Raw genomic sequence first — 71,312 nt, 5'->3', positions numbered from 1 at the left:
CGCGGCATTGCAATGTTGGAGTAGCAGTCATTTTCGAATACAAAAAGTAGAATAGGGGACATTTGGTATGGATTCAGTAGAGGAAGAAATTTTCTTGCAACCAAACACAGCTAAGCGTTTATGGTGAAGTTCATATCTCTGTAATCCCTGATATCGGGATATTTGTTAGATATGTTCGGTGTTCTTGCAATATAATCCTTATGTTTCATCACTGGACTGTCAAGTCTGCTTAGACCTTAATTTAAGTTTTGCTGAATAAATCAGTAGAGCATCCTATGATAGTATGATCCTAATTTGTTCAGTGAGTATCTTTTGTCTCTAATAATACTGCTTTCTTCTAGTAGTTCCCTTTATCAATAAAAGAAGGTAACCGAGACTGTCTACTATTCAAAGCAAAAGTTACTTGTTGGTCAATATCTAGCATCAATGTCAGCACTTAACCTATCTATCTCTATTTGTAATGTAGGTAAAGAATTTACTAACAATCCATCCCGCGGATGAGGTACCCGTGAAGAACGTCACAATTCGCAAGATTCCGAGGTATGCCAATTTATTATACTGTGGATAGTAGTTCAGCTCTTACTGCTCAAAAGACTGATTGATTCCTACATTAGTAAATAAGCAGTCACCATAAAATGAAAACTTCATGAATTATTTGTTCCGATGATTCGACTATTTGAAGATGTGCATTGAAAAAACTTAAAAACACCTCTATTGCCTTTTATTATTTCCGAAAAGACAAAGTAACGAAGTTGGTACTTGCAGAGCACCAGGGGCGAGGCTAGTAAGGGGCATGTGGGGTCACATGCCCCCACAAGCTCCATATACCTCCCCTTAAAACTATTCCCCTAATGAAGCCCACCTTTCCGTTTTGTTTGTTGCAGAAAGGCCACCTTTTAACTACTAAAGGTGCATCCACTTCTCATATGTACCATTGTAGTTCAAGTCCATAGAAAATAGGGTAAAGACCACCCACTATAACCTCTTTCTTCACACTTAGAAATGATACATGTCTTTTGTAATTTAATTTCTTAAGTTCTTCGTAAACCTAATCCATTGAGTGGTAAGATTTTTTCTAGTCATCTCCTCTCTAAAATAAGGTTGTTGTTTTCTTGCATAGCATTTATATTTTTAAATGTATTTAGTGTGTTACATTAATTAGCTAGCTTGATTATTTAGTTAAATAACATGTAACCAAATTACTATCAAAATAAAATGTAAAACTTTTAAGTAAAAAATGTGATCGTAGATAGTCAGTCGTCTTAGAAATCAAACAAGAAAACAAACTTGAACATATATATATATATATATATATATATATATATCTATTAAATCTTAGAATTTTGATCACATGTAAATTTTGTCCACTAAAAAGTAAATGCCGTTTTTCTTTCTCTTTGTCTTCGTATTTCTATCTAAATTTGAATCATTCTTGTTTTTTGCTTAGAAATTTGAATAAAATACTTAAATAATATAAACAGAATGAGTTAATAGATACTGTTTGATTTATTTATTCATGTGGGTTTCTCTTATTAAAAGTGCCCCCATAGAAGAAAATTTCTGGCCTCGCCACTGCAGAGCACCTATCTGATGATATTTGAGAATATGTTTTATGCTAGGGTCCTGGAAAGCATGCCTTTATATGATATCTTGAATGAGTTTCAGAAAGGTCTCAGTCACATGGCTGTTGTCATAAAGCACCACGACAACTTGATGGGACCAAAGGTCGAACTTGTTGATGGTAAGCACATAATTCGAAACTCTCAAAAACTATGTTCCTGTAGTTCGTGCCTTCTCTGTTTCCTGTCTCTTAGCCCTAATTTGCTACTCAGCATTGAGATAAAGAATTCCCTTGGGCTTGTTCCCTTACTGCTATATAGAGCATTCACAAAGGTACTTCAAGTTAAAAAAAAAAACTAACAAGTTTGGTTGTTCTGATATGGGTGTTTTTTTTCCGATTCTGTTTTATAAAGAACCAGTAAAAGATGTGAGGGTAGACATTGACGGTGGAAAACAACTGCAGAAAGAGAAAAGCTTGAAGAGAGTAATATCTCTCCAGAGGTGGAAAAGTTTTCCCAATACTGTCGATACTAAGGGCCCAATGAGGACAAGGAGCAAAAAGTTTGCTAGAGATGTCGATGCAGATGTCCTGCAGATTGATGAGAACCCACTGCCCAAGCTCAATGAAGAAGATGAAGCTGTTGGCATCATAACAATGGAGGATGTCATCGAAGAGCTTTTGCAGGTACATGATATTCTTAAAAAAAATTCGAGAACGGAAACTCACATTCCTTTCCTTCCATAATCCTTGAAATTCAATGTTCCCAATGTGCAGGAGGAGATATTTGATGAAACAGACCATCATGACGAAAATTCATAGAACTGTCACGGGTTCCTACTTCCTAGGGAACTTTCGAAGAATCTTCTTTACAAGTGTTTGAACAAGTTATTCTAACACGAGATGATCAGAACACGTCTGCTCCGTGTAGATCATGTTTATAGAAAATGTAACGATGAGATAAAAATAAAAAACAAGAACATATATGATTTTGTTGTTGTTTAGAACTCATACAATTTATTCAATATTTAGATTAGGCGTGGTATACCCACACAGCTTTTATTTGTTACAGAGCTTAGTACATAAGATCATGGCTTAGAAATGGGGAGGTTAATTAGAACTTAACACTTGAGATATTCTTCTAGGAACTTCTAGAATTGAAGTTGGATAAGGAGCATTCTCATCTTTCTTCTCAAACTCAAATTCCCATTTGGCAAGGCAGCTCCCTTCACCCTTTGGAGTAACAGAAACCAATTTTATGTCAAATCTGTTGAAATAATTCATCACTTCCCCTTCGAAGAAGCTCCAACTTATTGACCTATTTTTGTTATCCAACAATGTCGTTCTCTCCTTGACAGTAAATGACTTACCATCTGCACATGAATATTTGCAATAAATAGTAAGTTGAATTTGAGTGTTGACACACTTGTCGTAATAGTGAAAGAAATAATTAAAAAAGATCAGAGAGGACTTACCGAGTACGCAATTCCAGAGCTTGACATTGCCCACATTAACTCCATCTCCTTCAAGAACTTGGACACTCTTGAAAACTTCAGGAAGACATTTTATGTATTGAGTTTTTCTGTTTTTAAATGCATCAAAGTACTTATCTGCAGATAATTTCACTTCAAATTCAGCTTCATGCATATGAATTTGCGCCATGTTATTACTTTCTTAACTTAATAGATAGATATGGGTATTGGATGAGTGAGGTCAATTAGGGTTTATTTTATATATAGATATGGAGGAAGATAACAATCAAGAATAAGTAAGAGATACGTCTGGGTAAAGAACTAGAAGTGGGATGAACTTGATGTGCTCAAATTTGAAGATAACATTCGATTCCCACTTTGATTCAATAATGCAAACTTGATAGATGAATGTGTGGTAGGTACAGTGTTTGAGAGGTTGGAGATGTTTGGTGCTTTATTTGATGGGGATGTTCCGAAGTTATATAAGGACTTCGCCATCACATATTCCCACCAAAAAGCGATTTATGTCTCCAGTCTATTTACTTGAGGTGTGGGTGTGGCAAAGTATCTCAAATTGTTTCGGAAGATGTCAGTGGCGTAGTTAGACTTGGAACATCAAATTTACATTCTCCATAGAATTTCTTAGTTTGCTTTGTAAATTGATCCCGAAAAGAACGACAGAGCAAAAAATGATAGATATATGTAGAAAAAAAAAAACAAATTCAAAAAAGATTTGGAAATAAACAAACAAACACGATTTTTTGCGAATTGTCGGACCTATTGGCATGTAAAAGCTCATAAGTGATAGATTAGCTAAGGATGTACAAGAACGGTTTTTATTTCGGAGTGGAAGTTATGTTAGTGAGAAAGACTTCCTTTTAAGATCACAGGTTATTTATTTGTCTCGTGTTAGAGGTCTCCTTGACATTGCTCGACCAATTAGTCTTATTTGTATCAAGCACATCCTTCGATGCACAAATCAAGTTGCATACTATGTATAGTTTAAAACAGGACAAACAAAAATGCAAAAAAACTAGAGCATTAGCGGCGGGAGATTACCGATGGTCTTTGTAAATATGGCCTGTATTTCGTATAATCGCCAACGGTTTTGGAAAAACCGCTAATAAAATCCTTTCTCGTAACGGGTGGCCACAAATCCGTGGGGGAAAATGACGTGTAACGAATAATATATAAGAAATCCTTCTGGCGGTATTTAAATTTAACGACGGGATTTTGCATAAAACCGTCGCTAATATTCAGAACATTAGCGTCGCTTTCCTTTAACTGCGGCAATATCCGTCTGTGAAATATTACCTATGACTCTTGTAGCAACGGTTTATGTCGTTGGTACTGTGTTTACCGACGTTGTTTTACTATTAGTGACAGTTTAAGACCATCACTGATACCTATTTTGTACTGCTTGGTTGATTGATTGCTAATACCATCACTGAAATTCTTATGTGATAACTTGGTTGCTAATATAGTTTCATATTCTTTTTCTCTTAATTAGTTTGGATCTATGCTGCCATCTCTCAATGATATGACAAGAATTTCAGATATCACATAAGAACCCACATTTTATTTAATACTTAGATTAGGTCCAAACATACATTATTTCAATACATAAGATGGATTAAATGGGGAAGTAATTAATCAGAATTTCTTGGATACATTTCCCATCACTCCCAAATAAAAAGTTGGATCAGGAACATCTTCATTTTTCTTCTCAAACTCTATTACTGTGAGTCTTAGAGAAGTTTAGAGAGAGAGAAAGAGAGATTAAGTTTGAGAAGTTGTATTAGTTATTATGATCAAATGAGAGTACAATCGAGTTTATATAACTCGGGTTAGAGAGAGAAAGAGTTGGAGGGAAAGTTTGTTATAACAAACTTTCTCTTCCACTCAAAAGACAAAAATGACCCTCGTTATGGGCACTCACTTATTTAACTATATAACCGAGTTTACACTCCCTTTACATCGTCTCTCTCAATCATCTCTATCATCTCTATTACTCCCCCTCAATCTGAACAAGAGACATCAGATTGGATAAGAGAGAAGTATAGAGTGGATTAGCCAAACCTTTGGTAAACACATCTGCAAGTTGAGAGGAAGATGAAACATGATCAATCTTCAAAATTCCAGAAGTGACAAGCTCTCGAATGAAGTGATAATCGATTTCCACATGTTTGGTGCGAGCATGGAAGATGGGATTAGCAGCCAGGTGCTTAGCACCCATATTATCACAAAGTAGGATGAAAGGATGAGCAATTGAATACCCCAATTCATCCATGACATAAGATATCCAAAGTAATTCAGAAGTAGCATTGGCCATAGCTTTATATTCAGCCTCTGTGCTTGATCGAGCTACAGTAGGCTGCTTCTTCGAAGACCAGGCAACCAATGTAGAGCCAAGAAACACAGCATACCCAGCAGTTGATCTGCGAGAATCAGGGCATCCTGCCCAATCTGAATCACTATAAGCACAAAGAGATGACAAATTTCCAGGCTTGATGGTGATTCCAGACCCAACAGTACCCTTTAGGTACCTGAGAATGCGTTTAACCATTTGAAAATGAGATGTTCGAGGGGCTGCCATGAATTGGGCTACATAATTGACCCCAAATGCAATGTCAGGTCGAGTGGTGGTTAAGTATTGAAGGCCTCCCACAAGGCTTCTATATAGTAATGGTTCTTCAAGTAACTCACCATCAAGAGCAGACATCCTTTGGCCAAAAGGTACAGGAGTTGAAATGGGTTTGCTCTCAAGTAAATCAGCCTTCTGTAATAGCTCAAGAGTGTACTTGGTTTGTGTAAGTAGCAAACCACCAGATAATTTGTCAGGATGAACTTCAATTCCCAAGAAGTAATGGAGGGAGCCTAGGTCCTTCATAGAGAACTCCAAGCTAAGTTGAGAAACCAGAGTAGTGAGAAGAGAAGCAGAAGACCCTGTGAGTATAATATCATCAACATAGAGGAGAAGAACCATAGCGTCATCACCAACTGTATACACAAACATGGAGTGATCTGTGAGGCTCTTTTGAAACCCATAATCAAGTAAAAACCCAGCAAACCTAGTGAACCAGGCCCTAGGTGCTTGTTTAAGACCATATAAGCTTTTGTGAAGAAGACACACATGATCCTTGAGCTTAGAATCAGAGAAACCAGGTGGTTGCTTCATATACACCTCTTCTTCCAAAATGCCATGAAGAAAGGCATTTGAAACATCTAACTGTTTAATTTCCCATGAATTTGAAACAACAACAGTAAGAACAGCTCTAATTGTTGTAGCTTTCACCACAGGACTAAAAGTCTCTGAGTAATCTAATCCATCAACCTGATGAAACCCCTTAGCCACAAGTCTGGCTTTGTACCTTTCCACAGACCCATCAGCCTTCAATTTTGTTTTAAAAACCCACTTACAGCCTAACACATTCATAGAAGGAAGAGCAGGAACAAGTGACCAAGTGTGATTCTTGTGTAAAGCCTCAATTTCCTCATTCATTGCTTGACACCACTCAGGAGACTTAGAAGCTTGAGTATAGGAGGTAGGATCAATGGATTGATGTAAGAGGGTGACATATGCTTGTGGAAGTGGATGACAGATAGTGTGATGAGATACAAACTCAGGAAGAAGTTTGGGTCTATGAATTCCAGCCCTTGCTCTAGTGGTCATATGATGTATAGGTTGAGGTGCAGAGACAGGAGATGAAGAAGAAGAGCTCGATTCTCCATTTGTGTGTGCAGAATTTTCAAAAACAACAACATTGGTACTAGGAACAGTAGGCATTTGAGGTAATGTAGAAATATTTGAAGAAGGGATAGGAAGTATGACCTGAGTAGAGGGTGCAGATGGAGATGTGGTTGAGGAGATTAGGCTAAAATCCTCAAAAGGAAAAGAACCCTCATCAAACACCACATGTCTTGAGATATAAAATTTCCCAGAGTGAACATCAAGACACCTATATCCTTTGTAAAGAGGACTAAACCCAAGAAAAGCACACCTCACAGACTTAGGACTAAGCTTGTCCTTCCTAATTGCTCCCAAATGAGGATAACAAGCTGATCCAAAGACTTTTATGGCAGAATAATCAGGTACTTTGTCAAAGAGTACCTCAAAAGGTGATTTTCCATCTAGAACCTTAGTAGGTAATCTGTTGATAATATAAGAAGCATACTCAAAAGCATCAAACCAGTATTCTTTTGGGATAGAAGCTTGAAAACTCAAAGTATTTCCTATCTCTGTGATTTGTCTATTTCTTCTCTCAGCCTTTCCATTTTGCTGAGGTGTATATGGGCAAGAAATCCTCAATGTAATTCCTGATTCATCAAGAAACTTCTTGAACTCACCTTTTGTAAGTTCAGGAGCACCATCAGTTTGAAAAAGCTTGATCTTTGTAGAAAGCAAGTTCTCAGTAGTGATTTTGAACTTCTTGAAGCAAGCTAAACTATCACTTTTGTATTTCAATGGATAAATCCACAAGAATCTGCTATAGTCATCCAAGAATAGAATATAGTATCGAAATCCATTAGCTGATGGTGTGGGAGCAGGTCCCCATATGTCACAGTGGACTAAATGAAGAGGGGTTGAAGTCACACTAGAAGATGACTCAAATGGCAAACATTTACTTTTACCCAAAAGACATGGATCACACAGCTGAGATGAGTCATCAGATGTAAGCTGAATAAGGTTCGACTTATGTAAAGTTTCAAGAACCCCATGAGCAGTATGTCCCAATCTTTGATGCCACAAAGATGGAGAAGCTACTAGATTAGCTGATAAAGCCTCAATTTGACTAATGGACCATGGTGTAAATTCAATAGGATAAAGATTGTTAACCATTGGACCTTCTAGCAATGTAGATTGAGAAGCTAAGTCCTTGATATTATAACCCCAAGGAAAGAATTCTACTGAGCAATCATTGTCTTTAGTGAATTTTGAAATGGACAGTAGATTCTTCCTAATACTTGGTACAAGTAAAATGTCATGAAGATCAAATTCTTGTGAGGCAGACATCATTTTGGAGCTACCAGTACTAGCAATACTAATGGTGTTACCACTACCAACCATTACTGATTCACTACCAAGATAAGGAGTAGAGTGTGTAAGTACCTTTGAGTCATGTGTCATATGACTTGATGCTCCTGTGTCTGCTATCCAGGACTTTGAGTTAGATGAAGAAGGAATATCAGCAGTAAGACCTTCTTCTGTTTCAGCAATATGACACTCTTCTTGAGATGGATCACAATCACCATCAATTTGAGGTGATTTTGATGATTCTCCAATATGAAGTCCAGCAAATGAAGGTGAATCTGAAGGTCTAGAAGGAGGAGCATATCTAAATCTACACTTGCTAGCCTTATGACCCCATTTGTGACATATCCCACAAGGAATGCTAGAGAAATCAAAGTTCTCAGCTTTTTGATTATGAAGTGGATGTTGTGTTTCAGATGTTTGAGGCTTTGTTTGAGAAAAATTTCTAGGTTTAACTTGATTTGATGTCTGATTTCGATCTGAATTGTATCTAGTATAGCCTGGTTTTGAGTAATTTGACTTGTTTTGGTTATAATTGTTCTTTTGATTTGATGTGGATGGTTTATGATAGTCTGTGTTCTTCACATAATAAGCAGATTGTTCATCAAACTTCTCTTGAGCAGATAGCCACTGCTCATGATGAAGAAGACGAGATCTAAGTTCAGGAAAGTTTATTCTAGTTGTTCTATTATCAATAGCAACTATAAATTGACTATAATCCTTTCCTAATCCAGCTAAAACAATTCTAATTATCTCCTTTTCAGAAATCTTATCATTAACAGCAATTAACGAATCAGATAAGGATTTGATTTTTCGTAAATACTCACTAATTGTAGCTGATCCTTTTCTGGTATTTTGAATCTCTCTTCGAAGAAGATCTTGCTTAGCTTCGAATTCTTCTGCATAAACAGTATTCAAATACTCCCAAATTTGTTGAGAAGTCTTCAATCCAAGTACATCTGAAGAAACAGATCTAGAAAAAGTGGCTTTTAGACATGATTTTACGAAGTTATCTTGCTTTCTCCAGATCTGATAGGCTGGATTTAGAATTTCTCTATCATTTTCATAGATCGAAGCTTCTGGTTCAGTTATAGATCCATCGACATAGCCAATTAGATCGTTACTGATCAAAATAGTTTCGAATTGATCTCTCCAAAGCAAGAAATTTGTTTCATCAAGCTTCTCTGCTATGAAATTTGTAACATTAAAGGATGGAAGATGATTTGAATTCGAAGATGAAGAAGGATTCGAGTGTGAACTTGTTTCCTCCATTGTTAGATCGAAGAAAACCCTAGAGCTCTGATACCATGTGAGTCTTAGAGAAGTTTAGAGAGAGAGAAGAGAGATTAAGTTTGAGAAGTTGTATTAGTTATTATGATCAAACGAGAGTACAATCGAGTTTATATAACTCGGGTTAGAGAGAGAAAGAGTTGGAGGGAAAGTTTGTTATAACAAACTTTCTCTTCCACTCAAAAGACAAAAATGACCCTCGTTATGGGCACTCACTTATTTAACTATATAACCGAGTTTACACTCCCTTTACATCGTCTCTCTCAATCATCTCTATCATCTCTATTAATTACATATTTGGCAACACAACTTCCCTCACCCTTTGGAGTAACAGAGATCAATTTCAACTCAAAACTATTGTAATAATTCAACAGATCTCCTTCTAATAAGGTCCAAGTGATTGCCCTATTTTTGTTGTCCATCAAAGTTGTTCTCTCCTTAGCAGGAAATATTTTACCATCTGCAAGTAAACATTTCGATCGTTATATATATGGGCTGGACTATTTGAAAATATTTATATGTTCATATTTATATGATATTAAATTTCGAAAATGGGAAGCAAGATTATTAGTACTAGCTATTTAAAACTTTAACCTAAATAAAAATGAATAATAATTGAGACCACTTACCCAGTATATAATTCCAGAGCTTGACACTGCCCACATTAATTCCATCTCCTTCGAGAACTTGGACACTCTTGAAAACTTCAGGAAGATATTTCGTGAATTGAGTTATATGGTTCTTACACGCATCAAAATACTTGTTTGCACTCAACTTCAATTCACATTCAGCTTCAATCTTTTGCATTTTAGACATATCTTCTTTACTATCTCACACTAGTAACATATATTTGTTTATTATATATAAATCGAGATAGGTATAGTCGATCAAGGATAAAATATTAGTATTGAAATGGGGAAGAAATACAAGTGGCATGGAAAACCTATGGTGCAAGTTAAAATTTTGATTCCCACTTAATTTGGTTGAATATTTTAATGTAACTTGGTGGATGAATATGATATCATGTCCAATATTTGAGTGATTCGAAATGCTTGACGCTTCAATTATATTTTGTATATCGGTTCGTGCCCCTGGCTGGCCTGGTGGAACGACATAGATTGGGATATTGTCATGCATGCTTTAAGATAAAATTAGATTCCCACTTGGATGGAATAATGCAACTTGGTAGATGCAATCTGTTCGTGCAAATTGGCTTACTTTGTTGCTCCACTAATTTTGGAAAAGAGGTTTCTCCTCCCCTTATCAAACTACAATATCTTTTCTTTTTTTAATTATCAAACAAAATATGGTTCATATCATACATAAATAAGATGCTTCAACTCTCTCTCTCTCTCTCTCTCTTCAATTTTAATCAACACACTGCTTAACTTCAAAAAGTAAGGATAGGCTATTAGGAACGCTCATAAACCATCCCCAAAGACTAAACATTCCCCCGCAAATAGTCATTTGGGACAGTATCGAATTGTCGCTGTAGTGGCGTTCCAAAATGCTTGTGGGCAAATTAAGGGTTCCTGTCCCAAAAAAATATTTTATAAAATAGTTTCATAATATCATACAAAATACTATTTCAAAAAAAAAATATATTTGTCTGTCCTCTCTCTTCTTTATCCTTTCTCTTACTCTTTTTGTTTCTTAATATTTTATAGAACAATTTCATAATTATTATATTTTAATAAGACAAAAACAGCGATGAAGTAAAATTAGAATAAGAAGTGAAAAGAATAACACAAAAAATATGGGAGAACCATTAGTTAGGGTGCAAATTGTCTGCGGATTATGAGGTCGAACCTAATAACATTTTTCTTATGGAAAAAAAGCAATATATTAATCAAACCTAATAATATTAATTTCGAACATTATGTAAGAACCTCCACAATTATTTATATTAGGAGTGGTGTGCCCACACAGCTTTTATTACAGTACATAAGATCATATATGGCTTGAAAAAGGGGAGGTTATAATCAATTAATTAATTAATTAGAACCCAACTTCTTGTGAGAATAGTCCCACATGGGAGAATGGGTAACTAGCAATCAAGAATATAAAGTATAGGTCCTCTCCACTCATTGCCAATTGGTTTTGAGTTGGATGGCCACAAACTTAACACTTCTGACATATCCTTTCATGCACTTGTAGAACTGTAGTTGGATCAGGAACATCCTCATTTTTCTTCTCATACTCTAACACATATTTGACAAGGCAACTTCCCTCACCCTTTGGAGTAACACAAACCAGTTTGAGATCCATACTATTGAAATGTTTCAACAGATCGCTTTCAAAGAAGGTCCAAGTGATTGCCCTATTTTTGTTGTCCACCAAGGTTAGTTTCTCCTTTGTTGTAGCAGGAGTACCATCTACAACATCGATCGTTAAATATTTATAAATTATTCTTGAATTTATAAATATCAGATTGTTAAATATAATACGATTTTATCGCTTTAAAAACTATAATCTAAATAAAAATCAACAAGAATTAATAAATAAATTCCCACGTACATGCAATTATTACTTACCTAGTAGGTAACTCCAGAACTTGACACTTCCTTCACTAATTCCATCACCTTCAAGAATTTGGACACTCTTGAAAACTTCAGGATAAACTTTTGTGTATGTTGTTACATGGTTCTTAATCACATCAAAATATTTGTCTGCGCTCAACTTCACTTCATATTCAGCTTCAAGTTTTTGAATTTGAGCCATATCTTTATGAACTAATTTGTCAGACTAGTTAGATATGTTCTTATTCTACCATTAAATGAGGTGTACGTTATATATAGACATGCAAAGTCGATTGAAAACAAAAGATAAAGTATTAAAATGGTGAAGAAACACAAGTGGTATGATATATTGCACTCAAATTTTAAGATAAAGTTCGATTCCCACTATGCTTAAATAATTCAAATTATTGGTAGATGAATTTGGGGGTCATATTTGAGCATCTTCACCTTGGGATAAAAAAAACACCCAGGGCACCCTTGACCTCGCCGAATCGACCATGTCTGACGCCATCGGACTAGTCAATCTGAAGCCCAAAATAGGGTTTCGGACTTTGCCCAGTCCGAATCCTCTCAGGCCGGACAGTCCGAGTCGTTTCGGACTGGGCCAGTCCTAGACCATGCTTTTGGCCTTGGACTGGTCAGTCCGAACGGGGGGGGGGGGGGGGGGGGGGGCTACAGTTATAGGGGATTCACCGTGGTCAAACCCTCTAGGGAGGCGCCTATAGAGGCACCCTCAAATTTTTGGCTTCAAATTTCTAGTAGACTATTAAGTAACTTTAGAACAAGGGCCTGGTATTCAAGCAATTTTGTTTTAGTATTAGATGTGGGACTAACTCCCAACTCCGATGTTATAATTCAAACTTCAGATATTATCTCATTCATATGGTATCTGTCTTATGCAAATCTTTAGTCGAAATTCATTCCCTCGACGACACGAATACAAACGGTACATGTTTCGAGCTGTTTCGACGAGTAGACTTCACTCAACCATGAAAAAATGTTCCCAGCATTTTTTGGGTCAGATTCCCCAAAAAAAAAAGGGGTTCCACCTAGAGGCTCGAGCCACTTAACCAATTTAATGTTATTTAAGTAGAAATATCGGAGATTTCTACTTGGTCACATGGAATTAATCGATCCTCTAAAGAGAAGTTGTATCTTAGAATTCTTTGCTGGTTGATAACTTGCTATATTAGAATTCTTTGTCGGTAAGTTTGAGCCATCGGTAGTTCGTGTACCATTTAAAAACTAAGTAAACAATAATTCGGCGTACAACAACATTTAGATAATAATAGATAATTTATTCATTATTTAGATAATTTGGTGTGGTTTAGTACTGCATAAGTGGACGAAGTGGGGAGGTTAATTAGAATTTAACACTGCAACAATACTTTCAAGAATTTCCAAGTAAGCAGTTGGATTAGGAAAATCTTCATTTTTCTTCTCAAACTCAATTACCCATTTGGCAAGGCAGCTAGTTTCACCCTTTGGAATAATAGAAACCAATTTCAGCTCAAAACTATTGTAATAATTCATCACATCTCCTTCAAAGAAACTCCAACTAATTGACCTCTTCTTGTTGTCCACCATTGTTGTTCTCTCCTTAAGAATAAAAGATGTACCGTCTGCATGTAAAATATTTCATCCTGATTGATCAATTCAATTTAATTTTCTCGAAAAAATTCAATAGATTGCCGCTATTTAAGCTGAAAAAAATGAATGATCAAAGACAGTGACCACTTACCAAGTACATAATTCCAGAGCTTGACACTTGTGAAAAGGTTGTACCTTTGAATGATGAACACACTCGCGTATACCCAAGTGGAGATGAAGTTTAGCTTGTCTCGGTTGAGAGCCGAGAGGAAGAGAGATGTCACTCTCGGGTATAGCAACCGAGAGGTGTTGCTCTCGGGTATAACAACCGAGAGAGATTGGTTGACAACTCTCGGGTGAAACCGAGAGTGATGTTATGGCTTCTCGGTTATAACCGAGAGTGAAGGATGAAGCTCTCGGTTATAGCCGAGAGAGGTTGATGATGTTCTTGATTGAAGATCGAAAGATGATGATGGCGAGTTGTTGATTGTGTGAGAGAGAGAGATAGGTAAATACCTTGGTTTTATTAACACTACAACTTGTATATTACATTATGCATGGATCTCTTTATATAGTTTTACATTGGAGAAGTTTTAGAAATATAAAACTCTCTAAATTCTATCTAATACAACAATCCTAATAGCACTAGGACTCCTAATAATACTAGGAATCCTTTTCCTAACTATAGACTAATCCACTCGGTTTAGCCGAGTGGAGTAGACTTCTAACACTCCCCCTCAAGTTAGAGCGGGAATGGAAGTAACGCCTAACTTGCCAATAATGTTCTTGAACGGTTCTGCCCCAAGTGGCTTTGTGAAGATATCCGCTAACTGATTATCTGAACTGGTGAAGCGCGTGGCAATGACGTTGTCTTTGATCTTTTCACGAACGATGTGGCAATCTATCTCAATGTGTTTGGTACGTTCGTGGAAGACGGGGTTGTCAGCAATGTGGAGAGCAGCCCGATTATCACAGTAAACTGTCATCGGGTCAGAGTGATCAATTCCAAAGTCAAGTAATAAATACTTGAGCCATTGTAATTCACATGTAAGAATGGCTAAAGCTCGATATTCTGCTTCTGCCGAAGATTTGGCAACTGTAGGTTGTTTCTTTGATTTCCAGGAAAGGGGACTGGACCCAATCATTGTAAAATATCCTGTAGTTGATCTACGGGTTGAAGGACAACCAGCCCAATCTGAATCACAGTATCCTGTAATGTGGAGAGAGCTGTTTGCGGATAAGAAGACTCCTTTATCAAGTGTTCCTTTCAAGTATCGTAGTACGCGATGAGCAGCGTCTAGGTGTACTTGACTGGGTGTTTGCATGAATTGACTGAGGTTATTTACTGCAAAAGTTATGTCCGGTCTTGTGACCGTTAGATAAAGTAGTCGACCAATGAGACGACGGTAAATTACGGATCGGCCAATGGTATCCCGTCGGTTGGAGAGAGTCGGAGTTTTTGTTCCATAGGGAACTCCGAAGGACGTGCAGCGGTTAGTCCAGAATCTTTTAGAATGTCAAGTGCATATTTTCGTTGACATAGAAATATGCCTTGAGAAGAGCGAGATACTTCAATTCCGAGGAAGTATTGTAGGCGGCCCAAATCTTTTAAGGAGAATGCCTTGTTAAGAAATATTTTCAACTGTGAAATAGCATGATCATTATTTCCCGTGATAATTATGTCGTCTACGTAGACGAGGACATAGATTTGAGTGGAGTGAGATCTAAAAGTAAAAAGAGAATAGTCACTTTTAGACTGAGAAAAGCCCCGTTCGATGAGAACGGAGGAAAATTTTGAAAACCATTGTCGAGAGGCCTGTTTGAGGCCATAGAGAGATTTATGGAGACGACATACTTTAGACTCCCCCTGAGATGAAAAACCGGGGGGTAATTTCATGTAAACCTCTTCATGAAGGTCGCCTTGAAGAAAGGCGTTATTGACATCCAATTGATGGAGAGTCCACCCTTTAATGGCGGCGAGAGAGAGAAGGACACGAACAGTAACTAGTTTAGCGACTGGAGCAAAAGTGTCATTGTAATCTAATCCTTCGATTTGGGTGTAGCCTTTGGCTACCAATCGTGCTTTATAGCGTTCAATGGAGCCATCGGATTTGAATTTGATTTTGTATACCCATTTACAACCGATGGGTTTCTTGCCAGGTGGTAAACTTGTAATTGTCCAAGTATTATTTTCTTCTAAGGCCGAAATTTCTTTGGCCATGGCTTCTTTCCAATGAGAGGACTTCATTGCCTGAGTGAAAGAGGTTGGTTCGGTTGTCGTTAAAACCGAAGAGAGAAATTGTTGATGAGAAGTGGAAAACGAGTTGATTGAGAAGTAATTTTCAAGTGGATACTTGATTAAACTCGTGTTGGAACATACATAGTCCGCAAGGTGAGCTGGTGGCCGGCGATCCCTTTTGGGTCGACCGGAGTTCTCGTCGGCCGAATCTGAAGCGGGAGCGACGGTCGGTGATGGAGACGACGAGGAGGCGTCGGAAGGCACCGATGATGAAGGCGCTCCCGGATCAGGGAGCTCTTCGGTGGACTCTGCAGGCACCCCCGAAGGAGGGGTGGTCTGTAGAGAACCCGAAGGAGAACTAGCAGGGGTGTCTGTAGGCACCCCTGTTTCGTCATCCTGTCCAGATTCGACAGGAACAGCAGCTTCATCCGAGCTGCTGTTCGTCGTCTGGACAGTGTCCTTAGGGACGTTGACCGGAAAGTCGAAAGTTCCATTGTCATCAATGGACAGATGTGGCGTCGGGTAATGAGAGGACGGTGCTACCGGAGGAGAAGATGACATCGGAAACCGAGTCTCTACAAACGTTACATCTCGTGAAATAAAAATTCGTTTTGTCGAGATGTCGTAAATACGATATCCTTTCTGTCCATTAGGATAACCAAGAAATATACCGGCGGAAGAGCGGGCATCCATCTTTGTTTTGACCAAAGGAATTCGGGCAAAACAAAGGCAACCAAACACACGAAGGTGGGAAAGATTTGGAGGAGATCCAAGTATGATTTCATGAGGAGACTTACCTTTTAGGTTAGGTGTTGGTAATTTGTTTATCAAATAAACGGCCGTTAACACACATTCCCCCCAAAAAAGGAGAGGAAGATTCGCTTGAAGGCGTATGGAACGGGCCACTTCAAGAATGTGGCGGTGTTTTCGTTCAACCACCCCGTTTTGTTGAGGTGTGTAAGTACAACTACGTTGGTGTACGATTCCTTTATCAATGAACCAATTTTGTAAATATGTATTCATGAATTCGGATCCATTGTCCGATCTTAAGGTTTTGATTTTGCAATTGAATTGCGTGGAGACATAATCAAAAAAACTAGTGATGAATTTGCTAGCACTAGATTTGGAATCCATAAGAAAAATCCAAGTACAACGTGAAAAATCGTCGACGAGGGTTAAAAAATATCTACATCCGGAGGTGGATGGGACCGGAAAAGGTCCCCATACATCCGCATGGACCAACTCAAATATATGAGAGGAAGAAGAAGTACTAAGTGGAAAGGGTAGCCTAGTTTGTTTAGAAAGTGGACAAACATCGCACGGTACTTTATTAGATAAAAACTTAAGATTCAAACATGGAAGTTTAGAATTAAAAAATTGAAAACGACTAAAAGATGGATGTCCCAAACGGGAATGCCATAAAAGAAAAGACTCTTGACTAGAACTATCTAAACTTGAAACCGAAAGGATGGGACGCTCCGTGCGAAGGAAGTAAAGATCATCATGAAGACTACCATGCCCAATCTCCGTCCTCGTTGTTCGGTCCTGAAAAACACACAAATTGCGGTCAAATAGGACGGTACAACGAAGTGATTTAGATATTTGAGAAATAGATAAGAGATTAAATTGAAAAGATGGAATATGAAGCACATCTTGTAAATAAAATTTATTTGTGAAATAAATTGTACCAATATGATCAACCTTGATTCGGGAACCATCCGGGAATCGAACATAGAAATCCGGTGGTGCAAGGGAATAAGAAGAAAATCGAGAAAGATTTGAACAAATATGCTTAGCGGCTCCCGAATCAATGACCCAAGGAGGATGATAAGAGGAAGAATACGTACCCGTTAAGTTGACAAGAGGATCCTTGTTGGTGCCATTAGAATTAGTAGATGTGGGCTGTTGAGATCGTTCCAAGAGAGCAAGGACGTTTTGGTATTGTTCATTGGTTAATGAAGTTGCTGTAGGCACCCCCATACTTTGATCTAAAACCGAGTTGGCCCTAGGGTCTTCTCGATTGCGATTTCGATTGCGTTGACCATAATTGGGTGGATAACCATGTATCTTATAGCATGAGGTAACATCATGACCGTGAATCTTGCAATTGTCACAAAAGGGTCGAGGTCTTTTTGTGCGTTGCCTTTCCGAACCGTTGTAACGGTTTTGATTATATTCATTATTACCAACGGCAAGGGCAGCGTTGTTGGAGTCGTTATGCATAGGAGTAATGAGATTTTGTTGAACCTCTTCTTGTTTAATAAGGGAATGAATACGTAGGATTGATGGGAAGGGTTCAATCAATAAGATTTGACTCCGAATTGATGAGAATCGGTCATTAAGACCTTGAAGAAATTCCATAGCTCTATCTTGGTTGGTTCTTTCAACCAAGGAGCGACCATGACCACATATACAAGGCTCGGTGATTAGCAAGGAATTAAGTTCATCTTGAAGAGCCTTGAGATGTGTGAAGTACGTAGAAACGTCTAAATTCTCTTGTTTGAGACAAGAAATAGCTCTCTTTAATTGAAAGATTTTAGGAGCATTGGTTTGATGAAATCTATCAAAGAGATTCTTCCATATATCGGATGCCGTCTCATCATATAAGATGGATGATCGAAGCGGTGGGTCTACCGAATTAATAAGCCAACTAGAAACGAGATCGTTACATCGTCCCCATTGTTCTAATTCATTAGGATCGGTGGGTTTAACGATGCTTCCATCTACGAAACCTAGTTTACCTTTTGCCCTTAAAGCTTTTGACATTCCTCGAGACCATGAGGAGTAATTATCACCGGTTAGAAGTGGTGTAATAAGAATAGTAGTAGGAGAATCCGAATGGTGAACATCAAACGGCCCACTATTGACATTAGTGTGAATTTGAGAAGTTTCCGAAGTTTCGGGAGTAGTCATGATTCAAAAAAAATTGAAGGCTCTGATACCATGTGAAAAGGTTGTACCTTTGAATGATGAACACACTCGGGTATACCCAAGTGGAGATGAAGTTTAGCTTGTCTCGGTTGAGAGCCGAGAGGAAGAGAGATGTCACTCTCGGGTATAGCAACCGAGAGGTGTTGCTCTCGGGTATAACAGCCGAGAGAGATTGGTTGACAACTCTCGGGTGAAACCGAGAGTGATGTTATGGCTTCTCGGTTATAACCGAGAGTGAAGGATGAAGCTCTCGGTTATAGCCGAGAGAGGTTGATGATGTTCTTGATTGAAGATCGAAAGATGATGATGGCGAGTTGTTGATTGTGTGAGAGAGAGAGATAGGTAAATACCTTGGTTTTATTAACACTACAACTTGTATATTACATTATGCATGGATCTCTTTATATAGTTTTACATTGGAGAAGTTTTAGAAATATAAAACTCTCTAAATTCTATCTAATACAACAATCCTAATAGCACTAGGACTCCTAATAATACTAGGAATCCTTTTCCTAACTATAGACTAATCCACTCGGTTTAGCCGAGTGGAGTAGACTTCTAACAACACTGCCCGCGCTAGTTTTATCACCTTCAAGAAGTTGGACACCCTTGAAAACTTCAGGAAGATATTTCGGGTAATAAGTTATATTGTTCTTACAAACATTAAAGTATTTGTCTGCACTCAACTTTACTTCAAATTCAGCATCGAGTTTATGAATTTGAGACATATATTTACTTTCTTATATTAGCTAGCTAGATATTTGTTGTTCATGTACAGTTAAGTGAGGTCGATTAGGGTTTGTTATATATACATTGGTAAAGCCGATTAAGAATAAAAGATAAGTACTAAAATGGTCAAGAAATACAAGTGTCACGGAGGGACCATATATGCACTCAAACTTGATAAAATTTGATTCCCACTTTAACGTCCGCTAATCCACTATAGGTAAAGGGGGTCATAGTCTCTTTAATACATGAAATACAAAGTAATGTTAACGGTCAAAAAAAATTTATCGGTTTCACAAGAATATAATTGTAATAGTCTCACATTGCTCGCAAGAGTGTCCAGAAACTGGGCTATAGGTGTACACTCAAAAGAGATAAAGAGAGGTAAAAACTGCAAGAGAAAAAAAAAATCTACAGAGAGATATGTCTACAACGAAAGAGATGATAGTGATCTACAGTGAAAGAGAAAGAGAGAGATCTAGAGTGAGAACGACAAAGAGATAGTCAGTGAGAGATAGGGAGAGAGAGAAAGAGGGAGAGAAAGAGGACAAGAGACAGGAAGAGAGAGAGAGAGAAGGTGAAGATTGGGGGCAATGTTTAATCAAACCAATTTTTGAATTAAAGGAATAACATGTCCTTCTAAATCAATTTTTATTTACTAATTCTTTATTCCCCGGAGAATTTTCTTTATTCCCCAAAGTCACGGCCAATATAATATGGGAAAGAGCAAGGCGATTGTATGATTGGTCTATCATCTAACACGTAATGAGTTCAAATCCTTACTCCATCGTTTCCAATTTTAATTTTTATTTGTTAAATTAAGTCCGAGTTGCCCTTATTTATATGTATTTTCACTTTTAGTCCTAAGTTAGGCGCCCTACTTCTTAATCTAACTCTTTTTACTCACCGTGCTAAGTCAAGTTTTATCCCTTTTATTTACATGTCATTCAAATTATGTTTTAGTTATTTCTTTGTCGAAAAAAAAGATATAGAGAAACTTGCTGTTTTGGAGCGAAAAAAAACTTTTGTTGGGTAACTTTTTATTTTCAAAACTAAAATAAATAAAAGAACAAAATATCTATTTTTATGGAAATAATTGCTAAAGTTTCTATACAATTTGGCAAAGTTTACCAACACTGACGTTCATCAACAGGTAATGTTGATCAGGCGTGTTAGAGTATAAAGATCGAGATGAATCGAGATCCGTAGATATCCGTATCAACCGTCCAAGATATATGAAGATATTATTTATACTTATCCTAGATAGAGTCTTAGGAAAATAAGATACCCAAATCACTCCATAAATAGAAGTGACCTCTATGTATTTTACATTGAATTGAGTTGCATTGAGTCTTCGAGTCTGTAACCAATCAATCCCACAATTGTGGAAATAATATAATCCAGCCATTCATGGCTTTCTCCGTGGATGTAGGTCGTGATCCTCCGACCGAACCATGTAAACCATTGTGTTCTTTATTTTAGTGTGTGTTCTTCTATTCATCGAGGTTTTACCTTTTCACATGGTATCCAGAGCAGGTTTCGTTTCAGTCCTGTTTCATATCTCTCTTCCGCATTCCACGATTTTTTAATCGTTGTAATTAATAATCGATCAATCTCTTAGCCGATTATTTTCAAATATCGAAGATTATCTTGCGTATTCGGTTCATCTTCTTATGGATTTCAAGAAGAACTTATATCCAAGATTAGTCAAAGTTCATGATTCTTTTCTCAAAGGAGTTTATTAAAACACCAATCCAATTTAGGAGCGATTCATCCGAGATTCATCTTTTCTTATCTTCCCAGCTCAACCTAAACACTTCTTATGTGATATTGGGTTCAAAGAATTTCAAAACAGTTTATCTCTTTTCCTCATATCCATCCGTCTTGTTGGTTCTCGGATTTGTTCAAGGAGGATTTGCTTATATGTTGGATGTTCCACTCATCCTCCTGCTCTCCTTAAGGTTCCTATGCAGCTTCTTGTGATTATCAAGTTCCGACGTATTTTTTGGCGTTGCGATTACGTAATCGACTTTGTCGATATGTTGCAAAATTCTCTCTCTCTACCTTCAGTTCATGATTTATGTTCTTATACAGAGAGATGTGGCTTTGACAAAAGAAGTGACCTCTATTGTTTTCTATTTCTCTCTCTACCAGTGCTGAGTACCATCTTGGTCCGCGATTTAGCCCATCTCCAAAGGCGCCATTGCCGACCAATCCCACTTTCCAATATATATTTTTGGAAGTTCCTTTCAACAAATAGATTTCAACAAATAGAGTATGTCTATTTTGTTCGGGAATTAGATCCGTGACCTTGTCCTTTTCGACAATGGATAGCTTGTCAATCATAACACGACTTTAGTGTTGTTCTCTTCTCAATTTAACTTGGAATGAAGCTTCATCACTTCACTCTTTATGATTTCCCAGCTTCAGTTTTTTAGCTATGATTTGTTTCCTCTCTCTTTGGTCGAATTCAAATATCGTCCAATCATCTTCAACATGCTTCTTATGAGCAAGTTAATCAGTATATTTTTAATCAACTTAATACCGTTGTTCTATCGGCTGCGGTGAGTTCACCTTAATCCATCATTCACTCTCTTCTCATAACGGTCTTTGACGAATCGTTTCTTTTGCATCTGGATTAAGCTTCTGCAAGTTGACAATTTTTTTTGTTGTTTTGATCGTTCAATCATCACTGTCGTGGATTTGTTAATGAGGAATCGCAAATTTCCACACATCATTGATGGTCGCTCTCTAGTCTCATCAATTACACCACCTTCAAATCATATTTAGTAGGATATACTACTATAATTTTTGCTTCATCTCGATATTCATCGTATTCAATCTCTCGGCCATAACCCTCTCTCTCGGCTATATCTCTCTCCCTCACGATATCACTCGTGGGTTGTAATCTCTCCCTCATGGTTTCTCTCACGTGAGTGTGAAATTTCACATGGTTTCGAGACACTATCTTTCTGTCACCTTCTCTTTTATTTGTGACAAAATTTTACCACAGTTTTGTGTGACATCTTTTGCTCATATTGTTGCAAAATCTTTCTCGGACAAATCACTACTGTCTCTTATCTCCGACTATTTCTAGTTGTGATATAATTTTTCTGTCACCTATCTCCTCTTTTTGTGACACGATGTCTTCATCATCCTCTTCGTGGATCCACTGGTTCATCTCTTCCATCATCAACTACATATGGTATCGTTTCCTCCTTAGTTTGTTGATAAATTTGAAGTTCACCTCCCTCTCACCAAATTTTATTCAAGCTCGAGAAAGAAAGAAAGCAAAGAAGAAAAGAATGAGATTCAAGCTTACGAAAGACAAATATTAAATCAAGTTTATGTCGATTACAAGTGCAAGTTGCAAACGAAGAATTCAGCACCATTGGCAATTGTTCGACATTAAACAAAAACTAAAATTCAAGTTCAAGTTCAAGTTTGAATCCGATCGTATGCGAGCAACATCCATCTTTTCCAAATTCAATTTTCAAGTTAGAAACTCCACAAGTTCTGCTTCCAACTTGAGGAGGAGTGTTAGAGTATAAAGATCGAGATGAATCGAGATGAATCGAGATCCGTAGATATCCGTATCAACCGTCTAAGATATATGAAGATATTATTTATACTTAACCTAGATAGAGTCCTAGGAAAATAAGATACCCAAATCACTCCATAAATAGAAGTGACCTCTATGTATTTTACATTGAATTGAGTTGCATTGAGTCTTCGAGTCTGTAACCAATCAATCCCACAATTGTGGAAATAATATAATCCAGCCATTCATGGCTTTCTCCGTGGATGTAGGTCGTGATCCTCCGACCGAACCACGTAAACCATTGTGTTCTTTATTTTAGTTTGTGTTCTTCTATCCATCGAGGTTTTACCTTTTCATAGGCGTGGTATGTAATACGCCATAGTTACGAGTCGTTTAGCTACACCAAGCCTTATTTAAAATCTTTATATCACTCCATACATGCCATATTGCCATATAACCCAAAACATACACAAAATACCATGTCAAATTCCAAATAATAGTAAACAACCTTACAATTTATTTAATACTTAGATTGGGTGTGGTATTTCCATACACCTATTATTACATACATGAGATGGTCCAAAAGGCGAGGTTATATTGATTAATTAGAACCAATTATTCTGCACAAATTTTCGTGCACTTTTAAATAAGAAGTTGGATTCGGAACATCCTCATTTTTCTTCTCAAACTCAATTACCCACTTAGCCAGGCAGCTTCCTTCACCTTTTGGAGTAACTGAAACCAGTTTTATGTCAAAAGTATTGAAGTAATTCATCAAATCTCCTCCAAAGATGCTCCAAATGAGTGACCTATTTTTGTTGTCCAGCAAAGTTGTTCTGTCCTTTGCAGTAGCAGGAGTACCATCTGCATGCATGTAAGTATATTTTAAAATTTATAAGTTCGATGTTATTCCATGTTTCGTCCTATAAAATGATAATAACTTTCTTGGACACTGATACGAGAACCTTGTTCACTCCCTTGTACACCGTCGTCTCTGATAAGACGAGCGGTTTAGACGAAAATACCCCCTTGTCTTATTCGGCACCTAAGCAAGGGAGTGCAAAAGGGAGTGTATGAGGAGGGTCATGTATGTTTTTGTATTTTTTCTAAGTCAGAATTCATGTCATGGCCAGTTAGCCTTATACTGGTTGGGAACTATTGATTAGTTTAGTCTCCAAATCCAAAGATATTGGGTTTGATCATAACGACCATATTATATCGGATATTGCTTCTACTTTACCAGTCATTTTAGATACATTTTGAAAGATTGGACCTTCGATTATTTAAATTGCTTATATCCGTCACTTGTAGTGTTTATCATCCCATGACTAATCCACCTACATTGATCCAAGTCATAATGATTGTTGGTATTCGTTATGACAAACATAATCGTCCTCATCATCTATTTCTGAACTCTTGTTTTTTGTTGTTTTCGCTATGGGCATTAGAGAGACGTCTTTTATATTTGTTTTATTTCTTTGACAAAAAAAAGATGAACTAATACAAATTAAAATTGGCTAGACTGTTACAATACTAACTTTTTTGTTGTTGAACTGTTATAATACTAACTTAGGAACATGAATATATAAATTCCAAATGCAATACTTACCAAGTATGTAAGTCCAGGACTTGACACTGCCTTGGCTAATTCCATCACCTTCAAGAATTTGGACATTCTTGAAAACTTGAGGATAAACTTTTGGGTATGTTGTTACATGGTTCTTCATCACATCAAAATATTTGTCAGCACTCGACTTCACTTCATATTCAGCTTCGAGTTTTTGAATTTGAGCCATATCTTTACGAACTAATTTGTTACACTAGTTAGATATGTTGATATTGTTCGGTTAAATGAGGAGTCAATTAGGGTAGGTTATATATAGACATGCGAAGTCCATGGAGAACAAAAGATAAGGTATTAAAATGGTGAAGAAACACAAGTGGATGATGCTCTGAAGATAAAATCCGATTCCCACTATGCTTAAATAATGCAAATTATTGGTACATGAATTTGGTGGTCCGATATTTGAGCATCTATGAAAGTTGCGCTTAGCAAGTTGAAGGTTGCCTATAATCTCCACATTCAGACTCAAGTATAAGCACTACAGTAATCCTGGCTTTCAACCCCTCTTGACCAGGCCCACTCACCTGGACCAAGTTTTGCTAAATCCAACCTCCAAAAATCAAAGAGTGAGAGATGAGACAAGGAATCAAGGATGAGTCCACCACCCTTTGGTGTAACGGTTGGACACCCCTCTTAAGCCCATGAGGTCGTGGGATCGAGTCTCGGTGGAAGCAGTTGCCATCAAGATTCGTCTTATGTAATTTAGGCTATAAATAATGTAATAATTTGTCAGGCTTTAGGCCGCTTTGTTGTCGGGCTTTAGGGCCTCTTTCATTCTTGGTTTAAATTAGGCGGTTATCGTGCTTATTACATCTTCATGATGCATTAATGTCTTGTAACGATTATCGTAGATCGTAGTCGAATTCTTAAAAAAAAAAGGAATAAGGATGAAAAGGAAACGGAAGAAGGATATGGAACCGGTTCAAAACCTTCAAGCTCTCAACAGTTATATTACATGTGGTACATAAGATGGTTAAATGGGGAAGTTGATTTCATGCACTTGTAGACAATCATATTATGAAAGGGTAAATGACTAGGTATGGCCCGTTCCCGTCTGGCACCAGAGGTGCTTTGATCACATCATAAAAAGTTGAGATGAAGAGCAATATACTAACTAAAGCCCATGGGTCCGGACAGTCTTGTCATGCAGGTTACATATATCTGCATATAAAACTAAAATACAAAATTAGAAAAAAAAATTGAAAATTAAATGGAAAAACCAACTTAGACAACAATTAAAATTACATATGAAAACAAATTGTTCAAAATAAAAGTTATTGGAGGACGGGAAGCTAAAAAAAGATGGAAGAAGAGTAAACTCTTGATTCGTCAATGAAAATAAAAGCGAAAGTTAAATAGAGAAAAACATGTTACTCTTCTTCTAAGAACATATATAACGAAAATTTTGGTTTAATATCTGTAGAATTAAGATTTAAGCTTTAATATCTGTTCTCATTTCATTTAGGTGCTGTTTGTTTTTTTTAATGTCTGAATCTGAATTTGCTGAACTGAATTGGCTGAATCTGAATTGACTGAATCTGAATTGGGAGTTAGATGTTTGTTTTCTTAATCTGAATTAATAGATCTGAATTACAAGTTTGACATTTTTACCCTTATTTTATAGTTTTGACAAACAAAACTTAAACCCTAATTCCTCTCCTCCCAAGTCTAAAATAAAAAGAAAATCAAACCCTAAACTCTTTCCTCTCTCATTTTCATATTTCATCCGTCCCTTCTCTCTCCAACAGCCTCCCTCTCTCTTCAACAACCTCTCCCTCTAACAGTACAAGATCCGGCACCGGAGGTCTGGCAATGGAAGTGCGACGATGGTTAGACCCTCTCTCAATCCCTCTCTCTTCCTCTCAGTCCCTATTTCTCTCTCCACAAGATTCTCGGAGTGAAACCCTCGCCAGATCCGGCGAGGGTTCCTCCTTCTCAGTCCCTCTGTCTAATCAATCTATGGCGGCGAAGAGTTGGTTTCTATCTATGGTGGTGGTGGTGGGTTTGCATCTGTGGTGGTGGTTTGCATTTATGGTGGTGGTGGGTTTGCTTCTATGGTGGTGGTGGGGGTTTGCATCTATGGTGGTGGTGGGGGTTTGTAGTTGTGATGATGGTGGTAGTCTCAGTGGTGTTGGTGGTGGTTGTAATGGTGGTGGTGATGGTGGTTTGTAGTTGTGATGATGGTGGTGGTCTGGGTGGTGGTTGTAATGGTGGTTTGGGTGGTGATGGTGGTGGTGGTGGTAGTGGTCGGGGTGTTGGTGGTGGTCTGTGTGGTGGTGGTGGTGGTGGTGGTGGTGGTGGTGGTGTGTGGGTGGTGGCGCACTGGTGCTACATAAAAATTTAAAAAATATTTGTAATTGACAAGGGTATATATGGTATTTTACACATTTCAGTCATGGGACTCCTATTTTCAGACTTGGTTTGATGTTTGAAAAATGTGGGCCACTTTTCAGCCAATTCAGACCATGACTCGATTCAGACAATAATTCAGATTTTCTTAAATAGAAAAAACAAACATCTGAAATCTGAATTGATCCCCAATTCAGATTTCAGATCTAAAAATTGAAAAAACAAACAGCACCTTAGTTTTACTTTTTAAAATGAGTAATCCTAATGATTGTGGTCCAACTACCCTTGTATTATTACTCTTATTTGATCACTAATGGATATTCATTGATTTTATTTGTACAATTTACTACTAAGCAAGTTTCTATTCTTTATATTATATTCTTGGTTACTAGATCACATTTCTCATGTAGATTATTCTCACACGCTTCTTCACGTGTGACTAGGGGCGGAGGTGTTAGTGGGCTGAGCCGGACTGCAACCCGGCTCTAACCCCTAACATTTTCCATATGAATCCAAATAAATAGTAACCTAACTCGATAACCCTTATGACCCAGCCCGACTCTTAAAAAAATTAATTCCCTTTCCTTTTACTTCGTGTTTCTTTCTATTCCCTACTCTCGCAGATAGAAAGGGGTAAAAACCCCAAATATCCAATTGATCTTTTCATTGTAATTTGAAAGCCTTTTGCTCTTGACTTTGGAGTGTTACTCAATCTAGAAGTGGACTACAAATCAAGTGTTTATCTTTCTTCTATGCTCTTAGATCATCACTCATCAAGTAAGTTCATAATTTTTATGATCTTTTCAAACCCTAATTTGAAATTAGAAAATTATGGAAGATTGAAAGTGAAAGTAGTTGATCAATGACTATAAAACTTCTTTCACTTCTTTATAGTTCATGGAATAAAAAACACAATACTTAGGTGTGAAATTGTGGATTATAAAATTTAATACCTAAAACCTAAATTATAAACTTGTTCAATTATTTATAAACTCGAAACTTAAATTTGAATGGTTATATGTGCTTCAGATTTTAGCCCGTCCCTTAGTTAATTTCTGGCTCTGCCTCTGCGTGTGACGCTTTTTTAGCCTAATACGTATTTTTTTTCTCTTTGAATGTGGTGTATGTGTGACTTTTAAACCTACATGAGGGCGTAAGTCTAATACCATATTAAGCTTTTAGGCATCCAACTCAAAACCAATTAGCGATGAGTGAGGGAAACCTACACATATTGCTTACTATATCACCCTTCTTGCATATAGAACTATTCTCATAGTAATACCATTTTACCCCTTCAACGACTATAGTCTTAATAAATCACAACAAAAATTGATTCCAAAGCACTTACCAAGTACATAATTCCAAAGTTTGACTGTGCCCACATTAATTCCGTCATCTTTAACAACTTGGATGGTCTTGATAACTTGGAAAGATATTTTTTCTGTTCAGTTTTATGATCCTTGCTCATGTTGAAGAATTTTTCGGCAGATAACATATTTCAACCTCAAGCTTATTGTCAACAACTATTGGTAGGTTTGGTTAGAGCGGTTAACAGGTTGGTTTCTACTTTATGGGTCTCAGGTTTGAGACACACATATTTTACCTTTCAAAAAAAACCTCAAGCTTATGAATTTGTCATATCTTTACTTTCACTAGCTAGATATTGTTATTATACTAGTGAGTGGAATCAAATAGGGTCCAATTAATACTCCCTCCGTCTCATTTTGTTTAGATGTTATTCTTCTTATAGATGTTCCAAAATGTTTGTTCACTTTTCCTTTTTAACATTAAATAAGGTCTCGTTAATAAGTCAATCTCCAAAAAGTTCAAACAGATGAGATGGAAGGAGTATATAGATAATGTCAATTGAGGATAAAGATTGTCATGCATGCTTTAGGATAAAATTCGATTCCCACTTCAATGGAACAATGCAACTTGGTAGATGCAATATGTTTGTGCAAATTCCTTTACTTTGTATTGCTCCACTACTTTTGGAAAAGAGGCTTCTTGTCCTCTAACCAAACTACAATAGCATTTCTCTTTTTTTTTTTTTATTATTGAATAGAATTTGGTATCATATCATACTTAAGATGCTTCAATTTTGAATAGATATAAGTCTCTCTCTCCCTCCACTACATCACGATAAATTTTGAAGTTTTAATTTAATTAATTCACTGCTTATTAACGAATATAAGGATTCTCAAAAAAAAGAAACAAATACAAGGGTATTAGGGACGGTCGAAAAGCGTCCAAATACCAAACATTCGCCTATTTGGGACAGTTCTGTACTGTCGCAGTTTACATACCAAAAATTTGGGCGAAATTAGGGTATTTCCCAAAAGTAATAGGGACAGTTTTTTGCGTCACTATTTCTTGTAATTAGTCGTGACAGTTTTCGTACCGTACCTAATACTATTTCAAATATATATTGTCCTCTCTCTTCTTTATCCTTTCTCTTACTCTTTTTGTTTTTTAATAATTTATAAAATAGTTTCATAATTATTATATTGTAATAAGACAAAATGAACAGGGATGGGGAAAAACTAAATCTAGAAGTGAAAAGAATAACTCCAAAAATTTATCCGAGAACCATGGGTTAGGGGGAAAATTATCTGCGGGTTATGAGGTCAAAACCCAATAATATTAATATCCAACATTATGTAAGAACCTCCACAATTATTTATATTAGGAGTGGTATGCCCACACAGCTTTTATTACAGTACATATAAGATCATATATGGCTTGAAAATGGGGAGGTTGGGACATCCTCAATTTTCTTCTCATTTAGATCTTTTAGATGGATAATGGCTGAAGACGTGCTACTATGAAATATTTCATATTCAATTGTAATTTTTCCGAACATAATTGGTTTCGCTAAAGAGTCCAACAACAAAAATGGCAAAAAGTTTAAAAATATATAAAAGAGTGAAAAATCTCATAATTTACTCATTGTTTTAAATTAGGTATGGTAGGTCCACACAACATTTATTGCATTATTAATTTTACATAAAATAGGGAGGTTAATTAGAACCCAACTTCCTGCAGATCTTTCCAAGCTCTTCCATATAAGAAGTTGGATAGGGAATATTCTCATTTTTCTTCTGAAACTCCACTGCCCATTTAGCAAGGCAGGCCCCTTCGGCGGTTGGAGTAACAGAAACCAGTTTGACTTCAAAAATATTGTAGAAATTCATCAAATCGTATTCAAATAAGTTCCAAGTGATAGACCTATTTTTGTTGTCCAACGAGTTGTTCTCTCCTTTGCAGTAATAAGAGTACCATCCAAGGGCGGAGCCAGGATTTAAAGTTACTGTTGGAAATGAAGCCCTAACCTTTATTGATTTCAAAAGTAAGTAAGATTACAACTAATGAGCTATTTATAGCTTTTAGAGATAGAGTAACAGACCCGTAACAAACTTGTTAACTACCATTTAGCTCATAACTAACTTCTAAACAGAATCTGTTATTATGCTAAAGGCACCACTGTAGTTAATCCTTGATTTAGTTACATCATGATTACACCTCAACTTATATACTCTAACAGTTACCCCGGACTAGCCTAAAATTGTTGAGAAAAAAATTTAACTTCTAACGTATGTGCACTAACAAGTAGTATTTGAAAAACATTTTTTGCCGAATATGAAAATTTTCGTTAATAGTTCAAACATAAAGATCGAATTTAAGAAAAAATAACTTTAACAGTTTATAATGTATGAGATCATTGGTAATTTGGGGATAACGAAATAACTAAAACATAACTTGAATGAATTAACGAAATGGGTATAACTTGGCTGAGCACAAGAAAAAAAGGTAAAAAAAGAAAAGAATTAGATCTAAGTAAGGGACCTAAGTGGGGACTAAAAGTGATAATAAATATAGCACAAGGGGCAATACATAAGTACTTTAACAACAAGAAATTAGAAGAAGGAAATGAGGATGATAAGTTTCCAACTCCTGATGGGATGTGCATTAGATATAGGAAACGACCACAAGACTACCTGGCTACAATGTTTTATTAAGCCTTTCTTTTCTACTTATCACATGTTCTATCCGTGACTGCAGCCTTTGGAGTAATAGAAACCAATTTCAGCTCAAAACTATTGTAATAATTCAACACATCTCCAAACTAGCTGTCTTGCCAAATGGGTAAATATATGCAAAGATTAGTTATGTGGTAGCATTGGTGTCTTTTTTATGGGAATACGATTGTAGGTAGTATTATCATTATAACAAACTCATGCCACCGCCAGTTATTGTTGTCTTCCAGAAAATAGATTTGTTATTTCACAAACAAGAGAGGGGACCTTGTTAAGGGATGCATGGTGCACAAGGCAACGAGAGTTCTGATGGAAGGAATAGGCCGTGTGCACGGATGCTACGGTGGTAGCTATACTTGGGTCTATGTTCCTTTGAGATGAAGGACATATGCGAGATATGAGATGGAACCGTATTGACACAAGAAGTCATGTGCAAGCTCAGTGGCAAGAGTTCGGTATGACTTGGTGTACAAGAAGGTACCATATATGCTTGAGTCCTTTAGAGGTAAGGACAAGTGCAGAGATGGGATGAACCGAGAATGGCACGGTGAGTCGTGTGCGAGCTTAGTGCAGTAATGCTCAATACGAGTTGGTGCGCATTGGGTACATCATACGTTAGAGTCCTTTGAAGTGGACAACATGCTTGGTAAGAAGTGTACCAAGATGGCAGGTAGAGTCAGGCTGAGAGCTTGTGGTGAGCTAGTCTGAGTAAGCTTGTTGGATTGGCATCCAAGAGTGGAGCTATGTTGATCCGAGTGATACTTGGGCGTTAGAGCAGGGTATGGCGACAAGGTGTCGAAGGATACTCTCTTATGCTTAAGCCGAAGGTAGCATCGAGTGACTTGTGATGTTGTGAGTTCAAGCTACTTACAGAAGACAGGGGTCGAGAGTAAGATAGATGGACAGAGTACATCGTTGGGCAAGTTGGTGCTAGATCAAGTTGTGCTTATGTGGTATGGTGCACGATAGAGTTCGGCACGATGTGTTGTAAGCGCATTTGAGTTCCAAAGAGAATGGACTCACTTGAGATGAGACATGGATATGCTAGCACGTTTGTGTGAGGTATGTCGCATGAGTGCTATAAGCCGAAACCAACATTGAAGCTTATGGTCATATTGGTGTGAAGTCTATGGAGACAGATTCACGAGACCAAGTGAAGTGCTGATGGTAGTTGGAACCGAGTTCAAGCCGTCAAGTAATATGAGGGTCGTTGTATCTGAAGTGGATCGGCCCATGTTTGAGTTATGCATTGGAGGTAAGTTGGAACCGAGTTCAAGCCTACAGTGTGCAATGAGTACGTGGTGACTGAGAAGAGATCAGCTCACGTTATGGATTTCAGGATGGTGTGTCGTGGTGACATTAAGCATCGTCCAATTCTGGTGATAGTTGGAACCAAGTTCAGATCGTCAGAGACATATGACAACGTCGAGTTTGCAGTTGAGTTGTAAGCCGTATGGTGCTGCATGAGATGTGTTGGAACTTATGCGGTGGTACGTTCGGATGTGTTCAAGAGGGACACGAGCCTACCAAGATGCTCGGGTTAAGGAGCATCGCCAATGATTAAATGGCAAGTGTGTGTCTGGATGTAGTCAAGAGGACGTTCCCAAGAGTATGCCAGTGGTGGATGGTTTGGTACCATGTAGTTCTCGCGGAGAGAAGCTACCGTGCTCGTTTAGTGGACATCGAAGGGAACACGACAATTTCCCGAGGAAGGGATGGCACAGATGATGCCGAGCGCATGTGGCGCAAGCGCGGAGGCGCACAAGCAGAGGCTTGTTTGAGTTGCACAGAGGTGCAGGTGCAGAGGCACAATCGAGGCAAGGGTCGTCGAGAGAGGGGCGACATTGCGAAGAGTTCAAGTGGTATACACTCAAGGGTACAAGTAGTGATGCTTAGGTACTAGAGTGCACTTGAGGTGAGAAGCCGGAGGGCGAAACGAGGGTCTCAATGAACAAGCAAACCAAGGAGTCAGAACGTGGAGTACAGGGGTACGTTGGGTCTGATCCAGAGGTGAGTGACATTGAAGACGAGTTGCTTTGCGATGGCAACATTGCAGGCACATGGCAAGACGCAGTGGCGTCGAGATGCTAACTCGGGTGAAGGCAACGGTTGCTGAGGTACCGAGGTGATGAGTTGTGTCGTAGTTTACTGCGATACGCATGGCAAGATTGGTCACAAAAGCAGAGATTGAAGGTGACAATCGAGATGCCAACTCGAGGTGAAGCCGAGGAGGTGAGGCACCTGAGTTCGAGGAACAGCGGAGGCTGCAACGGAGAAGCGACATTGAGCATGGATGAATGGTAGAGAAGACCATTATCCTAACGCATCGGAGGATGCATTGCAGAGAACTGAGTTTACCCGGAGGGGGAACCTGCGCGACGAGACTGCGTAGTTGAGTTCGCACGGAGGTGCGGTATGCCGAAGACATGAAGGTGCAGTGGTAGCATCGGAGTTGAGGCAGAAGATTGAAGTACTCCAAACTTAGTCGACGAGGACGTCGACATTACAAGTGGGGGAGTATGTCACGTGCATATTGTTGAGCATGCATATGACGTGACGAGTGCTAGGAGAGCACGTACGAGCATATAGGCCGTAGGGCCGAATACGAGGTCGAGATAGGGCAAGAGTGCCAGCAAGCTTCCTTAGGCCATGCACGGGACGTCCGTGGCATTCAAGACTTTGTCAAGGATACGAAGGGTCATTTGGACGAGAGTATGCCTGGTTAAAAGGATTGATGTTTCCTTGTGGAAATAGGCAAAACAAGAAGTTTGCTCCTTAGGAGGGGGTGGTCTCCCTTCCTCATATGCATCCAGCATATGCCAAGACCTCGTGGATGGGAGCTCGCCCATCCTTAGCATGGTATGCACGAAAGTGAGCATCCTCGTGGCGCAACCCATGAGGCCGGCCTAGCGTATGCGAGAGAAGCATATTGCACGGGTTCCCTTGTCATAGGAAATGGCTCGGGACAGTACCTGGAGATAGGTTACTGCGGGTTCCTTTGGAGAAGGTGTTGCATGTTCTCATGCCATGGCGAGGCGTGCGTCGTGCTAGCATATTCCATAAGGAGGATTGAGCTATTCAAGGGGCCAAGCCTTGATGTGCTATGTTGGGCATGAGGTAGCTTATTAAAGATGGATGCTCCTTTGCCCAATGTCCGGATGGTAAGCCGAGATGATAAGGTGCCGGATGCTTGAGACTAGATGGCAAGATCCGCATATGCGGCTTGGTGTGCTCCGCACATATGTTGGTATCCTTTATAGTGGGCGAGAGTCTATGACTCAAGGAAGCGTTATACGGGACGGCTCGAGCTATGCTCGTAGGTTGGGACACGTTGTTGTCATGCCGCATTGTTGGTTGGGAACCAAGATGACTTGATAGTCGAGATGCTCCGAATATGTTCGGGAAGGCTGGCTATGTGTTAGGAGGGAATACATAGCGCCGCACGGTACGTTAGGATTTGATATTCCGCACTATTGACCCGTGTCTTTGAGCATAATATGCCGGGTCGACCTAACGTGACAAAAAGGCCGTGACAATTGGTATCAGAGCCTGAAGAGGTGCAGGCTAGAGATATGCTACACTCTGATACCTATTTGACAATTGGTATCAGAGCTTGACCAATCAAGCTTAAGAGTATGGAGCTCTGATCCTAGATGAGAAATGGATGTCAGAGCCTGAGCAGCAGGATGAAGATGCACGAGTGAAGATGTATTGCATCCTGATAACCATTTAACAATTGGTATAATAGCCTAGTGGATAGGCAAGCGTGTATATTGCTCTGGTCCTAGTGATGGGTGGACTTAGAGCTCGATAGCTTACGAGATATGTTCCAAGAGCCTAGTGACAGTGGCAAATGGATGTGTTTTGGGAGCTTGAACTCACAACATCACAAGTCACTCGATGCTACCTTCGGCTTAAGCATAAGAGAGTATCCTTCGACACCTTATCGCCATACCCTGCTCTAACGCCCAAGTATCACTCGGATCAACATAGCTCCACTCTTGGATGCCAATCCAACAAGCTTACTCAGACTAGCTCACCACAAGCTCTCAGCCTGACTCTACCTGCCATCTTGGTACACTTCTTACCAAGCATGTTGTCCACTTCAAAGGACTCTAACGTATGATGTACCCAATGCACACCAACTCGTATTGAGCATTACTGCACTAAGCTCGCACACGACTCACCGTGCCATTCTCGGTTCATCCCATCTCTGCACTTGTCCTTACCTCTAAAGGACTCAAGCATATATGGTACCTTCTTGTACACCAAGTCATACCGAACTCTTGCCACTGAGCTTGCACATGACTTCTTGTGTCAATACGGTTCCATCTCATATCTCGCATATGTCCTTCATCTCAAAGGAACATAGACCCAAGTATAGCTACCACCGTAGCATCCGTGCACACGGCCTATTCCTTCCATCGGAACTCTCGTTGCCTTATGCACCATGCATCCCTTAACAAGGTCCCCTCTCTTGCATCATAGCTTCAGAGACCATATCATCTTGAATGCATCTCACTCTGAAAGCCATCTCTTGGAATCATGCTCTCAACACAGCTCTTCATACACACTCCAGTATACCACATACCATAGTGGGAGAATCACTAAGCTCTTCGTCAACTCTTCGAGCATAGATACCATCTCTTGAACCTGCCATCCGGGCTCCGGAAGTATGCTTCCAAACATACCACATGTTCTTAGGCATATCTTCATGTTTGTCTCCTCAAGCTCCCAAAACACATCCATTTGCCACTGTCACTAGGCTCTTGGAACATATCTCGTAAGCTATCGAGCTCTAAGTCCACCCATCACTAGGACCAGAGCAATATACACGCTTGCCTATCCACTAGGCTATTATACCAATTGTTAAATGGTTATCAGGATGCAATACATCTTCACTCGTGCATCTTCATCCTGCTGCTCAGGCTCTGACATCCATTTCTCATCTAGGATCAGAGTTCCATACTCTTAAGCTTGATTGGTCAAGCTCTGATAGCTCTGATACCAATTGTCAAATAGGTATCAGAGTGTAGCATATCTCTAGCCTGCACCTCTTCAGGCTCTGATACCAATTGTCAAATTGGTATCAATCAGGGGCGAGCCCACATAGGGGCATGTGGGGGAACGTGCCCCCACAACCCTAATGTAGCTCATTTATGTCATATTGAAGTAGCGATCCTATTATATACACACTATTCCCTCTTTCAAACAAAATCTTTGCCTAGCTCAATTGGTGAAATACTTGAGTTCCATAATAAAGGTTTTGGGTTCGAGTCCCATAAAAAACATTCTTTGCCTTGTTTGGTTTAAAATTTTATACTTACTAAAATAGCCTCGTAGGGATGATAAGTTTTCTAAATAACCCCATTTTTATTTTGTTGGCTTTTTTTCGTGACTTGTATTTTGGAATTCAAAATTTTCTTTTTGTGCGTTTGTCAGATTTGTCATAGTAAACATGTTATTACAAAGAAAATTTTATTTTTCATCTTTCCTTCCATTACGATCACTTCCACTTCATTGTCTCCACCATCGTCTCATCTTAATCTTCACCACTATCCCTTGATCTCCTCTTTTGTTATCTATTTTAATATTTTTTGGTAGTGTAGTTGAGGAAAGATCCCCAAAACATATTGGTGAGTAAATCAAATAGATAGTTTGTTACAACTCAAATTACCATGGAATATCTTAATTATAACTAAAACTTTGTCAAGAGTTTGTTTGTTTGTTTGTTTTTTTTTTTTTTTATTTATTTTTTATTACCTGATCGTATACTATGACATTCTTTCATTAATTATAACTAAAAAATGCCCCCGCACATAACAATTTCTGGCCTCGCCACTGTTCACAATGTCTTTTTATTTTTGCTATGTGGCCATTAGAAAGACCCTTATAATTCATAGCTTTTCACAAAACATCTTATTTCAACAACAACAAAAAAGCGTACGTGTCGCGACGGGATCAAGTTATAATGCAAACAAACTGTTAAGAACCCGTTTAATTTCTTTGACAACTATAACCTAAATATATATGGATAGGATTAAACCAAGACTTACCAAGTACATAATTCCAGAGTTTGACACTTCCCACATTAATTCCATCACCTTCAAGAAGTTGGACACTCTTGAAAGTTTCAAGGAAAAGTTTTGGGTATTGACTTAAATTGTTCTTACACACATCAAAGAATTTGTCTGCACTCAACTTCACCTCATATTCAGCCTCGAGCTTATGAATTTGAGCCATAGCTTAGAGTATCTAGGTTTATTGTTATTTTAAGGATAAACGAAATTGATGAGGGTATACTATATATACAGAGAGGTAAAGTAGATCAAGAATAAAACATAAGCGTAAAAAATAAATGGTGAAGAAATACAAGTGGCAATTTAGACACTTTATGCACTTATATTTGGGATAAAATTATATCCCACTTTACTTCGACACAACTTGATAGATGCATGGACGTTAATTGTTATTGTATATGGTCCAAAACATGGTGGTCAATACATTGTTATTGTATATGGTCCAAAACAAGTTCTTTGATCAATTTCAACCTGGTACCAGAGCCAACGATCTTAAATTTGTTTTTGTTAAAAATTTTGTCGATTAAAGGAGAAAGAACCTTCATCTTCTTTTCCTATCTTAATTTCAAAGAAGGAAAAAAAATCCTTCATTAGTTTTGGTAAAAAGAAGACAAAAACATAAAACAATAACTTTAATTGTTATTGTGTGATCTATATTGTCTCACAATTTACAAAACTTTGAGTTGGTAGAACACATCTTCTCAAAGATTCAGTTTCTAAAATTTCCTGATATAAATTTTTCCTCATAATTAATATAGTAGAAAATATGGATCAGACAATTGGTACAATTTTTCAGTCAGGAGGATCCTTTAATTCGGCGATTATGTTGAATGAAAAAAATTATGATATGTGGTCTCAAATCATGGAGATGCATATTGCTGAAAAAGAAAACTTTCGTTTATTCGAGGTAATTCATTACCACCTGCTGAAGATGACGTTAAATATGAGAAGTGGTATGCAGAAAATCAAAAAGTCAAGAGATGGTTGTTGATGTCTATGACTCCAGATTTTATGAAGAGATACATTCGTTTACCTACAGCTCGTGATATTTGGAAAACTTTATCTAAAGCTTTTTATGATGGATCTAATGAATTGCAAGTCTTCTCTTTCAATCATAGGGCATTTTCTGCCAAACAGAATGGGAGGATACTCTAGGTTTATTACGGTGAACTGGTTGAGATCTTTAGAAAATTAGATCACCGTAATAAAGTGATCATGGAAAACGAATACGATATTGTATCTTTTCGTAAATCAATTCAAAAACAACGTGTGCATATTTTTCTTGCAGGGTTAGATGGTGAATTTGAACAAATTTGTAGTGAAATTTTGAGAAAGGGTCCCATTCCCGATTTAGAAGAATGTTATGCTTTGGTTCGTCGTGAGCTTGTTCTACGCACAACAATGAATAGTGAATCTGAAACAACTAATGCTTCCGCAATGATGATTCGAAATAAGACAAAAAATAATATTGTTAAAGCTATTTGTCAATATGACAAATCTTCTTATAGTGTACCTACTGCAACAAAACTGGTCATACCAAAAATCATTGTTATGAATTAGTAGGTTATCCAGAATGGTGGGATCATAATCGAAAGAAAAACTCAAAGAAACCACTTGTAGCTGCACTTGTTGAGACAGAGGAAGAAAATCCAACTGTTAGGCAAGTTTCAGCAATGGTAGTCACTACAGGTAACGTAGAAACGAAGATGGATAACTTTAGAGATAAACTATGCTACGTGGAGCAGTTAGAGAATCCCAGAAATCAACTAAACGAGTGTCCGCACCAAAAGTGCGAAGTGGAGAAGAAACTATCAAGTCTTAGCTCTCTATCTCAAGAAGGTACTTCTGCAGATACAAGTATTTTGGTGAAACAGTTGCAAGAAAAGTTAAGGAACTATGAGTCTGAAGTCGAAGAAGCAAGGAAGTTGAAATCATCTCATCAAAATAATGAGTCATTAAAAGAAAAATTATTGGGAGAAAAAGACCGAAGAGAGCGTGCAAAATTCGAGTTACTTAAACAACAAGAGACTCAATTTGATGTGAGAAAGTTGGAGAATGAACTAATGGCGTGGAAGTCATTAACCAATGATATTCCTGGTGTTTCATGTCCAAGTGACATACGTATTAAGTTCACAAGCTTGCATAAAGAGGTGATTGAAAATATGACGACCGTTGGTCAAGTAATCGCATGTATGAAGAACTCTGAAAGAAGCTGAACTTGGTAGACAACATGTAGAATTTGTGGCCTCATTAGCCAACCAGAAGGCAGAAGATTCGGAATCTAAAGTTAAACGGTGTGAATTGATGATCAATTGTCTTACTGAAGAAACAAAAAGATTAAAAAAGGAGGCTATTGAATTTAAGATGAACAAGAATGTGGAAATAGAAAGAACAACAAAGCAAGGAACTCTTATTCAGGAATTGGAGGCATTACTTGCTAGAAAGGAATCCTCCATCAAAGAACTGCAAAGTAAACTATCAGAACAGAAGGAGGTCATGGCTCACCAGCATAACGAGATAAACGTGCTCAATGAACAACTAAACAACGAAGCACAAAGGCTAAAATCATTGGAGCCGAAGAATGACAAGCTCAGTGAAGAAATTTATGTTTTGGAGTCTAAGTCGGGCCATGATGACAGTTTCAAGTCGAATATTTTCGCAATTGGTAGACAAGTTGGACATGTGCGATATCTATGCACCAACTTGAGGGGGAGTGTTGAAATATCTTTCTATATGTTAAGATATCCCATATAATAATATTAGGAAATATCAAATCTTAGAAACTAGTAAGATATTAGGAACTAGTATATATATTAGCATAAAACTATTAGAAACTAGTAAAATATATGCCAACAACCCTTGGCTCAAGTGGTAAGAGGTAAGTCTTCCAACTTAGAGGTCAAGGGTTCGAGGCACACGCTTACCAATTCAAAAAGAAAACTAGTAAAATATTAGGAACTAGTAAAATTAGAAACTAGTAGTATTGTAACTCTATAAATAGTCTTATATTTCTTTTATAAACCATCAAGGAATAAAACAAGTTCTTTGATCAATTTCAACCCATTGGTGTTCTCTCTTTAAGAATAAAAGAAGTACCATCTGCATGTAAAATATTTCATCCTGGTCGATCAGTTTGATTTAATTTTCTCGAAAAACTTATATAGATTTGTCGCTAATATTTAATTACAAATATTCGTAGATTATACATATAACTTCATTTTTTGATTTTAGAACTTCGATATTTGCTATTTGGCAATTTAACAAATGTTATAGCATGCAGATGCAGCACCCCGCTTCTATCATTTTTCCTTAGATATTCCTCACTTACCATCAAATTACCGCTACTTAAGTTGAAAAAAATGATCAAGACAGTGACCACTTACCAAGTTCATAATTCCAGAGCTTGACACTGCCCACACTAGTTTTATCACCTTCAAGAAGTTAGACACCCTTGAAAACTTCACGATGATATTTCGGGTAATAAGTTATATTGTTCTTACAAACATCAAAGTATTTGTCTGCACTCAACTTTACTTCAAATTCAGCATCGAGTTTATGAATTTGAGCCATATATTTACTTTCTTGTATTAGCTAGCTAGATATTTGTTGAACTTGTACAGTCAAGTGAGGTCGATTAGGGTTTGTTATATATATACATTGGTAAAGCCGATCAAGAATAAAAGATGAGTACTAAAATGGTGAAGAATTACAAGTGTCACGGAGGGACCATATATGCACTCAAACTTGAGGATAAAATTGGATTCTCACTTTAACGTTCACATATTCACATGAAATACTATTGTAATTTTAAAGATAAAAAAGGAAAAACTTATCGGTTTCACAAGAATATAACTTCAGTAATGCTAGAACTATAAACGTCGGCATTACAATGTGAATTTGGATATCCTTGACTATTGCCGACGTCTTAGGAATTGGAAAACCGTCGGAAATACTTCCTCTCGACGATTCTCTTTCGTCGGCATTGTCTCAGCAATAGTACTTCCGACGCTGCTTAGGACGTCAGGTTTTGGCCGTTGGGAGAACCTTTGGCGACGGTTTTCATAGTTACTGACAGATTTGTGCACGTCGGCAGTAACCTTGATTTTTTGTAGAGAATTTACATAAAGTGGATCAAGAATAAAACATAACCATAAAAAATGTATGGTGAAGGAATGCAAGTGGCAATTTAGACGCTTTATGCACTCATACTTGGGATAAAATTCCACTCACACTTTGCTTGGAGACTTAATTAACTTGATAGATGCATGGATGTTGTTACTGTATGGTCCAAAACATTGATAGGTTGGAGGCGTTTGATGCTTTGATTTTTGATTTTTGAAAGGAAGATGCAAAGTTGGCACGGAATTGAGGGATTTGATCTTAGATTTTAATTTAGTTGTAGCAATTGTGAAAGAAAAACAAGAAGATAAAAGAAGAACAATAATGGAGAAATAACTCTGTTATGATCCTTAAGTTAGATAGTGTGTGTATTTTTTTTAATCTTGTACATGTATCTGTTATATGATCCTTACGTTAATTTTTTTTTTTTTGAATTATTATATGATCCTTACGTTAATTTTTATTTTAATGACCGAAAGGAAGAAATAGTGTGAGACTATCATCAACTAGAGTGCCACCAACACTTACTTTATCATGAAAGATTTGAAAAGTTTCTCGAGGTGAAGGAGAAATGATCCACCAGAGTTTACTGCGGAGGGAAGTTGTATACTTGTATCCTACAATTAGTTAGTATTTATATTGTGAGTCTGAGACATCACTAGTTCAGTGCCCCATTAAAATGAAAATTTCAAATAATATTTAAGAATCCGTATGTATGTAGTGAATAGACTCCGTGGAACTCCTTGATACATTAATCTAGAAAGGTGGTATAGACTCCGTTTGAGACTTGTGAATGGACGGACTCCTTGAAACATTAATCTAACGTTCTCAAGCGATTGATGATTGGAAGACTAAAAAGAACAAGGGTTGGAAAAACTTCATTTCCGTCTGCACGGAGCTTCAGTCATTTAGAACAACTCCCTTAAAAAAGCAAAAGACAATTGATGACACATGAGAAAGATCTCTTCACTGGAAAACATGATCAAATCTTTAGCTTCAAATTTCTACTAGAATATAAAGTAAGTTTAGAACAAGGGTATGGTATGTAAGCAATCATGTTCTAGTCCTAGATGTGGAACTAACTTTAACTAGCTTCCAACTCCGATGTTATAATTCAAACGTCAAATATTATCGCATTCATATTTTTTTGTGTAAGAGAAGGTAAAATAGATTCATTAAAGAGAAGAACAAAAACACAACCATGATGGAAACCAAGATGGTTAACCAACCAAGGCACCAACACAACAACAAACTAAGGGAAATTACATTAGGCCTAGAGCCTGTTCAAGACATCCCAACTCCTAATATATAGGCTAAAAGGAGTTGTACTATTCCAATCTTGATTACAAGCCCAATAATGTATCAAGCTTTTCACTTGTGTGGATATATTTTCCATGGAAGCCTCTTTATCATAATCTTTTTCCATTAATCAGTTGTTTCGCTCTACCCAAGTGGCCCATACCATGGCAGGAGGTATGCATATACGGATGAAAGATTTCCTATCTATTACCTTCTTCGGATTCCACTCTGTCAAAACCTAAGAGATGGATTGGTTGCTAGTAATAAGATGTTGAGAGGGATTAATCGACTCCCAAATTTTAGAAGTGAATGGGAAAGTGAGGAAGAGATGGGTTGATGATTCCCAATTAGACTTGCAGAGAGGGCATCTATTAGGAGACGTGCAGCCTTTTCTGATGATGTTATCCATAGTGGGGACTGCGTTATGCACTATTGCCCATAAAAGGAAAGAGACCTTCGACGGGATAACCTTATTCCAAAACCATTTCGGAATATTAACTTGAGATTGAGAGGATGATGTTGCTTGCTGTTCTAGCTTTTGGTACAATGATTTGACTGAAAATCCATTTAAGAAGGCATTCATTTTCGAGAATCTACCATTGAATTGCGAGTAGCGGTCGCTTCTTTTGTAGTATAAAGGAGGGAAGTGAGGAGACCAATCTCAGAACTTTTAATCGGACGAGAGAAGTGAAGATTCCAAGAATCATCGCTGAAAGAACCACCTAAATTATCTTCAATCGTTGCAAATTTCTTTTTGGAGGCTCGCCACAATGTTGGAAATCTAGATTTGAAGGTTCCTCTCCAAGTCCAATCATCTAACCAATAGCTTAACTGTGAGTCTCTATTAATCTCTAGTTTTGTATGTTTAAGGATGCTTGGGATCATGGAAGAAATGTATCTCCATGGACCCGAGAGTTTAGAGGATTTTTGATCACTAGGGAACAAAAGGGAGGCTCTTCCCTTATACTTTTCATCAACGATCTTTCTCCATAAGCTCTGAGGCTCTTGCCCGTATCTCCATACCCATTTATCGATCAAGGCTTGATTCAAAATTTTCAAATTTTTTATACCTAAGCCTCCTGACTTTTTGGTGATATTTATATGCAAATCTTTAGTCGAAATTCAAGCCCTCGACGACACGAATACAACAGTACATGTTTTCCAAAAAAAACTATTTCCACGTGGAGGTTTGAGCCGTCATTAGTTCGTGTACCACTCAAAAACTAAATAAACAATAATTAGGCAAGCAAAAATATTTAGATAATAATAGATAATTTATTCAATATTTGATAATTTGGTGTGGTTTAGTACTACATAGGTGGACTTAAGTGGGGAGGCTAATTAGAATTGGGAAATGATAGAGTGCCCAGCTAGAATGTCCAGTAAAATGTCCAAATTTTCTCATTAAGAAACAAAAGCGTCCCCACCGTAATCAAACTTTGAAAAAAATCTTGTCTTTTAGTGAATTTTACGTCAAGTGCGCTTCATTTTTCTTCTCAAACTCAGCAAGGCAGCTAGTTTCACCCTCTGGAGTAATTGAAACTAATTTCAGCTCAAAACTATTGTAATAATTCGTCACATCTCCTTCAAAGAAACTCCAACTAATTGACCTCTTCTTGTTGTCCACCATTGTTGTTCTCTCCTTAAGAATAAAAGAAGTAATGTCTGCATGTTAAATATTTCATCCTGATCGATCAGTTCGAAAAATTAAATAGATTGCCGCTAATATTTAATTACAAATATTTGTAGATTATACATATAACTTCATGTTGATTATTTTATTACAGGGGACTATCGTTATTTTACGTTACTTCGATTTTAAAACTTACTGTTAGAGTATAAAGATCGAGATGAATCGAGATCCGTAGATATCCGAAGATATCCGTATCAACCGTCCAAGATATATGAAGATATTATTTGTACTTATCCTAGATAGAGTCCTAGGAAAATAAGATACTCAAGTCACTCTATAAATAGAAGTGACCTCTATGTACTTTACATTGAATTGAGTTGCATTGAGTCTTCGAGTCTGTAACCAATCAATCCCACGATTGTGGAGATAATATAATGTAACCATTAATGGCTTTCTCCGTGGATGTAGGTCTTGATCCTCCGACTGAACCACGTAAACTATATATGGTGTTATTTACTTTATGTTTACATCTCTATCACTCGATCTCAATCTCCCTCTCTCCTTCTCGGCTTCAATCCGAGCTCACATCACCATCTCACTCGGCTTTACCGAGTTCACCTCTCTATCTCGGCTTCATCCGAGACGAACATCTATAGAGGTTTATACCTCTTCACATGGCATCAGAACGGGTTTAACAATCCTGTTTCATCAAGTTTTTGCTTCCGCCATTCCAACCATATACTGCCGTTGTGATTCTACTTTCCAATCGCTTCGTCGATTTGTTCGACTTTTGCAAAGTTACATCTGAGTATGGGATATTTTCGTTCAAAGCTTCATAAATGGGAAGACTTCTCAATTCCTTTTTCATAATCACCATATTTAAGCACATCAGAGAAGAACATTCAATGAAGATGCCACTTTTGGGGGATTTCATGTGATGCGATATACCACAAGAAGCCAGGGCAACAATTATTTGCTAGCCAAGTCATTCCTTCACTGAACCACAATTAACTCTATCAATTTAACCTTTTATAATCCAACACTCCAGCTTAATCTTCAAAGTAATTATCTCTCTCTAAACTTTCAGAGTTTAGTTCTTTCATGGATTCTCATTGAGAAATTTATATTTCTTCTTATTCGGGTATTGTTTCATCGTCCCGACGAATATCACCACTATCAACAACCGTAGGCCAGGTTTCACTGGCAGGGTTTGTTTTGCTGCAATTTCCGGCTATTGTTCCATTACTTGTCCATTGCTTCCGTCGATTTAGCCTAACCACCAATGATTTCCCTTTTCGATTTGGTGACGAATCCATTGTGATAACTTCCGATCACTCTCTCTCTCTACAAACCGATCACCGCCGGTTGATCTTGGTCGAGTCCGATTCATATGGTCCATACAAATCATCGATTTGGAGTCTAATATACATTACATGTGATTTCTATTATTTGACATTAACCCTAAATCGAATTTGAGAAATCCTGATTTCGGGAAACCCTAGATATTTTGCTAGAGGTCTTAAATTCAAAAATTTTATTTGTGACAGCTTCTCTGTGTTGTGACAGTCGTTTGCCACAAATGTTTACTGTTGGAAATTTCTTTTTGCGACGGATTACTTCTGTCCCTTCTATCCAACTATTTCTAGTTGTGACAACAATATTTCTGGCACCCTTTTCCTTTTGTGACACTATATCTTCATTATCCTCTTCATGGATCCTCGAGATGAATCGATTATGTCCACCGGTTCCTCTCTTCCATCATCAACTACATATGGTATCGTTTCCTCCCTCTCACCAAATTTTATTCGAGCTCGAGAAAGAAAGAAAAGAAAGAAGAAAAGAATGAGATTCAAGCTTACGGAAGACAAAAATATTATATAAAGTTTATGTGCGATTACAAGTTCAAGTTGCAAACAAACAATTCAGCACCATTGAAAATTGTTCGACATTAAACAAAAATTAGTCTACGTGGAAGTTCAAGTTCAAGTTTGAATCCGATCGCATGCGAGCAACATCCATCTTTTCCAAGTTCAATTTTCAAGTTGGAAACTCCACAAGTTTCGCTTCCAACTTGAGGGGGAGTGTTAGAGTATAAAGATCGAGATGAATCGAGATCCGTAGATATCCGAAGATATCCGTATCAACCGTCCAAGATATATGAAGATATTATTTGTACTTATCCTAGATAGAGTCCTAGGAAAATAAGATACTCAAGTCACTCTATAAATAGAAGTGACCTCTATGTACTTTACATTGAATTGAGTTGCATTGAGTCTTCGAGTCTGTAACCAATCAATCCCACGATTGTGGAGATAATATAATGTAGCCATTAATGGCTTTCTCCGTGGATGTAGGTCTTGATCCTCCGACTGAACCACGTAAACTATGGTGTTATTTACTTTATGTTTACATCTCTATCACTCGATCTCAATCTCCCTCTCTCCTTCTCGGCTTCAATTCGAGCTCACATCACCATCTCACTCGGCTTTACCGAGTTCACCTCTCTATCTCGGCTTCATCCGAGACGAACATCTATAGAGGTTTATACCTCTTCACACTTACCGTCAATTTACCGCTATTTAAGGTGAAGAAATGATCGAAGACAGAGTGACCACTTACCAAGTACATAATTCCAGAGCTTGACTCTAATACTATTATTTGGATCTAGTTGACTCTAATACTTTCCCAAAGACTCTTGATAGGAAAGTTTTTCTGAGATTTGGAGTGCCTTATGCTATTATTTGGAATTTATGGGAAGAAAGAAACGCGACGATTATTAAAGAGAAGTGCAAGTCGGTAGAAATCTTATCATTTCGATCAAATCTATCCTTTTTTATTGGAGCACTAATCAAGATTGGAAGAAATCCACAACTTTTTCGGACTTGGTGTTTAGTTGGGATGCTCTAATCAGTATGTAATTTTCTTTTTTCGCCTCGTCCTCTTTGTAGTTGCAACCTTAGCAATTAATGATATCTATTTTACCCTCTTCAAAAAAAAAAAAATATCCAGAGCTTGACGCTGCCGCACTAGCTTCATCACCTTCAAGTAGTTGGACACCCTTGTAAACTTCAGGAAGATATTTCGGGCAATAAGTCATATTGTTCTTACAAAAATCAAAGTATTTGTCTGCACTCAAGCTTACTTCAAATTCAGCATCGAGTTGATAAATTTGAGCCATATATTTACTTTCTTATATTAGCTAGCTAGATATTTGTTGTTCTTCTACAGTTAAGTGAGGTCGATTAGGGTTTGTTATATATACATTGGTAAAGCTGATCAAGAATATAAGCTAAGTACTAAAATGGTGAAGAATTACAAGTGTCACGGAGGGACCATATATGCACTCAAACTTGAAAATAAAATTCGATCCCACTTTAACGTTCGCTGGTCCAATAGAGGGCAAAGGGGTTATAGTCTGTTTAATTACATGAAATACTATGTAATGTTAAAGATAAAAAAGAAAAAACTTATGGGTTTCACAAGAATATAACTTAAGTAATGCTAGAATTATAACCCAATAACAAAAGCACAAATATCTTGCCAAATTCTATATATTACTACTATAGAATCTCACAACATTTATTCAATATTTAGATTAGGTGTGGTAGTTCCACTCAGCTTTTATTACGTATATAAGATGGCTCAAGAGAGGAGCTAGGTTTAACATAGTTAATTAGAACCAAACATCCTGCACAATCTTTCATGCACTTCTAAATAAGAAGTTGGATCAGGAACATCCTCATTTTTCTTCTCAAACTCAATTACCCATTTAGCAAGGCAGCTCCCTTCACCTTTTGGAGTAACAGAAACCAGTTTTATGTCAAAAGTATTGAAATGATTCATCACATCTCCTTCAAAGTAGCTCCAACTTATTGACCTATTTTTGTTGTCCATGAAAGTTGTTCTTTCTTTACTGTGAAGAGTATGAACTCTTACTGATATTGAGACCTAAACTACTTAGCTAAATAGATGAAGACTATGAATGTAAATAAAGCTAAGAGAAACTATATGAGAACTTGTTCTCTGTTGTGTATTTTCCATTAAGTGTAATGGGGTATATATAGGTACATATTAGGGTTTAACAACTAAAGAGATATACATGAAGGAGAAGATACATACAATCCTAACTAATTGACTAATTCAAAAATAGATCTTCATGATCTTCTTGGCGGGAGGTGGAGAGATGTGGGTCTCGGCTGCCTGGACTCGTGTGTGGGTCTCGGGTCTTCATGATCCGACGTGCATGGCCCTTAATACTCCCCCTCAAGTTGGAGCAGAAATCGAGATGATGCCCAACTTGCCAAGAGTTGTCCTAAAAGTGTCTGCACCAAGAGGTTTGGTGAAGATATCTGCAAGTTGGTTGGTAGTTGACATGAAACGGGGAGCGATAACCTTCGTCTTAATCTTTTCTCGAACAAAATGACAATCAATCTCGATGTGTTTCAATCTTTCATGAAAAACGGGGTTGTCGGCAATATGTAGCGCAGCTTGATTGTCACAATAAACTGACATTGGAGAAGAATGATCGATTCCTAGATCACGAAGTAGATATTTTAACCATTGAAGTTCACATGTGAGGTTTGCCAAGGCACGATATTCTGCTTCAGCAGAAGATTTGGCAATAGTGTGTTGTTTCTTTGATTTCCAAGAAAGAGGACTAGAGCCAAGCATGGTGAAGTAACCAGTTGTAGATCGTCTGGTGGTGGGACAACCAGCCCAATCAGAATCACAGTATCCAGAAATATGAAGAGAGCTAGTGGCAGAGAGAAAAATGCCATGACCAATGGATCCTTTGAGATATCGAAGAATACGATGAGCAGCGTCTAGATGGACATAAGTGGGAGTTTGGAGAAACTGACTGAGATTGTTGACCGCAAAGCTTATGTCAGGACGAGTAACGGTAAGGTAGAGTAGGCGACCAATTAAACGACGATATATAGTCGGATCAGATAGTGGTGTTCCATCTGTCGGACTGAGTCGAAGTTTTTGTTCCATCGGAAATGGGGAAGGACGACAGGCAGATAGGCCGGAATCCATAATGATATCTAGGGCATACTTTCGTTGGCATAGAAAAATACCTTTGGAGGAACGTGATACTTCAATACCAAGAAAGTATTGGAGACGTCCTAGATCTTTAAGAGAAAAAGTTTGATCAAGAAATAGTTTGAGTTTGGATATTTCATTATCATTAGTCCCTGTAATGATAATGTCGTCCACATAGACGAGAACATAGAGGGAAGCGGAAGGAGAATGGTGTGTAAAAAGGGAGTAGTCAGAGAGGGACTGTTTGAAACCCTTATGAAGAAGAACAGATGAGAATTTAGAAAACCATTGGCGGGAGGCCTGTTTGAGACCATATAATGATTTTTGAAGTCGACAAATCTTAGGTTCCCCTTTTGTAGAAAAACCAGGAGGAAGTTTCATGAAAACTTCTTCGTCAAGATCACCTTGAAGAAAAACGTTATTAACGTCCAACTGGTGAAGAGACCATCCTTTGATGGCAGCAAGAGATAAAAGAACTCTAACTGTGACTAGTTTTGCAACGGGTGCGAAAGTATCATGAAAATCAAGACCTTCGATCTGAGTATATCCTTTTGCAACTAGACGCGCTTTGTAACGTTCAATGGATCCATCAGATCGAAATTTCGTTTTGAACACCCATTTGCAACCAATGGGGTGTTTACCAGGTGGTAGATCAACAATCGTCCAAGTGTTATTGGATTCCAGAGCTAGAAGTTCTTTTGACATAGCATCTCGCCAATGTGGAGACTTGACTGCCTGAGAGTACGAAGTTGGCTCAGACGTAGATAAAATAGAGTTTAAAAAGATACGATGAGGTGGCGAAAAGGCATTGATGGAAAAATAGTTAGTAAGAGGATAATGAACAGAGGGAGATGAAACATTGGTATTATTATATATGAAGTCTTTGAGGTGGGCTGGTGGTCGTGTAATACGTTGAGGTCGAGTGGGTGGTGTCGCACTCGTCAGGTCCACTGAAGAAGGAGTGCCCACAGAATTATCTGTGGAAGGGGTGCTGACAGGACTCTCGGGAGAGCTTGGCGGGAGAGATGTAGAGCCCGCGGAAGAAGCTGCTGGACTCGTGTGGGTGCCCACAGAAAGGTGAGGAGATGCTTCGGCTGGAGTGTCTGCAGAGGAGCCAGTATGTGGTTCGGCTGGAGTGCCTGCAGAAAAATCAGGAGATGGTTCGGCTGGAGTGCCTGCAGAGAAGCCAGGAGGTGATTCGGTTAGTGTGGGACGAAAAATAAAGGAACCGTTGTCTGGAATGGAGATAAATGGACGACAAGAAGTCTCATGTGGAACAATGGTGGACGGATTTGTGATAAACCGATTCTCATGAAATGAAACGTCACGAGAGGTGATGATCTTTCGAGAAGAAATGTCATAAATCCGATAGCCTTTTTGATTGGTAGGGTAGCCAACAAAAATTCCAATGGAAGCTCGGGAATCAAGTTTAGTCTTGATATGTGATGGTGGTCGACGTACGTAACAAATGCAACCGAACACTCGTAAATGAGAAAGATCTGGTTGTGATCCTAATAATTTTTGGTGAGGAGAAAGACCACGTAATAGAGGTGTTGGCAGTTTATTAATTAAATAAACTGCTGTGAGTACACATTCTCCCCGAAAAGAAATGGGTGAATGTGCTTGGATTCGAAGGGAACGAGCCACTTCTAGTATATGCCGATGTTTCCTCTCAACAATTCCGTTTTGTTGAGGAGTATATGGACAACTTGTTTGGTGAACGATGCCTTGGGATTGGAACCAAAGTTGTAGTTCTCGATTTAAAAATTCCGTTCCATTATCGGAACGAAAAGTTTGAATTTGTGGTACCGGAATAGTACCTTTTCCTGAGTTTATTTGAGAAATTTGTGTGCGAAATTGAGTAGTCACAAATTTGGAAAAATTTATTATAAACGTTTTGGTATCCGATTTGTTAGATAGAAGGAAGATCCATGTACAACGTGAGTAGTCGTCTACTAAAGTGAGAAAGTAGCGACATCCAGAGTGAGATGGTATAGAAAAGGGTCCCCACAAGTCGGCGTGGATAAGTTGAAAAGGTTTAGATGTAATAGAAGAACTGGATGAAAACGGTAATCTCGTTTGTTTGGATAAATGACACACATCGCACGGCGTTTTATTAATTGAAATAGAATTTAAACAAGGAACAATAGATGTAAAATATTTAAAACGAGAGATGGACGGATGGCCTAAGCGCCAATGCCATAAACTAAATACATCTTTATTTGACCTAAGACTAGAAGAAACGGAAAAACAAATGCTCGGGTCCGTGCGATAGAAGTAGAGGCCATCGTGGAGATCACCAAGTCCAATCGTCTTGTTCGTGATGGGGTCCTGAAAGACACAAGAATGAGAACTAAAAGTTACTAAACAAGCAAGAGATTTAGTAATGACGGAAATTGATATTATGTTAATCCGAAAATCAGGAATACGTAATACATCATGAAGAGAAAAATTAGTATTAAAAAATACGGAACCAATATGTCGAACCCGTATACGAGATCCATCGGGTAATTTAACAAAATAATTTGGCGGAGCAACAGTAAATGTAGAAAAACGAGAGAGGGAGCATCATATGTGTTTTGCTGCTCCCGAATCAATGATCCATGGTGGTGAGTTTGATCGTATACCTGTTAATTGAGACGAGGGATCCATGGTATTAGCTATTGGGACAAAGGTGCCTGCAGAATTCCTTTCCTGTTGGTCCAGGAGGTTAATAAGACCCTGGTGTTGCTGTTGGGTCAGCGATGTGGCTGCTAGAAGCACCCCCACGTCTTCTGTGGGTGCCGATAAAGAAGCCGCAAGAGGGGCAGTTCTTGGATGTGAACGGGCTTGAGAACCATGATTCTGTGGGTATCCATGCAACTGATAACAAAAAGCCTTCACGTGACCAAGAACCTTACAATACTCACAATATGGGCGCTGCCTCTTTGGTCGTGGACGGTCAGCCATGTCTGACCGAGAGTGGTCTAGCCGATAGTGTTCTGACCGAGAATGGTCAGATTGACGAACAGCTAGAGCGGCAGCCTCGGTTCCAACATTTGTAGTAGCCATGATACTCTGTTGCACCTTTTCTTGTTTAACAAGAGAGTGAATGCGTAAAATCGAGGGAAACGGATCCATTAAAAGGATTTGACTTCGGTTGCCGAGAAGCGATCATGGAGACCTTGAAGGAACTCCATAGCACGCTCTTGGTTGGTACGATCAAGAAGTAATTTTCCGTGTCCACAAATGCAAGGATCAACGGCCATGAGCGACTGAAGCTCGTCTTGGAGGGACTTGAGATTGGTGAAATAAGAAGACACATCTAAACCTTCTTGTTTGAGAGTTGATATGGCTCGTTTCAATTGATAGACCTTAGGGGCATTTGTTTGGAAGTACCTATCGTGAAGGTTACGCCAAATGTCAGCCGCATTGTCATCATATAGAATCGAAGGTCGGATATCGGGTGCAACCGAGTTAAGAATCCAACTTCCAACGAGGTCATTGCACCTCTCCCACGAATGGAGGTCAGCTGGGTTGGTTGGTTTCGAAATCGAACCATCAACAAAACCGAGCTTGTTCTTGGCTCGAAGAGCCATTTTCATGGCTCTCGACCAAGAAGAGTAGTTGTCCCCTGACAAAAGTGGGGGGATGAGGACGGTCGTGGGTGAGTCCGAATGATGGACATCGAACAATGGAGAGTTGAGTGGTGGAGAAGATGGAGTGTAGTCGGATGAAGCCTCGATTGGTTCAGCCATTAAGAAAACCGAGAGAAATGATAATCAAAGAAGGAAAAAAAATTTGAAAAACAAAAGACTAAATGATAAAACAAGGCTCTTATACCATGTGAAGAGTATGAACTCTTACTGATATTGAGACCTAAACTACTTAGCTAAATAGCTGAAGACTATGAATGTAAATAAAGCTAAGAGAAACTATATGAGAACTTGTTCTCTGTTGTGTATTTTCCATTAAGTGTAATGGGGTATATATAGGTACATATTAGGGTTTAACAACTAAAGAGATATACATGAAGGAGAAGATACATACAATCCTAACTAATTGACTAATTCAAAAATAGATCTTCATGATCTTCTTGGCGGGAGAGTGGAGAGATGTGGGTCTCGGCTGTCTGGACTCGTGTGTGGGTCTCGGGTCTTCATGATCCGACGTGCATGGCCCTTCCAACGTGCATGGCCCTTCCAACGTGCATGGCCCTTAATACTTACCAATAAAAGAAGTACCATCTGCATGTGAATTATCTTCTTAGTTATTAGATAATCATTTTTCTATATGAGACTATTCTCACAATAATACGATTTTACAGCTTTAATAACAATAACTCAAAAAAATTAAAATCGACAAAAATGAATTTGAAAGCATGCACTTACCAAGTACATAATTCCAACTTTTGACCGTGCCCACATTAATTCCATCACCTTCAACAACTTGGATGGTCTTGAAAACTTGGGGAAGATATTTTATGTATTCAGTTTTGTGATTCTTACTCACATCAAAGTATTTGTCAGCAGATAATTTCACTTCATATTCAGCTTCAAGCCTATGAATTTGAGCCATATCTTTACTTTCTTACACTAGCTACATATATCATTAGGGTTTTATTAATAGATAGATAAAGTCTATCAGGATTAAATTATAAGTATTAAAATTTTAGAGAAATAAAAGTGGCATAAAGGATAACAACATACAACTTGGGGGATGAAAATTGTGTTTTCTATCCATTCGGATTCAAAATTGGGCAAGTAGTTTTACCAAGATGAAAATTAAAACCACCACTCTTTACCTACTCGTTCTTATCTCGCTTCGCGCACCATTATGATCACTTTAACTAGGCTTTAGGATGATAAAATTCGATTCCCATTTCAATGGAACAATGCAACTTGGTAGATGCAATATGTTTGTGCAAATTCCTTTACTTTGTATTGCTCCACTACTTTTGGAAAAGAGGTTTCTCGATCGTCCTCTAACCAAACTACATTAGCATTGTTTTTATTAGTAAATAGAATTTTTGGTATCATATAAGATGCTTCAATTTTGAATAGATATAAGTCTCTCTCTCTCTCCCCTGCCCCTCTCTATCTCTTAATAAGGGTAAAAGAGGTATTCAAGTCAAATATTCTTACCCAAGAAATTCAAAGGAAATATTGTCATATATATATATATATATATATATATATATATATATATATTCTAGGGTATATCCCGTGTCCTAGGGCACGACAACTCTATAAATCAAATTTGATGACTTTTCAATTTTCATAACAAATTCGATATATTGTGGATACCTTAATTTTTTGGTGTTCTAGAAAACCTAACCTAATTTCTTTTGTTTCTTTTTTTCTTAAATCAGTTGTTTTATTGAGAGAGGGAGAGACAGCGATTTTTTTTTTTTTTAACCCTTACAGTATCTTTTTTTTTAAATTAGTTATTTTATTTCTAAGAGGACTATAAATTAATTTTGGAGAAGGACTTCTAGACAATATCTTATATTGAAAAAGGATGTTTGTCCCAACCAGCGTTTTTCCTTCTGTTTTATTATATATATATATATATATATATATATATATCTATCTCCAAGATATGGATGCATTAGAATTAGAATTATTTCTATAATTACGTTATTTATTTCCATCCATTGTAATTCTCTTTTAGTATAAATAAATATGGAGGTACATGGTTTTTTTCATCCAAAATCTAAATCTTTCATGGTATCAGAGCCTAGAAAACTCAAACGAGTATAGTTTCGATCATATTTTGCTTCCGCTTAACCGGCAGCGGTAGCCGCTTCAATGACTATCGTCCACCGGAATCACTAATTTTTTTTTTATCAGTTTCAATTAAATCAGGTCAATATCCTAATTTTTTTTTTAGTATTCTCATTATATTTGATTCAACGAATCGTAGTTTGGATGATAATTACATGGGAGTAGTTGCTAGTAAATAGATCATAATCAATCTAAGGAAAGATATTTAGGATGATCTTCACAGTGTTACTTGGTTCATGTTAATGGTTTATTATTCAAGTTAGTTATGTGTTGGTGGAAAATCGGTATCAGAAAAGAATCGTAAAAAGGGGCAGTTTTGACATGAGCAGTTATTTTGTTTCTTCCCATTTGGGAAATCTTCTCGGTCGTCGATTATTACCTTATTTTTGACGTTGATTATTTTTGCCACGAACCTCTGCATCCGTTGTGATTATGTTCACTAAGTGCAATCTTGTTGCCATGGGCCTCTGAACCTAGAGTGGTTTTGCTCACTAAGTGCAACCTTTTTATTAAATGGCATCTAAATCCGTTGTGATTATGTCATGTTTGCTCGTTACCACTGTCCTAAATTAGTTGGTTATTTGTGTTAGCTACACCAAACAAAAGCTTTTTAACAACCAATCTATTAAAATGAAGTATATGTCGAATAATCGTATCATGAAGTTTCTCCCCATGAAGTAATTTCCAAATTGAACTTTTGGTTTGATCCTCCGTTCAATTTGCGGGAGGGTAATAAGGATAAAAGAGGTATTCAAGTCAAATATTCCTACCCAAGAAATTCAAAGAAAATATTCTCATATATATATATATATATATATATATATATATATATGGATGAATTAGAATTAGAATTATTTCTATATTTACGTTATTTATTTCCATCCATTGTAATTCTCTTTTAGTATAAATAAATATGGAGGTACATGATTTTCCTCATCCAAAACCTAAATCTTTCATCTCTCTCTCTCTCTCTCCCTCCCTCCCTCCCTCCCTCCCCCTCCCCCTCCTTGTGTCTAATGTCAACCCTAGTTAGCTAGCTAGATTTTGCTCCAAGGGTTGAATTACACCAAGAAATGTTCAAGATTACAATTTAAGATTGATTAACCAATACATCACGGTAAATTTTGAAGTTGAAATTTTATCAAGTCACTGCTTATTAACGAAAAATAAGGGTATTAGGGACGGTCTAAAAGCGTCCAAATACCAAACATTCACCCCGAATAGTTATTTGGGACAGTTCAATATTGTTGCAGTCTGCATACCAAAAAGTTTTGGGCGAAATTAGGGTTTTCCCAAAAGTAATAGGGACAGTTTTCGTATCGTAACTAATACTATTTCAAAAATATATGTTTTTTTTTTTTTTTTTTGGAAGTCGACTACGATCTACGTATGTCGTTACATTTGGCATTGATACATCAAAGATGTGATACGCTCAATAACTGCCCACTCAGACACTCAAACTGAAACAAGACCGGGCCTATAGCCCAACAAGACAATGGCCTAAAGCCCAACTACATTATTTACACCCTAATAATCCCAAATCAAATAACCAAAGATTCCACCTTCTCTGGGATTTGAACCTGAGACCTCCAGGGATTTCTGGAGTATATGTCAACACCTTGAAAATGGGGAGGTTAGGACTTATGAACATCCTCAATTTTCTTCTCATTTAAATCTTTTAGATGGATACTGGCTGAAGACGTGCTACTATGAGATATTTCATATTCAAATGTAATTTTTCCGAGCATAATTGGTTTCGCTAAAGAGTCCACAAAAATGTCGACAAATTTAAAATATATAAAAGAGGGAAAAATCTCATAATTTATTCACTGTTTTATATTAGGTATTGTACATCCACACAACTTCTATTGCATTATTACTTGTACATAAAATAGGGAGGTTAATTAGAACCCAACTTCCTGCACATCTTTCCAAGCTCTTCCATATAAGAAGTTGGATCGGGAATATTCTCATTTTTCTTCTCAAACTCCATTGTCCATTTAACAAGGCAGGCCCCTTTTCCCTTTGGAGTAACAGAAACCAGTTTGACTTTAAAAACATTGTAGAAGTTCATCATCTCCTTCAAAGAAGTTCCAAGTGATAGACCTATTTTTGTTTACCAACGAAGTTGTTCTCTCCTTTGCAGTAATAGGAGTACCATCTGCTTGTAAATATTTGCAAAGATTAGTTATGTGGTAGCACTGGTGTCTTTTTTTATGGGAATACGATTGTAGGTAGTATTATCATTGTAACAAACTCATGCCACCACCGATTAATGTTGTCTTACAGAGTTACAGACAAGAGATTTGTTATTTCACAATGTTTCTTTTTTGCTATAGCCATTAAAAAGACAGTCATAATTCATAGCTTTTAACAAAACGTGTTACTTCAACAACAACAAAAAAGCGTGTTGCGACGGAAGCACATTATAAATAAGTTTGTATTCAAATTATAATGCAAACAGACGGTCCGTGGCGGACCTAGCAATTTTTCTTTCTGGGGGCACTTTTAGTTAGAAAGAAAATTGGGTTGCCTAAAGAGGGATATTGAGTTTTCTATAGGTTTGAGCCCTAGTCCATTTCCTCTTCAATCATTTGATTTGTATCTTCCTCCCCTCGTATTTTCTCTAATTTTGAGAATGTTTGCTGTCATCCACTTTTTTGGTGAAGATTGTTTGGGTGAATCCGTGAATATCAAAATTTTGGTTGTTCGATTTTCAATTAAAGATTTCTACTGATATAGAATTGGTCGATTTTCTTTTCATTTATTACTTATTCACCATGTTTAGCTAACTTTAGTGTCGCGATTATGGGATGAAGTTGTGATTATATTTGATATGATTTAATGTTTTGATGATGAATCGAGGTTCTTTTACTTCGATTATCGTTCAATCATATTTTCATGGGTTTTGTCATGCACGTCACATAGTTAATAGGTGAAGCGAAGTACTCGATATCGATCGTAGTCTAAATCATAATTTCATGTGTCTTGGCATGCACTTCACATAGTTAGGCGACTAGACAATACCGTCGATGACTCAAGTTTAACCGATTATGACGTTTGTTTGACTAAGTATGATCTCCGGATATACGTAGTGCTTAGAGACATCTATTTTAGGAGTCGAACTTCGATTATACTTCGACACATTAGATCGGACTACACATATTCGTCGGTTTATCATTACAGATTCCCGGATTTCGACACCTCTCTCACTTGTTTGTCTCTCGACTCTTGTTCCTCCAACTTTTCTCTCGAATCTCTGTCGCCCATTTACTTAGGTTAATTAGTTTAGTTTTACTTGCTTTATTCATTTGTTATTTATTTAATCAAAACCCCCCGTTATCTTCGGTCTTTTTCGTTTTAGTCTAAGTTAGCTAGTGACACCTAGACCGGCGGACTAGACCATTTGATATCCGAGCTACCCTCCTATCCTTGGATCGACCCCGACTTTGCCGAGTTATTACTTGATTCCTCTGCTTTGGTGTGCAACCTTTCGGGTGCATCAAGACACTGCAAGAGACATGGGGTTATTACAGGTCTAGTGTATCTCATTCAAAGATATTTGGATGTATTGCTTATGCAAAGATACCAGAAGCAAGAAGAACAAAACTCGATGACAAAGGTGAGAAATGTATCTTTCTTGGATATAATGAGCAAACAAAATGTTACAAGTTGTTTAATCCAATTGTCAATAAAGTTCTCTTTAGTAGAGATGTGGTATTTGAAGAAAAATTGGCATGGGAATTGAAAGGAAAAAAAAATACTCAAGTTGAACTTAGACTTGAAGGAGAAGAATAAGAAGATGCACCACCAAGAGATTTTCAAAGAGACCCACAAATACCATCATCTTCATCTCTATCATCCTCATCATCGGAGGGAAGTTCTAATGAAAGACCAATGAAAACTAGAATTTCGAGAGAGATTTATGAAGTCGTGGATAATAAAGAAGAATTGAACTTGTGTTGTTTTCTCATGGATTGTGATCCTATTAGTTATGAAGAGTCCATCCAAGAAGAAAAATGGGAAAATGCAATGGATGAAGAAATTAATGCAATTGAAAAAAATGATACTTGGGAATTGACAAGTTTGCCAAAGGGATACAAATCTATTGGTGTAAAATGGGTGTATAAGACAAAGAAGAATGGAGAAGTCTAAAGATATAAAGCAAGACTTGTAGCTAAAGGTTACAAGCAAAGATCCGGCATTGATTATAGTGAGGTATTTGCTTCCGTTGCTCGTATGGAAACAATAAGATTGTTAATCTCTATAGCGGCTCAATATTCATTGAAGATTTATCAATTCGATGTCAAGTCGGCATTTTTGAATGGTATGCTAGAGGAAGAGATATATGTTGAACAACCTTTGGGGTCTGTTAGAAAGGGAAAAGAAGATAGAGTTTATAAATTGAAGAAGGCCCTTTTATGGGTTAAAGGAAGCTCCACGTGTATGGAGTGCAAGAATTAATAAGTATTTTCAAGAAAATTGGTTTGAAAAGTGCCATCATGAGCTTTATATATGAAAGTGAAAGAAGATGGAGGTATGTTGTTTGTTTGTCTCTATGTTGATGATTTGATATTCAGTGGTAATGATTCAAGACTATTTAAAGAGTTCAAGAAGAGCATGGTTTAGGAATTTGATATGATCGATATTGGGTTGATGGGTCATTTCCTTGGTATTGAAATGAAGCGAATGGAAAATGACATATTTATTTCTCAAAGTGGATATGCTAAGGAAGTCCTTAAAATGTTTAAAATGGAGTCATGTAATACGGTAAACACCCCTCTTGAAAGTGAAGTGGAATTGAGAAAATGCACAAGATTAAGTGATGTCGATCCTACATATTTCAAAAGTTTGATTGGAAGTCTATGTTATCTTACATGTACAAGACCGGGCATTCTCTATGGAGGTGGGCTAGTGAGTAGGTACATGGAGACACCGAATGAATCTCATCTTAATGTTGCAAAGAGGCTCCTTCAATATATTAAAGGTACAAGACCGGGCATTCTCTATGGAGTTGGGCTAATGAGTAGGTACATGGAGACACCGAATGAATCTCTATGGAGTTATCTTACATGTACAAGACCGGGCATTCTCTATGGAGTTGGGCTAGTGAGTAGGTACATGGAGACACCGAATGAATCTCATCTTAATGTTGCAAAGAGGCTCCTTCGATATATTAAAGGTATGCTTAATGATGGTTTATTTTTCTCTTGTGAACAAAATTTTAAGCTTATCGGTTATTCCGATAGTGATTGGGGTAGAGATTTAGATGAAAGAAAGAGTACATCGGGTTTTTTCTTTTTAAAGATTACACGGCATTTACTTGGTCCTCCAAGAAACAACCCATTGTGACTTTATCTATTTGTGAAGCGGAATATGTAGTCGCCAACTCTAAAGTTTGTCACCCAATTTGGTTAAGAAATATATTGAAACATCTTCAATGCCCTCAAGTTGGTCAACCGAAGTGTTCCTTGATAACAAATCGGCTATTGCTTTAGCCAAGAATTTCGTTTGTCATGAAAGAAGCAAACACATTATATTCGCTATCATTTTATTCGTGAACATGTTAAAGAAGGTGATATTGAAGCGATGTATTGCAAGTCTCAAGATTAAATAGCGGATAAATTTACAAAGCCCGTGAAGCATGATGTCTTTGAAAAATTGAATTGGATGTTAAGGTATGAGAAGCTATAAAATTTTGGTTCAAGGGGGGATGATGGAAGTGGGGCTTTTAAACCAAATTTTGGTTTGGGCCTAATATGCAATGTGGGCTTGAGTAAATGGTGTTATCAAAATATAAGGGGGAAAGAAGGAAAAAGGCTCCTTGAATTAATTGAAACAAAAGAGAGTTCTTTATTTCTACAACTTGAGTAAGCTTAGAGACAAAAAGTAAAAGAAAGAAACTTGAAGAAGAAGACATAGATTGATAGAGAAAGATTTTCTCTATATTTAATATTAGGATATATTTTAGAAGATATTCTATAGCTATTTAATATTAGGAGTTTCTATATTTTAGAAGATATTCTATAGTTATCTAATACTAGGAGTTTCCATATTTTAGAGTTTCTAAGTAATTTAGGAGTTTCTATATTTTAAAATTTCCAAGTAATTTAGGAGTTTCTATATTTCTAAATATTGAGTCCTAGTTAGAGTCTAATTTGTCTAGTTGTAGCCTATATATATGGCTGAGTTCATAATAGTTAGATATGAATATGAATATGAATATGAATATTGAAGTTATTAATAAAGTTTTCTATTAGTATTACGTTTATCTTTGGCTGGCCTAGAAAATGACTTAGGTTCTTATCAATTGGTATCCAGAGCAAACACTCCTATCATTCGCTTTCGCATTATTTTTTTTTTCCTTCGTTAGAGAATCTTGTTTTTGGTATAAACTCAAAAAAAAAAAAAAAAAAGCGAAGAATGGAGAAGCAATTGGGTAAATTGGCAAAGAAGATGTCTGAGATGACGGTAAATCAATCATTATTGATTGAGAAGATTGATCAATTGGTCAACAATAGAGAGATTGTGTCTCAAAGAGGTGATCGTTTTAAAGGTGAAAGGTTATATTTTGAACGGTTTAACGGATCAGATGTGGAAGGATGGATTTTTCAAGCTAAACAATATTTTGAGATCTATGACATTACACAAGACCAAAAGATACAGTTTTCAATCAATTACTTGGATGGAAAAGCATTGCAATGGTGTCGTTGGGCTAAAAGAAGTATTCGTTCATGGGAAGAGTTTGTGGTAGCAGTTGTCGATCGCTTCGGGAGAACGACGTATGAAAATGCAGGGGTGCACAAGCAAAATTACGACAAACAACCCCATACAATGAATATCAAGAAAAATTTGTTTGTTTTCAAATATGGTTAAGAAGCCCGAAAAAGATGAGGAGAAGACAGAGAGAAAAATGATAGAGAAAGATATTCTCTATATTTAATATTAGGATAATATATTTTAGAAGATATTCTATAGCTATTTAATATTAGGAGTTTCTATATTTTAGAAGATATTCTATAATACTAGGAGTTTCCATATTTTAGAGTTTCTAAGTAATTTAGGAGTTTCTATATTTTAAAGTTTCCAAGTAATTTAGGAGTTCCTATATTTCTAAATATTGAGTCCTAGTTAGAGTTTAATTTGTCTAGTTGTAGCCTATATATATGGCTGAGTTCATAATAGTTATATATGAATATGAATATGAATATTGAAGTTATTAATAAAGTTTTCTATTAGTATTACGTTTATCTTTGGCTGGCCTAGAAATGGACTTAGGTTCTTATCAAAAAACAACCAAAGTAGAGGAGAAGGAAGCTCTCAAACAGAATACAAAAATCTCAGAGGAAGACGACATTGATGCCATCCTGATGAATATACAAAAAGAAGAATCCAAAAAGAAGGAAATTCACATTGAAGAAAATGTTCCTAGACCATCTCCTCGATCAAACTGTTCGATGAACATCAATCTACTTAAGGAAACAAAACTGGTCATATATGGAGGATATTCCAAACAAGTAGCATCTAATAAGAGTAACTGCTCTGAGAAGAGAAGTTCTACAGTAAGAAGGGTGTCTCTAAAGTTATCTCCAAAGTACTATGGTCCATACAAAATACTGGAAAAAATCGGTCCAATAGTGTATCGTTTGAAATTATCAGAGGGAACTAAAATTCATCTTGTTTTTCATGTTTCTGTTTTGAAGAAGGCACTTATCCTCTATATTGTGATTGATGATGAAATACCAATTGTCGAAGATGAGGGAGACCCGGTGTTAACTATGGCCAGGAACATCCTTGAGGGCAAGGATGCTGTCAAGGGAGGAGGAATGATAGAGAAAGATATTCTCTATATTTAATATTAGGATATATTTTAGAAGATATTCTATAGCTATTTAATATTAGGAGTTTCTGTGAAAGTTTATGTTAGTTGATAGACTATAAGACATAAACTAAAATAAAGAACACAATATATAAAGAGGTTCGGTCGGAGGATCACGGCCTACATCCTCGGAGAAAGCCAGAACGGCTACATACTTTATTATCCACAATTGTGGTGATTCGTTACAATGATTGATTAGTAATCGAATGCTTAAACTCCTAGAACCCATCTCTTATTTATAGGGTTTAGGGTTTCCTAGTTTCTCCTAACTAAACTAGGAAACAATATAATCTCCACTCAATATTACTATTAAATAGTTACAAGAGATATCCTAAATATATCTTCGATATCTTTCATATCTTCAATATCTTGGACTCATCTTGGTCATCGGATCTCTTGATGTCGATCCTCCTCATCTTCATATATCTTGGACGGTTGATCTTGGTCCATATATCCTAACACTCCCCCTCAAGTTGGACTGCGGAACATGTGAAGTATCCAACTTGAAGATAGAACTTGGAAAAGATTAACTTTGCTCGTGTACAATTGGATTTTACTTGCATACGGTTGGATTCAAAGCTTGAACTTGAACTTGAAGACTTTCCAACTTGGTAGTATGAAGAGGCTTGAAGACTTGAAATTCTTCGACTGAAGGAATCTTGGCACATCGCTGGGAAAGATGTTTGGAAATTGTGAAAGTTTGAATGGAGATAAAAATCCAACCAAATAGAGAACTCAACCGATATTGAGAGCGAGAAAAAAAAAAGATTGTTGATTCACCACCCAACTGAAAGAAAGTCAGTGGTGGTTTAGTAGATATTGTCCAAAACGATGGGAACGGTCGGTTGGTGAAAGTGAAGACCGGAAAAATCGATTGGCAGAAAAAGAGGTAAAATTGACAAAACATGCCCAAGTGCTTTAGAAGTAGGCTCCCCCTGAATGGGAGAAATTATTAGTGCCTCCTTAGATCACGTGGACATGAACCATGCCTGAGATGGAAGTGCCTCCCAAAACTATGTGAAGAGGAACTAGGTTTTATGATGAACATAAATCCAATTGAAATTGTTGCCATTACAACAAAATTAATCTTCATCTTTGTATTAATGAGAGAGAGAGAAAGTAGAGATTTTGATGGGATATCGATTCAATTTATTAACTAGAACTTTCCCAATCTTCAATATTCTAGAATAACTAGTATATTGTGATAGGTATACTAAAAAGTGGAAAAAAACTGATAGGATATTAATGGAGTTAACAGTGGCCGAAAATGGATACAATTTCCTGTAACCATGTGAAGAGGAAGTGATAGTTGTTATGAGTTTTGAAAGAAATTCAATAGACGGGAATGATGATTGAAGGTCAGGAACCAATCTTGATGTTGTTATAATGTTCTCTGTCATTCCATAATGGACATAAAACGTTTGAATGAAATATGTAATTTCAGTTTCTTGATACGAAAGAATGGAAAAACGTTGGAATTGGCGGAAACTTGAATGATGATGATTAACTTGCTCGGGAAAGTACTTTGATGAATCGGTTGACGGAACCGTAGGAGATGATGTTGATGAAGCAGAAACTCTAATTCTTTGAATTGGAATAGGTTTGTCGATTGAAGGAAAAAGATTATTGAAGTAAGAGATAGAGCTTACTTGATTACTTGAGTGAACAAGATAACGGTGTTAAGAAGATGATTTCAGAAACTTGGAATCACAACGATTAGAAAAATACGTCGGAAGAGTGCGGAATGAACATTCCAAAAACTTGGATTGTGATTCGGATTGACGAATGAGGGTCAGAAAAGATTTTATGAAAATCATGCTTCTCTTTGATTTGAGTATAGTGCAACCCTCCGCTAGATTGATGGAAGCATGAGAAGGAAAAAGGATTATTAGGTTTAAACGACCCAAACAATGCTACTGTCTTGAATAAAATTTCTTCTTCAAAATCCAAAAGAAGATGTCAAAAAAAAAAATTTGGATACTTGAAAATAATCGGCTAAGAGATTGAACCGTTATTAATTACAACGAAAAAAAAAATCGTAGATTGCGGAAGCGAAATATGAAGCAAGACTGAAATCGAAACCTGCTCAGATACCATGTGAAAGTTTATGTTAGTTGATAGACTATAAGACAAACTAAAATAAAGAACACAATATATAACGAGGTTCGGTCGGAGGATCACGACCTACATCCTCGGAGAAAGCCAGAACGGCTACATACTTTATTATCCACAATTGTGGTGATTCGTTACAATGATTGATTAGTAATCGAATGCTTAAACTCCTAGAACCCATCTCTTATTTATAGGGTTTAGGGTTTCCTAGTTTCTCCTAACTAAACTAGGAAACAATATAATCTCCACTCAATATTACTATTAAATAGTTACAAGAGATATCCTAAATATATCTTCGATATCTTTCATATCTTCAATATCTTGGACTCATCTTGGTCATCGGATCTCTTGATGTCGATCCTCCTCATCTTCATATATCTTGGACGGTTGATCTTGGTCCATATATCCTAACAGTTTCTATATTTTAGAAGATATTCTATAGTTATCTAATACTAGGAGTTTCCATATTTTAGAGTTTCTAAGTAATTTAGGAGTTTCTATATTTTAAAGTTTCCAAGTAATTTAGGAGTTTCTATATTTCTAAATATTGAGTCCTAGTTAGAGTCTAATTTGTCTAGTTGTAACCTATATATATGGCTGAGTTCATAATAGTTAGATATGAATATGAATATTGAAGTTATTAATAAAGTTTTCTATTAGTATTACGTTTATCTTTGGCTGGCCTAGAAAAGGACTTAGGTTCTTATCATAGATCTAGTATGAATCTTGTTTTTTTTAAGTAAGAACTAACTTCATTATCTAGTCTATCATTGTGAGAGAACTTTGTATGTTTTGTTTATGAGATTGTGTAGATCTAAAGAAACTTTATTCTATGAAAGTATGTTGATGAGAAGCTTTTGAGTTTATTTGAGTGTATTGGTGTATCTATACCTTCTAATCTCAAACAGTGGCACGTACTCCTTGATGCATTAATCTAGAAAGATGGTATAGACTCCGTTTGAGAGTAGTGAATAGACTCCTTGATTACTAGTCTAACGTTACTCAAGCTATTCATGATCGGAAGACTAAAAAGAACAAGGATTGGAAAAACTTCATTTCCGTCTGCACCCGAGCTGCAATCATTTAGCTTCAAAAAAGCAAAAGCATTATGGATGACACATGAGAAAGTGTCTTCAATGGAAAACATGAAAATGGCTTTTATTTATGCAATACCAAGATTAGGCGTGGTATACCCACACAACTTTTATTTATTACAGGGCTTAATACATAAGATCATGGCATAGAAATGGGGAGGTTAATTAGAACTTAACACTTGAGATATCCTTCTAGGAACTTCTAGAATAGAAGTTGGAAAAGGAGCATTCTCATCTTTCTTCTCAAACTCAAATTCCCATTTAGCAATGCAGCTCCCCTCACCCTTTGGAGTAACACAAACCAGTTTTACGTCAAATCTATTAAAAAGATTCATCACTTCTCCTCCAATGAAGCTGCAACTTATTGACCTATTTCTGTTATCCAACAAAGTCGTTCTCTCCTTCAGAGTAAAAGAGTTACCATCTGCAAATGAATATTTTCAAAAAATCGTAAGATGTTATAGGATGATGCAGACCTGCCTTCTGGGCTGCTAGTGATACTGTTCGCTTTGGCACACCTGAGTCTCACGGTTTTAAAAGACCTCACTAGGGAAGGGTGTTTAACCTCTTAAGAAGAGCACCACACTCCGTCTCACCACTGATGTGGGATTGTTGCCACAACACACCCTCTCAAGACCACATCATAGTAGAGTGAATCGTGCTGATAACGTGTTATAGGATGGTGCGCACCAACCATCTGGACTGCTAGTGAACTGTCCGCTTTGGTACACTTAAGTCTCACGGTTTAAATTGAGGTGACTGGACTTAAACTTGTAAGTTTATATATTGCTATTTTTTAATGGGAGCAATACCCGTTCGGCCGATATAAAACAGCCTTAACCTAAAAAATTGGAGAGCACTTACCCAGTACACAATTCCAGAGCTTGACATCGCCCACATTAATTCCATCACCTTCAAGAACTTTGACACTCTTGAAAACTTCAGGAAGACATTTTATGTATTGAGTTTTTCTGTTTTTAAATACATCAAAGTACTTATCTGCAGATAACTTCACTTCATATTCAGCTTCATGCTTATGAATTTGCGCCATGTTATTACTTTCTTAACTTAATAGATAGATATGGGTATTGGATGAGTGAGGAGGTCAATTAGGGTTTATTTTATATACATACAGAGGTAGATAACAATCAAGTAATAGAGTATGGGTAAAGAAATACAAGTGGGATGAACTTGAGGTGCTCAAATTTCAAGATAAAATTGGATTCCCACTTCGATTCAATAATACAAACTTGATAGATGAATGTGTGGTAGGTACAATATTTGAGAGATTGGAGATATTTAGTACTTTATTTGATGGGCAAGTTTGGAAGTTATGTAGGGACTTCATAATCACAAATTCCTAGCGCAAAAATCGAAATTTACAACTTAATCCCATTTTATTTGATGGTGCGGCTGCACCCGCTCGATCCTCCCGAAAAAAAAATGTAGTAGTACATTTTTTTTGAGATGCATGCGTCTTTAAGTGTATATCAAATTGAGCGTGTAGGTGTATAACAAAATTAGAGGGTGGCCTAGTGGAGATACAAATGGGCTTTTGGACGGAAGGGTACTTGGATGGCGTGGGTTCGAAAACAGTCTTCCACATCTTTAGTTTTATTTTTGAAATATAGTAATAAATTCAACTACCAATCTATATAAAATCAATTCAAATATCCTAAACCCAAACTTCAATTCATCTTTTTTCCAGATCTTGGTTTTCTCTGGAGGATCCTCCTCCGGATCTTCCTCTTTTAGTTTATATGTTAGATCTATAATAAGATCTTGTAGGTTTTTAGAGAGAAAATATGGAATCTAAATCCATCTTACAAAATGTTCCTCTTTCTCTCTTAACTCTAGTAATATCATTTTCAAGATCTTCAATTCTCTCTTCTTCTTGTATTCTTCTCTCTGCAACATGGATCGCCTTATAACAATTAAATTTGGATGAAGGATATAATCCACTTTTTGGTGATTTTATATGGTTATAGAATGGAAGAATGGATATAGAGGTCATGAGAAAAGAAGAGTTAATGTTGCCGATTTCTACGATGAACATCTCAAGAAGATTGAAGATGAATTTACACAACAAGAGAAAAGGCCGATCAAGATTGCACTTTTATTAGTTTAATTATTATTGATGTAATTTTATTTTTGTTTGGTTATTTTCATTTTTGTTGACCTTTAAGGTCTTTTAATCTGTGATCTTTAGGATCCTTTCATCTTTCAACCTTTAGGGTCATTTTATTGAGTAGGTGTGTAGTCAATTTCTTTCTCTTCATGAGGCACTTTACATTTAAAGGTATGTAACTCTCATGAAGTTTTCAGAGGATACAGAAATAAGAATTATCATCCATGTAACATTGTGATTTTATCACTTACGAATGAAAATGGTTTCACTTGGAACTGGAAGACAGAAGTAGCACTATACATAAAAAGAAAAGTTACTATAGAGAAAAGAAATAAGAGACAAAAATTAGAGAGAGTAAGAGTATTAAAGCAAAAGTTATAGATGTAGAAAAAGAAAACAAATTTGGAAAAAATACTTGGAAACTAGAAAACACAATTTTTTTGATGTATAATGGAACCAATATACTTTTTCTTTATGAGAAATGGAACCAATATACTTTCTTTTAAGATCACATGTTATTCATCCTTTTTTTTTCTTTAGTCTGGATCTATGCAAGTGGGGTGACTGGACTGAAAATAGGAGATATGGTGCGAAAAAAAGTTTTACTTTAAAGCGTAAATCTTTTGTTTTAATCCATTTAGCAAAAGTTCAAAATGTTTAAGTTAGATAAAAAAAAATTTAGTCTTAGGGTGTGCTTGATATCACCTATTTCCATGAAAATAGAAGAATTTCTATAGAAATTGGTATTTCACCATTTGATACAAAGTATATGGCAATGTTTTTAATTTCTTATAGTATCTATTTCCATGAAATACTCCATTTTTTATGAGAAATGGAACCAATATACTTTCTTTTAAGATCACATGTTATTCATCCTTTTTTTTCTTTAGTCTAGATCTATGCAAGTGGGGTGACTGGACTGAAAATTGGAGATATGGTGCGAAAAAAAGTTTTACTTTAAAGCGTAAATCTTTTGTTTTAATCCATTTAGCAAAAGTTCAAAATGTTTAAGTTAGATAAAAAAATTTAGTCTTAGGGTGTGTTTGATATCACCTATTTCCATGAAAATAGAAGAATTTCTGTGGAAATTGTTATTTCACCATTTGATACAAAGTATATTGCAATGTTTTTAATTTCTTATAGTATCTATTTCCATGAAATACTCCATTTTTAATTCCCCCCCCCCCCCCCCCCCCCCCCCCCCCCTTTTTAAGATAAGATCCCATGGAAAGTCTGAAACCAAAGAAATAATATTTTAATATATTTAGATACTTGAAACTCAATATTTATCTCCATATATGATCACAATAATATTCTTATCAATATTAGAAAAAACACACTGTTACCTATATGTTGGCAAATTACATTTTTATCCTTCTTTTATCTTAAAATGACAATTTTACCCTCTTATAGTATAAAATCAAATTTTTATCCTTATGTTATCAGAGTTACTTTTTTTTATTTCTATGTTGTCAAAAGTACGTTCTTACCCTTCTATAAGATCAAGCCGTTAAGCCCTTGTATATCCCATCTCCTCTTCGCTGACGACTTGATCATATTTGGTAATACAACTACACGAAACTTGAACTCTATCCTTGAGTTAATGCACCTGTACTCTTCTTTTTCAGGCCAGAGTGTTAACTTCAGCAAATCATCTATTTTCTTTAGCTCTGTGGTGCCTCCTTTAATCAGGAATCAATTCAGCTCCTCCCTTCAAACTCCAGTCATGAACTCCCACGCTAAATATCCGGGGGCCCTGATTTTGAAACCTGGAAATAGAATAGATTCACATCATTGGCTATCAGAGAAATATAACAACTCTCTCTCCGATTGGAAGGTCAAACTAACTTCACAGGAAGAAAGAACGGTATTAATTAAATCGATACTTAATAGCTATTGTACTTACCCATTCAGTTTCCAGATTTTGCCTTCACAGATTATCAAAGAGTTGGAACAAGCCTCCAGGAGTTTTTGGTGGGGACATGCACAGTCAGATCATAAAATACGCTTCATCAAGTGGGAGATTATATGTAGTCCGAAACAAAATGGAGGTCTAGGAATCAGATCCCTCAAAGAAGTCAATGAAGCTCTATTAGCTAAATTAACGTGGAGAATGTTAGTGTCCCCTAATGCGATCTGGGTAAGACTTCTCAAATCTAAATATTTTATCAATGATAATTTTTGGACTACACCTGTTAGGCAAATTCTCCTTTGTGGAGATCAATGTTAAAAACAAGACTAGTTTTATCCTCAAATGTGGTTTGGCAAATGGGAGAAGGATCAAGCAGAAAGATTATCAGTGATCCTTGGATACCTACCCTCAATGGACATATCCCTATCATTAGGTCTCCTCTTCCAGCTAACATTTTCTAGGTCTCAGACCTTATATTACAAAACCCAACTAGATAGAATGAAGATATAATTAAATATCATTTTGAGGACCAAACAGTTCATGCTATTTTGGATATTAGGCTACACCAAAGAACAACTCAGGACAAGTTAAGATGGTTACCCACCGAGCACGGAAATTTCTCTACCAAGTCCTACTACAAGCAGATAAAAACTCTTCCTATTTTGTCTGTAACAGCTCATGAATTTCCTTGGAGACTTTTTGGCAGAAAAACACAATGTCTCCTAAAGTTCAGTTATTCATATGGAAGTTGGTACACAATGGAAATGCAACCTTGACAAACATTGGTAGAAGAATCTCGCACATACCTTAGACTTGTCGTCTCTGTCAAACTAGTGAGTTAGAAATGACAGAACACTTATTTAGAGATTGTCCACGCTTCAAAGAATTGATCATGATCACTAGAGACTCAAATTTGCAACAATTAGGGACGAATCCAGTGACAAACCTATCTATATTGCTGAAGAAAGGAGATAGTGCTAATAAATTATGGTTTAGATACTCTTACCTTCTTTGGGAATGGTGGAAGGCTCGCAACAACCACATCATAAATGGCCATAAACTCGACCTCAGGAGATGTTGGTGGTTGGCAACGAACGAGCTCAGGTACGTATCAGAACCTCTCACCTTCTCTTCAAATTCTAATGATATGCAGGTTGGAGCTTGGTTACCCCCTCCAAGTAACCAGATAAAGATCAACACAGACGGATGGTATAGACTAAATGGAGCTTCGGCGGCAGCAATAGCGAGAGACCAAACAGAAACCATTATTCAATCAAAAAGCTTACGATTTGCTCCTAAATCTCCATTTCATAGCGAAATCCAAGGAGTGAAGCTAGGGC

The 71,312-nt window shown here is 37.1% G+C and overlaps 8 protein-coding genes across 9 annotated transcripts in view; 1 reads left to right on the top strand and 7 right to left on the bottom strand.

Moving 5' to 3' along the window:
* Positions 1–2,627, top strand: part of LOC147570526 (DUF21 domain-containing protein At2g14520-like) — a 6,330-nt gene extending 3,703 nt beyond the window's left edge. For both annotated transcript variants that reach the window (XM_086657068.1, XM_086657069.1), the window contains exons 8-11: positions 467–540; positions 1,620–1,741; positions 1,974–2,245; positions 2,336–2,627. In XM_086657068.1, coding sequence (XP_086513194.1) covers positions 467–540; positions 1,620–1,741; positions 1,974–2,245; positions 2,336–2,380 — 513 coding nt within the window. In that variant the 3' untranslated portion in view covers positions 2,381–2,627. The remainder of the gene's footprint in view (positions 1–466; positions 541–1,619; positions 1,742–1,973; positions 2,246–2,335) is intronic.
* Positions 2,548–3,486, bottom strand: LOC147570525 (major latex protein 146-like). The gene is made up of 2 exons (XM_086657070.1): positions 3,034–3,486; positions 2,548–2,931 (listed from the first exon to the last, which is right to left on the bottom strand). Exons 1-2 carry the CDS (start codon positions 3,218–3,220, stop codon positions 2,669–2,671), a joined length of 450 nt encoding a protein of 149 aa, XP_086513196.1. The 5' UTR covers positions 3,221–3,486; the 3' UTR covers positions 2,548–2,668.
* Positions 3,487–9,615: 6,129 nt separating this feature from the next.
* Positions 9,616–10,159, bottom strand: LOC147570524 (major latex protein 146-like). The gene is made up of 2 exons (XM_086664644.1): positions 9,982–10,159; positions 9,616–9,812 (listed from the first exon to the last, which is right to left on the bottom strand). Exons 1-2 carry the CDS (start codon positions 10,157–10,159, stop codon positions 9,616–9,618), a joined length of 375 nt encoding a protein of 124 aa, XP_086520770.1.
* Positions 10,160–11,473: 1,314 nt separating this feature from the next.
* Positions 11,474–12,129, bottom strand: LOC147570523 (major latex protein 146-like). The gene is made up of 2 exons (XM_086664643.1): positions 11,887–12,129; positions 11,474–11,727 (listed from the first exon to the last, which is right to left on the bottom strand). The coding sequence occupies exons 1-2, from the start codon at positions 12,071–12,073 to the stop codon at positions 11,474–11,476; spliced, it is 441 nt and encodes a 146-aa protein (XP_086520769.1). The 5' UTR covers positions 12,074–12,129.
* An 11,235-nt stretch (positions 12,130–23,364) lies between these two features.
* On the bottom strand, positions 23,365–24,789 carry LOC147570522 (major latex protein 146-like). The gene is made up of 2 exons (XM_086657063.1): positions 24,508–24,789; positions 23,365–23,762 (listed from the first exon to the last, which is right to left on the bottom strand). The coding sequence occupies exons 1-2, from the start codon at positions 24,692–24,694 to the stop codon at positions 23,500–23,502; spliced, it is 450 nt and encodes a 149-aa protein (XP_086513189.1). The 5' UTR covers positions 24,695–24,789; the 3' UTR covers positions 23,365–23,499.
* A 5,102-nt stretch (positions 24,790–29,891) lies between these two features.
* Positions 29,892–37,174, bottom strand: LOC147570521 (major latex protein 15-like). Its single transcript, XM_086664642.1, has 2 exons — positions 36,965–37,174; positions 29,892–30,040 (listed from the first exon to the last, which is right to left on the bottom strand). Exons 1-2 carry the CDS (start codon positions 37,149–37,151, stop codon positions 29,892–29,894), a joined length of 336 nt encoding a protein of 111 aa, XP_086520768.1. The 5' UTR covers positions 37,152–37,174.
* Positions 37,175–43,874: 6,700 nt separating this feature from the next.
* On the bottom strand, positions 43,875–47,217 carry LOC147570520 (uncharacterized). The gene is made up of 2 exons (XM_086664641.1): positions 47,079–47,217; positions 43,875–44,071 (listed from the first exon to the last, which is right to left on the bottom strand). The coding sequence occupies exons 1-2, from the start codon at positions 47,215–47,217 to the stop codon at positions 43,875–43,877; spliced, it is 336 nt and encodes a 111-aa protein (XP_086520767.1).
* An 18,753-nt stretch (positions 47,218–65,970) lies between these two features.
* On the bottom strand, positions 65,971–67,286 carry LOC147570519 (major latex protein 146-like). The gene is made up of 2 exons (XM_086657062.1): positions 66,797–67,286; positions 65,971–66,356 (listed from the first exon to the last, which is right to left on the bottom strand). The coding sequence occupies exons 1-2, from the start codon at positions 66,981–66,983 to the stop codon at positions 66,094–66,096; spliced, it is 450 nt and encodes a 149-aa protein (XP_086513188.1). The 5' UTR covers positions 66,984–67,286; the 3' UTR covers positions 65,971–66,093.
* Between the last annotated feature and the right edge of the window lie 4,026 nt (positions 67,287–71,312).

Source organism: Eschscholzia californica, unplaced genomic scaffold (genome assembly GCF_041429995.1).
Source record: "Eschscholzia californica isolate CP2 unplaced genomic scaffold, dmEscCali1.0.p SCAF_1, whole genome shotgun sequence".
NCBI lineage: Eukaryota > Viridiplantae > Streptophyta > Magnoliopsida > Ranunculales > Papaveraceae > Eschscholzia > Eschscholzia californica.
Note: the sequence above shows the minus strand (reverse complement) of the source record. Positions and strands in the feature narration are given on the sequence as shown.

Coding starts and splice junctions, on each gene's coding strand:
- LOC147570522 (XM_086657063.1), bottom strand. CDS start 24,694: ATGGCTCAAATTCAAAAACTCGAAGCTGAATATGAAGTGAAGTCGAGT. Junction 23,763..24,507: donor GTCCTGGACTTACATACTTG/GTAAGTATTGCA, acceptor ACATGCATGCAG/ATGGTACTCCTGCTACTGCA.
- LOC147570520 (XM_086664641.1), bottom strand. CDS start 47,217: ATGGCTCAAATTTATCAACTCGATGCTGAATTTGAAGTAAGCTTGAGT. Junction 44,072..47,078: donor GGGTGTCCAACTACTTGAAG/GTGATGAAGCTA, acceptor TTTAACATGCAG/ACATTACTTCTTTTATTCTT.
- LOC147570521 (XM_086664642.1), bottom strand. CDS start 37,151: ATGGCTCAAATTCATAAGCTCGAGGCTGAATATGAGGTGAAGTTGAGT. Junction 30,041..36,964: donor ACTCTGGAATTATGTACTTG/GTAAGTCTTGGT, acceptor ATATTTTTGAAG/TCAAACTGGTTTCTGTTACT.
- LOC147570523 (XM_086664643.1), bottom strand. CDS start 12,073: ATGGCTCAAATTCAAAAACTTGAAGCTGAATATGAAGTGAAGTTGAGC. Junction 11,728..11,886: donor GTTCTGGAGTTACCTACTAG/GTAAGTAATAAT, acceptor TCGATGTTGTAG/ATGGTACTCCTGCTACAACA.
- LOC147570525 (XM_086657070.1), bottom strand. CDS start 3,220: ATGGCGCAAATTCATATGCATGAAGCTGAATTTGAAGTGAAATTATCT. Junction 2,932..3,033: donor GCTCTGGAATTGCGTACTCG/GTAAGTCCTCTC, acceptor ATTCATGTGCAG/ATGGTAAGTCATTTACTGTC.
- LOC147570524 (XM_086664644.1), bottom strand. CDS start 10,159: ATGCAAAAGATTGAAGCTGAATGTGAATTGAAGTTGAGTGCAAACAAG. Junction 9,813..9,981: donor GCTCTGGAATTATATACTGG/GTAAGTGGTCTC, acceptor GTTTACTTGCAG/ATGGTAAAATATTTCCTGCT.
- LOC147570519 (XM_086657062.1), bottom strand. CDS start 66,983: ATGGCGCAAATTCATAAGCATGAAGCTGAATATGAAGTGAAGTTATCT. Junction 66,357..66,796: donor GCTCTGGAATTGTGTACTGG/GTAAGTGCTCTC, acceptor ATTCATTTGCAG/ATGGTAACTCTTTTACTCTG.